General features: G+C 40.3%; 5 protein-coding genes and 1 pseudogene across 7 annotated transcripts; 4 read left to right on the top strand and 2 right to left on the bottom strand.

Moving 5' to 3' along the window:
• Positions 1 to 16335: 16335 nt before the first annotated feature.
• Positions 16336 to 17425, top strand: LOC131315754 (uncharacterized). The gene has a single exon (XM_058344949.1). The coding sequence runs from the start codon at positions 16512 to 16514 to the stop codon at positions 17355 to 17357; it is 846 nt and encodes a 281-aa protein (XP_058200932.1). The 5' UTR covers positions 16336 to 16511; the 3' UTR covers positions 17358 to 17425.
• A 16012-nt stretch (positions 17426 to 33437) lies between these two features.
• LOC131315753 (crocetin glucosyltransferase, chloroplastic-like) lies at positions 33438 to 35120 on the bottom strand (annotated as a pseudogene).
• Positions 33991 to 38603, bottom strand: LOC131315750 (crocetin glucosyltransferase, chloroplastic-like). Its single transcript, XM_058344947.1, has one exon. It carries the CDS (start codon positions 38379 to 38381, stop codon positions 36981 to 36983), a length of 1401 nt encoding a protein of 466 aa, XP_058200930.1. The 5' UTR covers positions 38382 to 38603; the 3' UTR covers positions 33991 to 36980.
• A 16743-nt stretch (positions 38604 to 55346) lies between these two features.
• Positions 55347 to 59973, top strand: LOC131315748 (protein FAR1-RELATED SEQUENCE 5-like). 3 transcript variants are annotated; one of them, XM_058344944.1, is made up of 5 exons: positions 55347 to 55660; positions 56134 to 58455; positions 58526 to 58603; positions 58717 to 58842; positions 58927 to 59973. In XM_058344944.1, the coding sequence occupies exons 1-2, from the start codon at positions 55616 to 55618 to the stop codon at positions 58075 to 58077; spliced, it is 1989 nt and encodes a 662-aa protein (XP_058200927.1). In that variant the 5' UTR covers positions 55347 to 55615; the 3' UTR covers positions 58078 to 58455; positions 58526 to 58603; positions 58717 to 58842; positions 58927 to 59973. The 3 variants fall into 3 exon arrangements, with proteins under 3 accessions (XP_058200927.1, XP_058200926.1, XP_058200928.1); XM_058344943.1 differs by having other exon boundaries at positions 56134 to 58603; XM_058344945.1 differs by lacking the exon at positions 55347 to 55660 and adding an exon at positions 55909 to 55970 and having other exon boundaries at positions 56134 to 58603.
• Positions 59974 to 63655: 3682 nt separating this feature from the next.
• On the top strand, positions 63656 to 65317 carry LOC131315749 (crocetin glucosyltransferase, chloroplastic-like). Its single transcript, XM_058344946.1, has one exon. It carries the CDS (start codon positions 63789 to 63791, stop codon positions 65193 to 65195), a length of 1407 nt encoding a protein of 468 aa, XP_058200929.1. The 5' UTR covers positions 63656 to 63788; the 3' UTR covers positions 65196 to 65317.
• Positions 65318 to 66414: 1097 nt separating this feature from the next.
• LOC131315752 (crocetin glucosyltransferase, chloroplastic-like) lies at positions 66415 to 68200 on the top strand. The gene has a single exon (XM_058344948.1). It carries the CDS (start codon positions 66492 to 66494, stop codon positions 67977 to 67979), a length of 1488 nt encoding a protein of 495 aa, XP_058200931.1. The 5' UTR covers positions 66415 to 66491; the 3' UTR covers positions 67980 to 68200.
• Positions 68201 to 71885: the final 3685 nt, after the last annotated feature.

Raw genomic sequence — 71885 nt, 5'->3', positions numbered from 1 at the left:
GTGTGCATAGTCGCTCAGATTAATTTAAGTCGATTTTATTTTGGAAGCTTCTAAGTTTATTTGGAAATTGTAATATTTTGATTTATTCAAAACGGTTGTAATATAGTGACATATGCTTTTAAAATGGTGATGTAGTAAATCTATGAATTTATTTTGTGAAAATAATCTTTTAAATATTTATTAATGTCTCCGAATTTTTGGGGCGTTACAAATGGTATCAGAGCTTTAGGTTCAAACTCTCGGCCTTGGGTAGATTAGGTAGAACATTTTCCAAGAGTGTTGTCCGGGGTAGTTATGTGATTAATCTACCTATTGTCTTAGCTACTGTACGATATTTTATTTTATTATAAGAGTAGCATATAAATATGTCTTGTCGCCCGAAGCAACTCCGTCAAATTACTGAAGTCAACAACTCCAAAAAAAAAAAAGAGATAGAAGAACTCGCTCTTATTGTATATGTGAGCCGATCAACGGGGTCAAAAAGTAGTAGTTCGAAGACGAGGAGATTGACCTTGACAAGCGTGGGAAAAGAAACTGAGGCTGACGAAGAGACTACCTAGGAGATTGAGTGCCTACTAAAAGAGGATCTTCCTTCCCCATCTAGACTACGTTCGAAGATAGGTTGGAAAGGGTAGGGTTATTGTTAGAACGTACCGTGAGATAACTTAGGTCTTGCATGTTTGACTAGCAGCTAGGGCTAACTGTAGTAAGCACGCTTGCTGGCCTATGGGGTGCTTTTTGCATAGATACTCTCAATTGTCTTTTTATAAAAATTTGCATGTCGTTGAATACAAATATTTAAAATCTATTTTACTCTTGCAACTTCAAAATCTTTGCCACGTTTCCATAATTAGAAATCCTTAACCCTAACTTCACATGAACACTAATAATGCCAACGCCGCCCACGCCATCAACATGTTTACGCCAATCTCGAGGTCAACGCAATATGAAGTCCAATGTGATACTGAGTAACATGGAGGTTATGCAAGTTCTACAAATGATTGCCACATCGACTATTTTGACACCCTAACCTCAAGCGTCGTAGACCCCTCGAGAAAGTAGATAGATTAATGGAAAAAAAACACGATGTTGTCAGAGATCCGAAATCATCACCTAGCTAAATACTATGCCACTACATCTGATGAAGACACCATCATAGTTCAAACAGACCAAGGTCGTGAATATTTGAGAAAGCGGTAACCATTCTCTTGAAATGAAGTTCTATTTTTTTTAAGGGGGATAGACGAGCAATTGACGATTATTCATCTAAGTCCCAATTTTCATTCAATCGATTGTATCCTAACTGCCCGCTGTAAGAAGGTAATCCCGAACAGATACGATTGATGGCCGAACACGTGGTAAAAAGAGGAAGGTGGTAAATAAAGACGGGTTATACCATCGGAAGTGGCAGTGAATGACGATATGGGCCAGTGACATGAGGAGTCATTGCCCAAGTAGTCTGTTCGGCGCATAAAGACAAAAACTTGAAGAGTCATTGGTCCAAACTGGCTTCATAAAAGACCAGTGACATGTGGAGTCACTGGTCTGGATGAACTGTTGGCAATGAGGAGGCCGAGTAGGGAAATAACTATTGGGAAAGCAACCATAAATGCTATAGCGTAGGAACGCTCTAGAGGATCCGAGAACAGTGGCATTTTATAAAAGAACAAGATCCCGCGAATATAGGATCTGAAAAAGAGAACCAACGGGAGCGGGATGTTCGGCATGTTATGGAAGGAGAGTCCCACAGGGACTAAAGGTAATAAACTGATAAGGGAACGAGAATCCAAGATACCCTGGGATTCCTATATGAGATAGGAATCCTAGGGCAATAGGGATGCTTGAGCAGTAAGCAAACGCAAGTCTATAAATAAAGAGTAAACCTAGAGGTAAAAGGTATGTAATATGTTGCATAAATTCGATTCTCCTACTAATAATTAGGGTATTATTTAAAGTACGTGAGACTAACTAAGGCATCGGAGGGCCTTTGCCACGAGAGGCAAAGGTGCGCTCACCCCTTGTTTGTTTTGCAGATTAGGGTTCAGACGACGAACTAGGGTTACGGTGAAAGAGCACGTGAAGCAATTGCAAATTGGTGCTTTCCCAGTATCAATAGTTTTCCTCCCCCTACAATTGGCGCCATCTATGGGAAACGATAGATTTCTCTTCCCAAAAAAAAAAAGACCATGGTGGAAGGAAATCCAACGACGCTACTTGATCCAAAAAATCTGCTCGATGGCGGAGGAGATAAATCTCCACCAGGGGCTCCGAGAAAGCCCGAAGGCGGACGTAGCAGGAAGATGGCAAGCAAAAGCAACCCCATGACTGTCCATGATAACTCCAGAAATAGGGAGGGTAAGACAGCCACAGACTCCACGGGAAGGAGCAAATCTCATCAAATGAGGGAGTCAGTCGCCCACTCGAAAAGTGTGCACGGCAGTGAGGATGTCCTCGACAAGAAGAGATAGGAAATTGAGGAGTATGCTCGTTTGATTAAGAAACGGGAACATGAGATCCGAGAGTTGGAAAGGATCCGGGAGTATCCGGAGGACTCCGGACTCTCACGAAGAAACTCTAGGGGAAACGGGTATGCCATGGTGGAATATAGGAAGGCTCCTTCACGAAAAAGGAGGAGCAAAAGTAGGAGCCCCATCCCAAGGCGACATAGAGCTTCTCCACGAAAAAGGAGGAGCAGAAGTAAGAGCTGAACACCGAAAGGGCAGAAAGCCTCCCCGAGAAGAAGGAGGAGCAAGGGTAGAAGCTCAACGCCCAAAGAAGGAAGAAGCAGAAAACACCATAGGGACAGGTACGAGAGACCTGATTCCGACTGGGAAAAGGTTAGACCCAGCAAGACAGATGAACAAGAAGAAGAAACCATGACTGCAAGAGAAGCAGCACGGAAAGCACTCAAGAATATTGCATCCTCCCCTTTTGCTAAAAAGTTACAAGAGGCTAGGTTGCTGAGCAGGGTAAAGCATGGAACGTTCATCCTCTACGAAACAGATGCTGATCCCGTGGCGCACATACAGCACTACCTGCAGGCAATGTTCATGCATGAAGGGGATGATGCAATCATGTGCAAAATGTTCCCATCAAGTTTGGGAAAGGTGGCTTTGACTTGGTTCCATAAGTTGGGTCCACGGTCCATCCGAACATGGGTACAGTTGGCCGAGGAGTTCACTGCTCGGTTTTTAACAAGTAGAAGGGCTCCGAAAACGTTTGAGAACCTCTCCTTTATGAAGCAAGAAGAGCATGAATCGATCAGGAACTATGCCAAGAAGTACTGGGAAACCTTCAACGAAATTGAAGGTTGCAGTGAAGAATATGTGATAGCAACATTCAAAACCGGGCTGCCTGTTCGGGGGGAGCTGCGTAAATCCTTGAACATGAGTCCAGTGGGAACATTGGCAAAGTTAATGAAACGAATAGAGCAGCATGCCAGGAATGAGGATGACATACTCCGGGAAGACGGAAAGATGGTTGCCGAACAAATCAAAGGGCCTGCTAAGAAAACAGATAAACCGGAGCCCAGAACTTATAGAGAAAGGAAAGATTATGGACAGGCTAAGAAGGAGCCGTATAAGGATAAACAAGCCCCTGATCCAAAATCCTTCTTTTCTGTTACCACGGTTTGAAAAGAGCCCATTTATAGGATTCTTTATCGAATAAAGAATCATCCTTACTTCAAATGGCTCCCAAGTCTAGGTGGAGACAAAAATGCAAAACGTGCTACAAATCAGCACTGTAGCTACCACAAGGATTGGGGCCACATGACGGAAGATTGTGAGATGTATAAAAGACACCTTGATGATCTAGTCTCACGTGACTATCTCAAGGAATTTATCCAAGAAGATCCCAAAGATAAAGAGAAAGCGATGGAGTTGGATTACGAGCAAAATCCAATGGGCATAATCCATATGATACATGGATTCGCTGAGCCTTATACGAAAAATGAGGTAAGATTACTCCAAAGACTGATTCAACACAACCAACATGTGCTGAGGATGGGGAAGAAAAGAGGACGTGATGGAGACGAATGCAACGAAAGCATAATTTTCACAGATGAAGATCTGGGAGAAGTCCAGATGCCACACAATGATGCTTTGGTCATAACCCTACGAATTGGGGAGTATGACATGGAAAGGATCTTGGTGGATTCTAAGAGTTGTACCGAGGTATTATACTACGACGCGTTTAAAAAGTTGGGGCTAACACAGGCAAATCTGGAACAATCAGGACCCCCTTAGTTGGATTTGGGGCAGGAGCAGTTTGGCCAATAGGCAAAGTAACTCTGCCTGTTCGGGCAGGAACTGTAGTGCTAAGAACTGACTTCCTCGTAGTAGACGTACCATCTTCCTACAACGTGATTATAAAAAGAACATGGTTACACAAAATGAGGGCAGTTTCTTCCACCTACCATCAGATGATGAAATTTCCTAGGTCCAATGGGGTTGAAAAAATCTGAGGTAATCAGAAGATAGCGTAGCAATGTCTGATTTCCACCATCAAAAGGCTCCCAAAAGCCCGTCACGTTCATACAGTAGAAATATAGAATCAACCAACTATCGAGGACGTAGGAGGCAACCCAGCAGAAAGGACAGTTGAGGGCCTAAAGAAAATACATATCAACGAGAATGATCCTGAGAGGTATTTTTTGATTGGGAAATTATTGCCGGCAAAGGAAGAGGCTGAATTGGTAAGTTTCCTGAAACAATACGTTGATGTATTTGCCTGGAAATCGAAAGAAATGCCCGGGGTAAATGCAAATGTTATTTGTCACCATCTAAACGTTGATCCGCAACACAAGCCAGTTATCTAGAAAAAAATAAGGGCGGCCGTGCAGCATCTAGATGTTGTCATCGAAGAGGTTGACCGTTTGTTAGAAGCAAAGGCAATTCGGGAAGTTTACTACCCAGAATGGTTATCCAATACGGTGGTGGTAAAAAAGAAGAATGGAAAATGGAATGTCTGTGTAGATTTCACAGACCTGAACAAAGCATGTCCAAAAGACAGCTTCCCACTCCCCAGAATTGACCAATTGGTTAATGCATTCGCTGGATACGAATGGATGAGTTTCCTTGACGCATATTGTTGATATCATCAAATTGTTATGTTTGGGCCTGATCAAGAAAAGACTTCTTTTATTACACCACGAGGTTTGTACTGCTACAGTGTCATGCCCTTTGGATTAAGAAATGCAGGGGCAACATATCAGAGATTGGCAACCATCATGTTCAGAAAACTGCTTGGCAAGACTATGGAGGTTTACATAGATGACATGGTGGTAAAAAGCAAAACTAAACAGGGACATACGACGGATCTGAAGGAGGCCTTCGAAATCCTAAGAAAGTATAAACTAAAACTGAATCCCTCGAAGTGTGCATTTGGAGTTGGTTCTGGGAAATTCTTAGGCCACCTTGTGACTGTAAGGGGAATTGAGGCAAATCCTGATCAAATAACAGTCTTACAGGTACTGCGGAGTCCCAAAACAACCAAGGAAGTCCAAAGATTAAACGGAATGGCTGCTGCCTTTAACAGATTCATCAGTCGATCAAGTGACAAATGCAGACCCTTCTTTCAGCTGCTAAAAAAGAAGGAAGGATTCGAATGGGAAGTGGAGTGCGAACAAGCCTTTCAGGACTTGAAACAATACCTAGCTTAGGCGCCACTCTTATCAACCCCAGAGCCAGGTGAATCTTTAATTTTGTATTTGGTTGTTTCTGAACATGCTGTAAGTGCAGAATTATTAAGGGACAAAGGGTCCGGGCAAATCCCTGTCTATTATGTTAGCAAGACATTACTCGATGCAGAAACAAGATATTTGCCCCTAGAGAAGTTGGTCCTGGCATTAAGAACAGCAACAAGGAAATTACCCCATTATTTCCAAAGCCATAGGGTTGTGGTTTATACAGAATTCCCGTTAAAATCACTATTACAGAAGGCAGATTTCTCAGGAAGAATATCAACTTGGTCCGTAGAGTTAAGCCAATATGACATAGACTATCAGCCGCGCACGGTGATCAAAGGCCAGGTTTTAGCTGATTTTGTGGTAGAATTTTCACCTGCGCTGGCTCCTTTGCCTCCTACAAAAAAGGAGCGTAAAATTGGACCACCATCTAGACAAGAGAAGGCACCAGCCGAACAGGATCCCTTAGAATGGAAGATGTTCATTGATGGATCAACATGTAATACTGGTTCAGGAATTAGGATTGTGCTCTTCCTTCCTCAAGGAGTAATGCTGGAGTTGTTTGTTCGGCTAGGTTTCAGTGCGTCCAATAACGTAGCAAAGTACGAGGCACTCCTGGCTGTGTTAAGAAGTGCAAGGACCCTAAAGGTAACACGAATTAGAGTATACTGTGATTCACAACTTGTGGTGAACCAGCTGTCCGGGGAATATGAAGCTCGGAATGAGAAGATGGCGGCCTATGTGGAGGAAGCCAAAGATCTGCTTGATACCTTTGAAAAGGTTTATGTAGAACAAATAAGCTCTGGACAGAACGCTTATGCAGAATCTTTAGCTTGGTTAGCCGCGGCTGTACCAATCGAGTTTAAGAGAAAAGTGTCAGTAGATCATCTTTCTGAGCCTAGCATTAGAAGAAGCGTGGAATTGGTCTCGAACATGAACCAAGGTCCAAGTTGGATGGATCCAATTATGGAATTCTTACGAGATGAGACACTCCCCACTGATAAAAAGGAGGCTCATAAGATAAAAGTTAAAACTGCACGATTTTGGTTGTCACCTGAGGGAAAGCTCTACAGAAAATCCTTCACTGGACCATACTTGTTTTGCGTACACCCCGAGATGGGGTAGAAATTTCTCCACGAGATTCATGAGGGAACTTGTGGAAGTCATGCTCGGGAAAGGTCCATTGCCCACCGAGCAATAACCCAAGGTTACTGGTGGCCACACATGCAAAAAGATGCAAAAGTTTATGTAAAGATATGTGAGAAATGTCAGAAATTCTCACCAATGATTCGAACACCAGCGGAAGATCTGGTGCCATTAACGAATCCCTAGCCATTCGCTTAATGGGGCATGGACATCGTGGGTCCACTCCATAAGGCAACTGGGAACAGGAAATTTCTTTTAGTGGCGACAGATTATTTTACAAAATGGATTGAAGCAGAACCTTTGGCCAAAATCACTGAGCCAATGATAGAAAGGTTCGTGTGGAAAAGTATAATTACTCGGTTTGGGGTCCCTTATTCACTGATTACAGATAATGGGTCCCAATTTCAGAAAAAATTCAAGGCTTTTTGTGCCCAGTTTGGGATAAGAAATTATTATTCCACCCCAGCTTACCCACAGAGCAATGGACAAGCAGAAGCATCTAACAAGACCATACTCGACGGGATCAAGAAAAGGTTGGATAAAGCAAAGGGGAAGTGGCCTGACGAGTTGCCATTGGTTTTATGGACCCACCGAACAACGCCTAGGAGGTCTACGGGAGAGACCCCCTACTCACTAGCATATGGAACAGAAGCTGTTATTCCATTAGAGGTAGGATTGCCGACCAACAAAACATTTCTGGTCGAAAGTAGAGGCAATGACAGAGCCTTGGAAATCGAATTAGACCTTGCTGAGGAACGAAGGGGGAGAGCCCTGGTTCATTTAGCCTCATATCAGGAGCAGCTGATGAAAGGCTACAACCAAAAAGTCCACCCACGAGAGTTTGGTGTAGGAGACCTTGTACTTCGTAAGGTGCTCGGCAACACCAAGGTGGCCAATGAGGGCAAGTTAGGGGCCAATTGGGAAGGCCCGTATCGAGTGACCGATGTTATGGGCACCGGGGCTTACAGATTGGCAGATTTGGAAGGAAACCTAGTCCCAAGGCCTTGGAATGTCCATAATTTAACGAAATTTTTTGTTTAAAGGACTCCAGCTTTTGTTTCAAAACTGCACATCGTGATTATGTGGGAGTTACGAGTAGAACTCCTTTGTTTTTATTACTTATTAATTGTAAGGGGTACGAATAACGCCCCCTTAAGTTCCAACGATTATGAATAAAATCATTTTTTGCCGTATAAAATTACATTCTTGGTGTTATTCTAGAATACAAACTACGGGCTTGGTTTCCCCCATTCGTATTGGGGAGCAGGGGCCAGGCACGAATGCCACGTATACAAGTACGAAAAAACTTGGTCTTGAACATAACAAGCATATGCTTTCTTTCATAAAGTACGAATATACTTGAAACACAATTTCGCTCAAAACGAAACATTTAAGCACAAGTTAAAATACGAGAGACTTAGCAACTTGTCTATAAAACGAGATATTATTTGAAACTACGTATGTTTCTAAGTATGAACACACTTAGGATTATCTGAAAGTACGAGATACTTAAACGCATACGACAAATATGCACAAATAACTAAAGTACGAACAAACTTAGTTGTTCACCCAAGCACGAATAAACTTGGAATGCATACGAGAACATGCATAGTTTTGACTAAGTATGAAAACACTTAGGACTATCCAAATTATGAAAATATTTGGATTATTATTTACAAAAGTACGAGGAACCAGAGTTGATCAAGTACGAGATGACTCGATCTTATCTTTAAGTATGAGACACTTAGAGTTAACAAAACGAATGATAAACTTGAAGGGTTATAGCATACGAACAAATGCTAAAAAAAGATACATCTGAACACATAAACATACTCATAAAACAAAACGAAACGAGATTCCAAGGCCACGAAAGGCCGAGCAAACCAAAGTTGTGCCACGAAGGGCCAAATACCTATGTTATCCAGAACAGTATGAATATACGTGGGTCATGCAGGGCCAAACATCACGGTCCCGCAGGACATTCAAAATAGTCTTAAAGATACTTAAAAGATTACACTGACTTACCTTTTAATCCAAATTTTGGATTTCTGTAGGAGTTTCATCTGGTACCTCTATGTTAACTTCAGCAGTGGAAACACTTCCAGCTGCACCCTCCTCCAAATTAACAGGTTCAAGCTCAGCATCATGGGAGCCAGATGGTACGTCTTCATTAGTATCAGCAAATTCATCAATCTGTTTCTCAACGTCCTCTTCTGGGGTCTCCCGGTGTCCTTGGGAAGCTGCGGCATGACTACTAGGCAAATCGTTATCCACCCATAAATTGGAATCCTTAGGAACCCCAGCTTTGGTCAAGCAATCCTCCCAGCTGGCAGCCCAGACCTAGTCCTGTATGGCTGGCATCTGCTCCACGTAGCTGGCCGTAGCAGCATCAAAACCTTTCTGATAACCCACCTCATGAGCAGCCTTCTTAGAACTGTCAATTTCAGCCAGAGCCTGTTTAAGGCTGTCTTCAGTGGTGTCGAGTCTCCCCTTTACCTCATGGTAATCCGACTTGGCATTATCCCTCTCTCTTTCCAAAATTGAGATTACTCGGAGGATTCTGGTGTTTTCTTTAACCAGCCGGTCTCTGTCGGACTCCACCTCCTGGAATTTCCGGCCCAGTGCAACCATCTTTTGGATAAACTAACGAAAATCAAAACGAACGGAAGAAAGCATTAGTATAATAATACGGGCTGTTAGGATTCGACTAGACATATTAACAATTACTTTACCTTTACCCCACTAACGAGACCAGTGGAGATGACCCGATCAGGTGGAGATCCAGACTCCTTCTGCATATCCACAGGCAGCAAAAGGCCCTGGGCAAGTGTCAGTGCAGTTTCTGAAGAACTTGCACTATCTCCAACATTAACAGGCCGATCACCCCTGGAGAGTTCAGGAGCCCAGGTTTGAGGTAATACTTGGGTACCCTGCAGAAGAGGTTCTTGGACTGAAGCAGCGGCTTGTGTGGCGGCATCCCTGGAATCTTCTACCCTTGGATGCTTTTCCCGATGAGTGTTCCCAGCCTCATGAACGGCGTCAGACCCTCGAGGAGATGAGGAAGACCGCGTAGAACCACCCCTATTACGGCGAGAAGGAGGCGGGGCATGCCCTGTTGATGCCACTCTCCCAGTGCCACGACCCCGAGAAGAGACGGTAAGGAGTGAACTTAAATCAAAGGGTTGGTGAGTCATTGTACCTAACGAAGGAGGCGAGGGGGAGTACCCAGCTGATGAAGATTGGCTAGTATCTCGATCAAGAACCAGCTGTGCAACTTGTTGTCGTTTCGATCTTCTGGGCCTCAGACGGGGTAAAGGGACGCCTTCTGAGATGGGAACCTCACCTTGCTGACCGGCAATCGTAACTCCAACATTAGATTGTTGATTCCCAAGTTGGGGAGCAGTTGAGGTAGAGGCACCACTAGTGTTTGGATTGGCTAGCCTTCTATCAATGAACCCTCTGTACGAAGGGTCATAACCTAATAAGACGCTCGCGTCACGGCCCCTACCAGCAGTGAGTGTTCCTGGCTCCCTTGTATACTTTAGAATCCTATTTATTTCGGCTGTTCGGACATAACTGGGTTCTCTCCTTGGACGTTGGTTGGCATTTTCCGCTGCAGAATTACGGTATGGGCATAAAATTAGCAACACAAAAAAGCTAAGAGAAAGCAGTAAAGAAAATTGCTAAGCAAAATTAGGTGCATGCGTGGGTAGCCCCATGTGTGGGGGCAGTGAAAGCCCACCACTTGACCATCCTCCCCCAGTGGCTCGTAGGCTCCAGTGACATAGAGAAAATCATTTTCGTGATCGCGAGCTGAGTCCAGCAAGTTAAGCACGAAACGCCTTTCTACTTTCCTCACTTTGAAATAATAGGTGTTGTAATCAGGATTTAAAACAATGCTATACCACCATTGGATGTCCCAGATTCCTAGTTAAGTCCCTAAAAGTCTATTTAGGGCTACGACCCCCATTACTAATTTGAAGAAGTTAGTAGAAACTTGCATGGGCGAGAGGCGGTACCAGTTTAGGACATGACGAAGCAAAGGGTCAAAAGGGAAACGAACTCCACCCTCGACGATGGCCATGATTGGGATACATATTCTATCCCATGAACCACTGTACCTATTCGCATCTAAAGGGGCAAGCTCAAGCCCTACGTTATCAGGGATGTTGTAATCTGCCCTGAATGCCGCCATAGCTGCGGGGGTTTCACAAAGTTTCCTAAACTTACCAGGCTTAGGGCCATTATCATCCTCATTCGCCATAAAAACACTCAAAGACAACAACGAAATCTGAAAAAAGGTGTGCGAAGAACCCTAGGAGCTAACAAATTTGGGAATGGGATCCCAGAATGGGATGGAAAATAAGGTAAGAACGAGAATCTTACAAAAATGATGAGGAGTTCCCCTGGGGCGCAATCAAGTTTTTGCAGATGGCAGCGATGGCGTACGTGAGAAGAGAGTTTTTCGTCCGGTTTTACACAGAGAAAGAGATGAAGTTCGAATTTCTGGGTGAAAACCCAGAAATATCCCTTTTAGGGGAATTAAAGTGAGAGGAACGGAGACGAAACGTCTCCTCTCATGCCGTTACATGAATAGTAACGAGGAAAGAAAGAACAGGCGCCAGATTTAACGCCGTTTATAAGAACATCAGATTGAATTAAATAAGAAGTGTACGAAACGCGCCATGTGGATTTCTTGCCTCGAGACGGCATAATGGTTAAAGCGCCAAAAACATCAATAACACGATTGTACGAAGTCAAAAGAGTTGAAACTCAGGCCTGAGGATCTATATCTAGTTTTTCCAGTTGCCCCCGAACAGTGGCAAAAGGCAAAACTGGGGAGCAATTGTAGGAAGGTAATCCCGAACAAATACGATTGATGGCCGAACACGTGGTAAAAAGAGGAAGGTGGTAAATAAAGACGGGTTATACCATTGGAAGTGGCAGTGAACGACGATATGGGCCAGTGACATGAGGAGTCATTGCCCAGGTAGTCTGTTCGGCGCATAAAGACAAAAACATGAAGAGTCATTGGTCCAAACTGGCTTCATAAAAGACCAGTGACATGTGGAGTCACTGGTCTGGATGAACTGTTCGGCAATGAGGAGGCCGAGTAGGGAAATAACTATTGGGAAAGCAACCTTAAATGCTATAGCGTAGGAACGCTCTAGAGGATCCCAGAACAGTGGCATTTTATAAAAGAACAAGATCCCGCGAATATAGGATTTGAAAAAGAGACCCAACGGGAACGGGATGTTCGGTATGTTATGGAAGGATAGTCCCACAGGGACTAAAGGTAATAAACTGATAAGGGAACGAGAATCCAAGATATCCTGGGATTCCTATATGAGATAGGAATCCTAAGGTAATAGGGATGTTTGAGCAGCAAGCAAACGCAAGTCTATAAATAAAGAGTAAACCTAAAGGTAAAAGGTACGCAATATGTTGCATAAATTCGATTCTCCTACTAATAATTAGGGTATTATTTGCAGTACGTGAGACTAACTGAGGCATCGGAGGGCCTTTGCCACGAGAGGCAAAGGTGCGCTCACCCCTTGTTTGTTTTGCAGATTAGGGTTCAGACGACGAATTAGGGTTACGGTGAAAGAGCACGTGAAGCAGTTGCAAATTGGTGCTTTCCCAGTATCAATAGTTTTCCTCCCCCTACACCCGCTACCTTCAATCTCTCTTGGCTCTTCTTAAAATCACCTTCATTATAACGAACCCGGGCATTATCAGAGCCCATGTGAACAGGGGAATGGGGGTCCAAAACTCATTCTTCGTTGCGCATGGGTAAATGGCAACCCTATGGTTTCGCATATTGCGGGGTACCTTTTTCAATCTAAAATTGAACGTTTTCAGGAACACCGAATGGAGCAGGTAAATCCGGACTTGTTGCGAGTGCTATAAACCCTACGACCGTACCTCTTTTTAATTATATGAAAAGTACAATCAATTTTTAGTTTTTTTATTAATCTCAACCAATTGACAAGGGGTAGCTACCGAAGAGCCAGTTTAAATTATAGCAATCCGAGTTTTTAGTTAGCACACATTACTGTCTCTGTGGATTCGACTCCGGACTTACCGAATATTGTGCTACGTCGGTCTCCACCCTACGCTTGGGGCAACCCATTATTCTAGGACTAGGAATCCGTCAAGCAGCTATTACCATTGGTTTTCCTCTTAAATGTGTCTATTTGTCTAAAAAAATAAAAAAAAAATAGAATTTGACCTTATTACCCAAAAGTATAGAAATTATCATGAAATCAACTAAAGAAGAATGGAAAAATCTCTGGACACCATCGAACGTAATTCCCGAAGCTGTGGATGGGAAAGCTATGGACACTATTGAAAATGAGTGCCATATTGACTTTTATATGCAATCAATCATTACTTTATTATTTTAGATTTGAGTGCATATTGTTTTTAGCTTTGAGTACACCTCGATAAATGATTCTATTCTCTACTCTCTTTTGGGCACAGTTTGAGGAAAATTTATCTTCAGAGTTTTGTGGCCTGAAAATATAAAATGATAAAATTCAGCTTCAGAGGTTTACATGTTCTCGGTTAAATCAATTTGTGTCTATGTCTATTTCTTTTAGGTCTGAACCAAATTCTTTCTTTTGATGGTGAGATTTGATTTCAAGTTCTAGGAATTCATGTTAATTCATGTTCTCTCATAATTTTATTTGAATTACTTCCAGGCATGATTAAGTGGCAGCATCAACGCCGTAGAGCGGTAGAGGTCTGGGCTTCAATACTTTTCGAGGGTATGCTTCCACATCTATTTTTAAAAAATTGGGTGTACTATCTGCTCTAATGAGATGCTATTTGTGTTCGAAGCTAATATGTCTGTAGCTTTCTTACAAAGGTTTGGTTTGACTCTGATAGGATGAAAATTTCATGGATGGAAGGTTGGAGTTATTTTGCCGTTGAAAGCAGCTTTATTGGAATATTGAAGATAGACAAAGCTTCATAGTGAATGTGGGTGTTTGTTAAAAAAAAAATGTAACTGTTATCATGCAGTTGGGAATCTACAACTTATAGATTCAACTATACTGTGGAGTACAACTGTTTAGTTCTCCATGTTGATGTTATAGGTAAGTTTGTTAGTTCATCATGTTATGTTACTCTATTGGGTGGATGATTTATATGGTTGACCAATTTTTATTTTTCTTCATTTGTTCTTAAACAGAAGTACTAAAGTTCTAGCAGAAGGGATTAGAAAATTGTTTGTTCTTTATTTGCTGATTCAAGTTAAACAGGTCAATGAATATGCTTAAGTTATTGTTTTTCACATAGTTGGATTTGTTGAGCAGGAGTTGATTTATTGCACGCGAGTCCATAATTTATTTGCATGAATTGATCGCTTGAGGCGTGCCTTCAGGCACGGGCATTCAATAGTATGTGTGTCTATATATATATATATATCGGGGCGGTTCCGGAGACCCTTAAAAAAAACCCCCCAAGTTTCCGATCGAATTTGATAATCCGAACCGCTCAATGTAATCAGAACGTGATTTTAAGGGTATCTGTAAGAAATCAGCAAAGAAAATGACCTGAAAGGGTTTCATCCGAACAGTTTTTTATTGAACTTAATTGAATGGTTCAATAAAAAACTACTCAAATCAAGCCCTTACCATTTTTATTTTTTTCAATATCTCGCGAGCACTCTTAAAATCACATTCTGAACGCATTAAGCGGTTCGGATCATCAAAATTTGATCGGGAACTATGAGTTAAAGATTTGGAGGGTTTTTTTAAGGGTTTCCGAAACCACCCCGTATGTCATATATATATATATATATATATATATATATATATATATATATATAGTAAACTTCTAATGCGGACCTCCGCATCCAAGTAAAGTGCGGACCATCCCATTTCTCCCCTTTCCCGATTGAATTTTTATGATCCGAACCGTTCAATGTGTTCAGAACGTGATTTTAAGGGCACATGCACGAAATCAGCAAAAAAAATGACCGGAAAGGGCTTGATTTGTAGGTTGCCATGTGGGCATGTTGTCTAAGTGACATGGGACTCATGTGCGTATCCCGAGGCTTTTAATATGATTAGATATACAGTCGACAAAAAATTTGAGTTTTGGTGGCCGAACTAGAAATTCTCGAACCTTGGGGAGTTGATTAGTGTTACCATTGAGCTAGAGAGACCTATGGTGTAATTTTTTGCAAAAATCAAATTTTTATTTCCAGGGGAAGATCGGCTCCTCCATTTTCCATTTCCAGGAGTTCTTTTTTTTTTTTTTTTTTTACTTCTTCATCTCTTGACTCCTCATTCTCTTTACCTCTCAAATCTTCTAAATTTTGGAGAATGTAAGGAAATGAAAGCTTAATTTCATACATAGAACTCAAAGATTTTGGACCTAGAAGTGGGTTTGGAGAGGATTCAAAGCTAGGGTTTGGTATTTGCATTTTTGAGGTAGGATACATGACTAATTCTTTTGATATGTTTATTTTTAGTGTAAATATTGTGGATTTGTTAGTAGAGCATGAGTATTTTTTTTTAGATTATGTGAAAATTTGTGTTAGGGCTTTAAGATCTCACATGGAAAACATGGATTTTTTTTATACTTGTTAAATTCTTGAGATTTATGTGTTATTGAGATATAAGATGCTAAATGTTTAAAAGTTACACATGTTAGTGAAATAGTTTATGCATATTTGAAGTTTAGTGAATACTTGGAGCTTAGATAGTTGATGAGAATTATGCAAATGATATTTGGGTATGAATTATCCCCTTCGGTGGGATAGGTTGAGATGATTGTACTCGAATTATGTTGGTCTAGATAGTGGTGCACCTAGGAAAAATAAACTGGTCTTGGCGAGCTACTCGATGAAAGACTGAAAATTGTTAGGATGGTACACCGTACCCGAGTACCCCGGTGCAAGGGTGGTGCTTGTATCCAGTTACCCCAATTCATGGGGTGGTACTTGTACCTGACTACCCTTGGTTTGTGAGGGTGGTGCTTGTACCCGGTTACCCCAGTTCATGGGGTGGTATTTGTACCCGGTTACCCTTGGTTACATATTAGAGTTGGCGTATGGTTTATGACTTTGAGTTAAATCTAGGAATGTTGAGCAGTGGTGATTAGACAGAGAACCGTTTGAGGTTATTGTTAAGATACATTCGGGAAGGGTAACCTAACACAAGAGTCCCATGTCACTTAGACAACATGAGTCCCATGTCACTTAGACAACATGCCCACATGGCTTAATCCTCTCCCTGAAGTTGGAAATCCTTTCTATCTTTCGGGATCCCTAAAGTAACCGTATTTTATTTCATCTTCCCTAAACAGATTCACTATCCTTTCTAGGGATCTGTTTACTCTTTCTCTACTCTTTTTCACTCTCTCTTTGTTTCTCAACCTTATCTTATTTTCTTTTTCTGGTATTTTCCTAGCTCCCATGGACGATCCCATAGTCATCTGCTTAGACCAAAGTTTTGATGGTATGTCTCAAAAAGCCAAGCATACGTTAGTTGGAAAGATCCTATCTAGTTATGCCCTTAATAAGAAAAGGGTTTCAAACGTGGTTAGTAAAGCTTGGAGAACCAATGAAGAATTCTCTGTTTCTGCGTGGGGGGGAGAATATCTACGTTTTCGACTTCAAATTTGAAGAGGATTGTGCAAAATCATTACTCTAGGACCCTGGTCCATAATGGGTCACCTAGTGATTTTGAGCAAATGGGACGCTCAGAAAACCATCGAGGAGTTGGATTTCTCCCATAGCCCCTTTTGGGTTCAGATTAAGGGACTTCCTCTGGGGTACCTTAATGTGAAAAGCAGAATGAAGATAGCAGAAACCCTTGGAGAGATCATTTCAGTTGAAGACCCAGATGGGAGGGGGAAGTTGGCTAAGCTCATCCGAGTTTGGGTTTGGATTGATATCACAAAACCTCTCAAAAAGGGTTTCTTCCTCAGACGCAACGGAGAAGAAGACCTCTGGATCAAATTTCAATATGAGCGGTTGTCTGATTTTTGTTATCGGTTTGGTCATGTGGGTCACACCATAAACGACTGCCCGGAGCAAGGATCGAGTAACCAGTCGGCAAATCTTTTTGATAGCAACTTAAGGGCAGAGACTTCTTGGTTGGATATGATTCAATATGGGGATAAACAGCTGGAGAAGCTATTTTACCCTCATACATGGAGGATTCAGGCTAGCGGCGGTGGAAAGGAGGGAAGCATGGAAGAAAAGGGTGGCGCGTGTGAGGAAATTATTTCCGTTATTGCCAAAGGGACAAATAGTACAAAAGGGAGCTATGAGGGAGCAGAGGACATTGAGGCGGGACAGGTGTCGATGCAGGGGGAAGGCTCTAGCACGAGCAAGACAAATTTGTATTCCAATTTGCCAGATGAGCTGGCCTTTTGCAAACATCCTAGCAACCAAGGGTTTTTGGAGCTGGATGTGGTAAGTAAGACTCCTTTTGGGCCTTCTCCTTCTCTAAATGTTGAGAGGCCCATTTCGAGTGGGCCTCAGTACTTTGTGGAAAGAATCGAGTAGCCCAAGAGACTCTGAGAGGGCCGTAAGTGAGAATTGGGCTGATATGGCAAATCTTTTACCTAGCTCCCCCAAGCCTATTCCCATAAACACTGATGTGGTCTTGTCCTCTATTTTTCATAAACTAATCTCAAGAGGAAATTTTCTGATGTGGAGAAAGATGTGGATCGTGCAACTCCTTTACCTAGTCTCGGTTGGAAAGAAGCAGATCCCTCAGTAGAAACCTCTCTGTGCTCCAAGCTTGTCCCCCTCCTTTTCTTCAACCTGTAGCTCTACACATTCTTCTCCAGTGAGGACGAGAGGTCGAGGAGGTAGATCCCCTGGGAGGGGGAGAATTTCGGGGTGTGGTCGTGGCAGAAAAGGAAGTTCTCTGAGAGAGGAGGGTAATGATCTGAACCTTGTGGAAATCTGCGTTCATCAATCTGATGCTCTTTTCGAGGGACCTAGTTCTCAAGTTTCAAGCTCTGACGGCATTGAGGCACTAACAGATGGGACCAAAATGGTGGAATCGGAAAAGGCTGTGGCGGCTTGCCTCAAAAAGCCACGGGTTCAATGGTGATGCTCACCTGGAACGTTCACGGGATAGGGCGACCCCTAACGTTCCAGATCTTACAAGGACTGTGTACAGTCCATCGCCCTCTAGTGGTATTCCTCATCAAAAATGCTAAGGACACATACATTTGTACACATATTTTGCACATACACTTTTATGGGACCCACCTCAGGTCCCACAAATATGATCCGAACCGCTCATTATTTTTAAAATAATATTTTAAGAGTTTCTGTAAAAAATCAACTCGATAGGATATTGGTAAGGGCTTTTTCAGAAATCGCAGTGCGAATCAGACTCTTTCACCCTATGATTTCTGAAAAAGCCCTTACCGATATCCTATTGAGTTGATTTTTTATAGAATTCTTAAAAAATTATTTTAAAAATAATGAGCGGTTCGGATCATATTAGTGGGACCCGAGGTGGGCCCCATAAAAGTGTATGTACAAGATATGTGTAAAAGTGTATGTGCAAGTAGCATTACTGATTCCTCATGGAGACAAAGAATAAGAGGGATACTCTACAACGAATAAGAAGGAGTCTCCACTTTCAGAATAGTAGTTATGTAGATCCTGAAGGAACAGCAGGTGGTTTAGCTCTATGGTGGACAAATGTGGTAATTTTAGATGTTCGCTATAAAACAAAAAATTTAATAAAGTGTGTTGTTAGCTGGCCTAGAATGAAGAACCCGTGGTTGGTTACTTTTGTGTACGCTCCTCCCGTTTGGAACCAGAGAGTGGCATTTTGGAATGTGTTGAAGGGTATTGCTAAGGAGAATGGTAACCCCTGGCTCTGCGTGGGTGATCTTTATGAGATTGGGTCCAGTGCAGAGAAACAAGGGGGTAATCGATGCAGTCAAGGGAGGTTGGACCAGTTTCACTATCTTTTATTTGATTATGGCTTTATGGATTTGGAGTTTAAAGGGCCAAACTACACTTGGTCAAATAATCAAGGGGGGGGGGGGGGGAGGATAATTTCGGAATTCGTTTGGATAGGGCCTTAGCGGATGTGGGATGGCGTAATCTATTTCCTCTTGCTCAAGTACTGCATGAGGTTAGAATTGGGTCAGATCACTACCCTTTGGTGATTAAGTGCAGAATTCCTTTGAAGAGAGTTCCATACACTTTCAAGTTTGAGTCTATGTGGTCCTCTCACCCTGATTGTGAACAGGTGGTGGCTAAAGAATGGGAATATCAACATAGGGGATCAGATATGTATGGTTTGGTGCAGAGATTAAAGTGTTGGAAGGAGGCCTTATTAAGATGCAGTAAGAGGACTTTTGGTAAGGATAAGCTGAGGTTGAAGTCTTGCAGGAAAAACTCAAGGGTATTCAAGCTAAATCGTACTCGCAAGCTCGTTTTTAGCAGGAAAATCAATATGTGAAGGAGGTTGAAATTCTGCTTCTCAGAGAGGAAATGATGCTGCATCAGAGGTCGAGAATAAATTGGCTCTCTTATGGGGATCAAAACTCTGCTTTTTTTCATGCGAGTATTAATCAAAGGAGGCAAAGAAACCAAATGGTTAAACTAAGGACAAGCAGAGGGGAGTGGATAGAAAGTGAGGAAGGGATTAATGGTATTATTAAGGCTTTCTTTTCGGGGCTGTTTTCACATTTGGGACAAAGGGATTTTTCTGAAGCTTTATCTGTTGTGAATAGCTGCATCACGGAGGACATGAATGCTAGGCTGATTAAAGAGGTGACTGTGGAAGAGATTAAGGTGGCCACTTTTCAATTGGGATCCTTAAAAGCTCCTGGGCCCGGATGGATATCCAGGCCTTTTCTTCCAAAATTACTGGAGTACAGTAGGGGAGGGGCTCTGCAAGGCTGTGAAGAGATTTTTTACCTCAGGATTTACTCTCAAAGAGCTGAACCAGACCAATATTGTGCTCATTCCTAAGGTACAATTTCCAGAAACTCTCTCTCTCATTATAGACCTATTAGTCTTTGCAACTTTTCGCTAAAAGTGATTACCAAAGTTTTGGCTAATAGGCTAAAACGCATTCTTCAGAAAATCATTTCTCCTAATCAATCGGCCTTTGTCCTGGGAAGATTGATCCAGGATAATGTTCTTGTGGCCCATGAAGCGTTTCACTTTTTGAAATTAAAAAAGAAAGGAGGAAATGGTTATATGGGTTTAAAGTTGGATTTTAATAAAGCCTATGATAGAGTGGAATGGGATTTTATTGAAGAACTTCTTAAGAAAATGGGATTTCATGCAAAATAGGTGATGTGGATTATCCAATGTATTTCTACTGTAAAATCCTCTGTGGTGGTGAATGGTGAGGCTAGGGTGGGGGTTATGCCTGGGCGTGGGTTGAGACAGGGGGATCCGCTCTCCCCTTACTTGTTTGTTCTGGTTAAAGATGTTAATTTCTGGAATTACTTTTAATCGGAATTGCCCTCCTCTTTCACATATTTTTTTCGCGGATGATGCTCTTTTGTTCCTCAAAGCTGACTTGCAGAATTGTAGCAGAATCAAGTCTATTCTCAATGTCTATGAGAAGGTGTCAGGGCAACACATAAATTTTGATAAGTCTGGAATTTGTTTCTCTTCCAATCTTTGTGATGTTGACAAGCAATTGTGCTGTGATTTTATGGAGGTGTCTTTGATGAAGCTTGATTCCAAATATTTGGGTCTCCCCTCTTTCTGGGGAAAATCCAAAGCGGGAGCGTACTCGTTCATTATTGAGAAAGCTTTGAATAAAATGCAAGGATGGAAAGTGAAGAAAATGTCTCAAGGAGGAAAGGAAATTATGCTGAAGTCAATTGTTCAGGCTATCCCCAGCTATGCCATGTCGTGTTTTCTTTTGCCAAAAAAGCTGTGTGACAAGCTTAATTCTTATGTCTCAAATTTTTGGTGGAGGGGAGATCCTGAGAGCAAAGGAATACATTGGAGAAGCTGGGAAACCATGTCAGAGGCCAAGTCGGATGGGGGCATAGGATTCAGGAATTTCAGATCCATGAATGAAGCTCACCTTGCTAGACAAGGTTGGAGGATGCTTAGAAACCCGAATTCTTATTGGGCAAAAATCCTGAAAGGGCTTTATTTTCCAAACTGTTCCTTTTTGGAGGCAGCTAGAGGTCACAGAGCTTCTTGGGCATGGCTGAGTTTGTTGCATGGCAGAGAAACTCTTGTGAAAGGTCTCAGATGGCAAGTGCAAAATGGAGAAAAAATCAGGTTTTGGGAAGATAAGTGGATTCCGGGGCTTCTAAATTTCTCCCTTACCTCCACCAAGCCTTTTGGAGACGGGATTGAAAAGGTGAAGGATGTGATTACTACAGATGGTAGGGGCGGATAAAGTGAAGTTGATGCAGATTGTTTCCAAGGAGGAGGCAGATGCCATTTTAAAGATTCCTATTTCGAAGTTTCAGAGAGAGGACTTGATGGTTTGGCATTATACCTCAAATGGAGAATATTCTGTAAAATCGGGCTACCATGCGGCAAATCAAGAGAGGACTAAAGATAAAGGGGAGAAGCCTTCAACCTGATCAATACAAATTTATGGGCTATCATTTGGAAGTTAAAGGTGCCCCACAAAATTAGGCATTTCTGGTGGAGAGCTTGCAGCAATAGTTTAGCCACCAAAGAAAATCTGCTCAAGAGAAGGTGTGGACATTCTCAAATGTGCTCCATTTGTAACCAATTTGACGAGACTGTTGAACATATGCTCTCTGATTGTCATTGGGCTCGTGCGGTTTGGTTTGGGAGTAACGTTCAGTTAAATGTGGGGCAGGGGCACCCGACGTTGGTCATCAGATGGACCTCCCAAGTAGTTGATCAGTTTAAGGAGGATGCGATGAATTATTTAGAATGGGTAGTCTATATCGCATGGTACATTTGGAAGGCACAAAATGAGGTAGTTTTCAATTCGGGTCTTCCTAATCCATAGTGGACTATGAGGAGAGCCCAGAGGCTGTTCAAGAATTTTCAGATGTAGTGGTGCCTTCCCGATTCCATATGGATAACCCAAATGTTGAGGACTTTATTTCCCAATGGAGGGCTCCGGAGAATGGGTGTTTTAAGCTAAATTGTGATGCAGCAATGAGGAAGAATGGAGAGGAGGCGAGCAGCAGTTGTAATCAGGGACAGCAAGGGCATCCTTGTGAATGGGTCAACTGGTTTGATTAATGTTTCATCGCCCCTTCACAGGGAATTGGTGGCTATTTGCCAAGCATGCGGCATGATTTCAAATTTGGGATATCAAAATGCGCTAGTTGAGTCAGACTCTCAGGTAGCCATCAAGTTGAGTGTATCCGAATTGGTCCCTCCTTGGAAAGTCTCTGCAGTAGTTTGGGACATCAGGAGGATGAGAGAAGATTTGAACATCAAATTTGGATGGGTAAAGAGGACGGCTAATAGGCTCGCTCATGTGGTGGCTAAGAAGACTTTGAAGGGTCTACTTCCTAGAGATTGGGCGGTGATCCCCCCAAATTTTGTTTCCTCTGTTTAGAGATTCTCTCCTTTTTGTGTAAGTGTAGGGAGGTATTCCCGAACAGGTACAAAACGAGCCCGAGCACGGTCCAAGAAAATGTCAACACGCTATGGACCAGTGACATGAGAAGTCAATGGTCCAGAGAGGTTGCATGATTCTCGGTGCAGTAACACGAGATGTTATTGGACCAAATACAAGGAAAATGACATGAGATGCCACTGTTTAAGAGATTTGTTCGGCAAGAGAGAGCCGAACAGGAGGAGAGCTCCTTAAGAAGGATATGGTCCACATTGTTTCCTTAGGACCAGTTACATGTGAAGTAACTGGTCCAGGTCGTCTGTTCGGCCATGAGATGACCGAACAAAGAGAGAAGTCCTATTAGAGGGAACATTCTAGAAGGGTCCAGAATCACTGGTATTCCGTTAAAGGATGAGATCCCAAGAATATAGGATCTAAGAAAGATACCCAACGAGTATGGGATGTTCGGCTTGTTATGGAAAGAGTCCTACAAGGATTAAGGAAATAAACTGATAAAGGAAACGAGAATCCTTGATATCCTGGGTTTCCTATACGAGTTAGGAATCCTATGGCAATAGGGATGCTTGGGCGCCAAGCATACGAATGTCTATATAAACAGAGTAAACCTAGAGGTAAAGGTACGTAATACACTGTATTCTTATTGCTTTCCTACTGATAATTAGGGTTTGATTGCTAGTACGTGATACTAACAAAGGCATCGGAGGGCCTTTGCCACGAGAGGCAAAGGTGCATTCACTCCTTGTTTGTTTTGCAGGACAAGGGTTTCATTGACAAATTAGGGTTACGTTCAAGAGGCACGAGAAGCCGCTGCATTCCAGTGCTGTTCAGAGCACTACTTGAATTTGTCCACCTACAATTGGCGCCGTCTGTGGGAATCGAAAGAGTTCCCTTTGAAATACGACCATGGTGGAAGTAGATCCAGCAACACCACACGACCCAAAGGATGTGTTAGTTGGAGGAGGGGATAAGTCTCCACCCGGGGCTCCGAGAAAGCCCGAAGGAGGACACAAGAGGACCACGAGTAAAGGCCACCCCCTTACTATCCACGGCAACTCCAAAAATAGAGATGGAGAGACGGCATCGAAGTCCACGAGAAGGACTAAATCCCATCGAAGGGATGAATCGATTGCACACTCCAGAAGTGTATACCGTAGCGAAGACGTTCTTGATAAGAAGAGACAAGAGATTGAGGAGTATGCTCGTTTAATCAAAAAATGAGAGCATGAAATCAGAGAACTAGAGAGAATCAGAGAACATCCGGAGGACTCCGGACTATCTTGAAGAAATTCTAGAGGCAGTGAATATGCTTTGGTACAGTACCAAAAGGCTCCTTCACGAGGAAGGAGGAGCAGAAGCAGAAGTCTGACCCCAAGGCGACAAAAAGCTTCTCCACGAAAAGGAAGGAGCAAGATCCGAACACCCGAGCGAAGGAGGGTATCTCCGAGAAAGAGGAGAAGCAGAGGTCGAAGCTCTACCCCCGAGGAGGAAGGGAGTAGGAAACATCATAGGGATAGGTACGAGAGACCTGATTCCGATTGGGAAAGAATTAGATCCAAGAAAGGACCAGAGGATGAAGCCATGACTGCACGGGAAGCAGCAAGGAAAGCACTTCAGAATATAGCATCATCCCCTTTTGCAAAAAAGTTACAGGAGGCTAAATTGCCGACCAGGGTAAAGCACGGAACATTCATCCTCTACGAGACAGATGCTGATCCCGTGGCCCATATACAGCATTACCAGCAAGCAATGTTTATGCATGAAGGAGATGATGCAATCATGTGCAAGATGTTCCCGTCGAGTTTAGGGAAGGTTGCTTTGTCCTGGTTCCACAAATTGGGCTCACGCTCCATCCGAACATGGGTGCAGTTGGCCGAGGAATTCACTGCACGGTTCTTGACGAGCAGAAAAGCTCCTAAAACCTTTGAGAGTCTTTCTTTTATGAAGCAAGGAGAGGACGAGCCGATCAGGACTTATGCAAAGAAATACTGGGAAACCTTCAACGAGATTGAAGGATGTAGTGAAGAATACGCAATAGCCACGTTCAAAACAGGCTTACCTGTTCGGGGGGAACTGCGTAAGTCTCTAAACATGAGTCCCGTGCAGACATTGGCAAAATTGATGGAGAGAATTGAGCAGCACGCCAGGAACGAGGATGACATCCTACGAGAGGATGGTAAGTTGGCCGCCGAGCAAGTAAAGGGGCCTATAAAGAAGGCTGACAAGCCAGAGCCCAAAACTTACCGTGAAAGAAAAGATTATGGGCAGGCGAAGAAAGAGCAGTACAAGGATAAACAAGCCCCGGATCCCAAGTCATTCTTTTCCATAAACACGGTTTGGAAAGAGCCCATTTACAGGATTCTTTATCGAATAAAGAATCAACCTTATTTCAAATGGCCCCCAACTCTTGGTGGGAATAAAGATGCAAAACGTGCTACGAATCAGCACTGCAGTTACCATAAGGATTGGGGTCACATGACTGAGGACTGTGAGATGTTTAAACGGCATCTTGATGATTTGGTCTCACGAGGTTATCTCAAAGAATTTATCCAAGAAGATTCCAAGGATAAAGACAAGGCAATGGAGTTGGATTACGAACAGAATCCAAAAGGGGTAATCCATATGATACATGGATTAGCCGAACCTTATATGAGAAATGAGGTGAGATTGCTTCAGAGACAAGTGAAACATGACCAACATGTAATGCAGTTGGGGAAGAAAAGAGGGCGCAGTGAAGGGGCAGACAACGAGGGCATAGTTTTTATAGATGAAGATCTGGGAGGAGTCCAGGTACCTCACAATGATGCTTTGGTCATAACCCTACGAGTTGGGAAATATGATATGGAAAGAATCCTGATGGATTCAGGGAGTTGCACCGAAGTGCTATACTATGATGCATTCAAGAAACTGGGGCTCACACAAGAAGATTTGGTTCAATCAGTAACTCCTTTGGTCGGATTTGGAGCAGGAGCAGTTTGGCCGTTAGGCAAGGTAACTCTGCCTGTTCGGGCTGGGACAGTGGTGCTACAAACCGACTTCTTAGTGGTGGATGTACCGTCTTCCTATAACGTGATTATAGGGAGAACATGGTTGCACAAGATGAGGGCAGTCTCTTCAACTTTTCATCAGATGGTAAAGTTCCCAGGGTCTAATGGGATTGAGCACATCAAAGGTAACCAAAAGATAGCTCAACAATGTTTGGTATCCATCATAAAAAGAGTCCATAAGGCCCACCATGTTAATACCGTGAAAATTCCGGATCTACCGACCATTGAGGATATTGGAAAAGATCCAACTGAGAGGGTAGTTGAGGATTTGAAGAAAACACTGATCAACGAGACTGATCCAGATAGGTATTTTCTAATTGGGGAATCACTGCCAGAAGAGGAAGAGAATGAACTGATAAGTTTCTTGAAAACTTATGTCGATGTATTTGCTTGGACACCAGAGGAGATGCCTGGGGTAAGTGCAGATGTTATCTGCCATCATTTGAATATAGATCCACAGCATAAACCGGTCATTCAAAAGAAACGAAGGGCAGCCGTACAGCACGTTGACGCTGTAATTGAAGAAGTGGATCATTTGTTGGAAGCCAAGGCAATAAGGGAAGTTTATTATCCAGAATGGCTATCAAATACTGTTGTCGTCAAGAAAAAGAACGGAAAATGGCGTGTGTGTGTTGACTTCACAGATTTAAACAAGGCGTGCCCAAAAGATAGTTTTCCTCTTCCAATGATTGACCAGTTGGTTGATGCAACAGCGGGATATTGACGGATGAGTTTTCTCGATGCATATCGAGGATACCATCAAATTGCAATGTTCGGGCCAGATCAGGAGAAGACGTCTTTTATTACACCACGAGGGTTGTACTGTTATAATGTCATGCCTTTTGGATTGAAGAATGCAGGGGCAACGTATCAGAGATTAGCAACCATCATGTTCAGAAAATTGCTCGGCAAAACTATGGAGGTCTACATAGATGACATGGTGGTGAAAAGTAAAGCTGGGCAAGGCCATATTGCAGATTTAAGAGAAGCTTTTGAGATTTTGAGGAAATACAAGTTGAAACTCAACGCCTCGAATTGTGCGTTTGGAGTCGGTTCTGGAAAGTTTTTGGGCCATCTTGTAACTCTAAGGGGAATAGAGGCGAATCCCGACCAAATAAAGGCCCTACAAAATCTGGAAAGTCCTCGGACAATGAAAGAAGTCCAACGACTGACTGGGATGGCAGCAGCTCTTAATCGATTTATTAGTCGATCAAGTGACAAGTGCAGACCTTTCTTTCAGCTGTTAAAGAAAAGGGAAGAGTTCAAATGGGGAGCAGAATGTGAACAATCCTTCCAGGATCTGAAGGGATATTTGGCCTCTCCTCCCCTTCTTTCGACTCCAGAGCCAGGTGAGTCCCTAGTTTTATACTTAGCTGTTTCTGAGCATGCTGTAATTGCAGTCCTCTTGAGACACAAGGGATCCGAGCAAATCCCTGTTTATTATGTGAGCAAAACATTGTTAGATGCGGAAACGAGATATCTGCCCCTCGAGAAATTAGTCCTGGCATTAAGGACAGCAACCAAAAAATTGCCACATTATTTCCAGAGTCATAAAGTTGTGGTTTACACTGAGTTCCCGTTAAAATCACTGCTATGAAAGGCAGACTTCTTGGGGAGGATCTCAACTTGGTCCGTAGAGTTGAGCCAATACGACATTGATTATCAACCGCGCACAGCAATCAAAGGTCAAGTGTTGGCTGATTTTGTGGCAGAATTCTCACCCACAGTAGCACCTTTGCCTCCTACGAGAAAGGAGCATGAGGCAACGCCACCTGTAACGAAGAAACATGAATCAGCCGAACAAGATCCCTTAGAATGGAAGCTGTTTGTTGATGGGTCAGCTTGCAACACCGGTTCAGGAATTGGAGTTGTGCTTTTACCCCCTGAAGGGTCAATGTTGGAATTATCTGTTCGGCTAGGGTTCAGTGCATCAAATAACGTGGCAGAGTACAAGGCACTCTTAGCTGGTTTGAGAAGTGCAAAAACCCTAAAAGCTGAACGTGTTAGGGTGTATTCCGATTCACAACTCGTAGTCCATCAACTGTCCGGGCAATATGAAACCCGGAGCGAGAAGATGGCGGCATATGTACAGGTGACCAGAGATCTGCTCGATACCTTCGAGAGGGTGTATATTGAGCAGATAAGTTCTGGAAAGAATGCTCATGCAGATTCATTGGCATGGTTAGCCGCAGCTGTACCATCTGAGTTTAAAAGAAAAATAGCCGTGGAGTATCTGACTGAGCCGAGCATTGGGAGAAGTGTGGAGATGGTCTTGGATGTGAACCAAGGACCAAGTTGGATGGACCCAATAGTGGAGTTTTTACGAGATGAAAAACTCCCTTTGGACAAAAAGGAGGCTCATAAAATCAGGACCAAATCTGCTCGGTTCTGGTTATCCCCAGAGGGAAAACTATATAGGAAGTCTTTTACAGGACTCTACTTGCTTTGTGTGCATCCTGAGATGGTGCAAAAGTTCCTCCACGAAATTCACGAGGGAACCTGTGGAAGCCATGCTGGTGATCGGTCCATAGCTCACCGAGCAATCACCCAAGGGTATTGGTGGCCGTACATGCAAGAAGATGCTAAGGTGTACGTAAAAATTTGTGAGAAGTGTCAGAAATTTTCACCTATGATTCGAACACCAGCCGAGGACCTGGTGCCGCTAACAAGTCCCTGGCCGTTTGCTCAATGGGGAATGGACATAGTAGGTCCACTACACAAAGCAACTGGGAATCGAAAATTCCTACTAGTTGCAACAGATTACTTCACTAAGTGGATTGAGGCTGAGCCATTGGCCAAGATCACTGAACCTATGATAGAAAGGTTCGTGTGGAAAAGCATCATAACTTGCTTTGGGGTACCTTATTCGTTGATTACAGACAATGGGTCACAATTTCAGAAGAAATTCAAAACTCTCTGTGCCCAGTATGGGATAAGAAATTATTACTCAACTCCAGCCTACCCTCAAAGCAACGGACAAGCAGAGGCTTCAAACAAACCAATTCTTGATGGGATTAAGAAACGTTTGGATAAGGCAAAGGGGAAATGGCCCGATGAATTGCCATTGGTTCTATGGGCATACCGAACAACGCCTAGGAGGTCTACGGGAGAGACCCCCTATTCATTAGCATATGGAACAGAGGCTGTTATTCCATTGGAAATAGGTCTGCCGACCAACAGGACCACTTTGGTTGAAAGTGGAGGAAATGACAGAGCCTTGGAGATTGAGTTAGACTTTGCCAAGGAACGACGAGAGCGGGCCCTGGTGCACTTGGCCTCATACCAAGAGCAGCTCATCAAAAGTTATAACAAGAATGTACACCCACGAGGGTTTGGTGTTGGAGACCTTGTGCTACGAAAAGTGCTCGGCAATACTAAAGTGGCTAATGAGGGAAAGCTAGGGGCAAATTGGGAAGGCCCATATCGAGTTACAGAAATCGCGGGCATTGGGGCTTATCGATTGGCAGATTTGGATGGGACCCCAGTGCCAAGACCTTGGAATGTCCATAATCTGAGAAAGTTTTTTATATGAAAAATTTTTTCTTTATGCACATTGTGATTGTGTGAGAGTTACGAATAAAACTCTCTTGTGTTCTAGTTTTGTTATTTTAGCTACAAGGGGTACGAGTAACGCCCTCTTGAGTTTTACAGTTTATGAATGAAAGTTATTTTTTTAGTATAAACTGCTGTTTTCTTGGTATTTGTTTTAAATACGAATTACGAAATTAATTTCCCTCATTCATATTGGGGAGCAGGGTATAGGATATCCATTTAAGTACGTGACACTTGAACGCAAGTACGAAACACTTGTGAGAACGCAAGTACGAAACACTTGTGTGATGTTCTAAGTACGTGAAACTTAAAGTGTGAAAACACTTGTATGGAATTTAAGCCACGAAATATTCAAGTACGAGAAACTTAAACCCTTGCGATGCATACGAATACATGCATAGAGCATACGAGAATATGCACAAACAGTCCACAGCATACGAGAATATGCACAAACTTGGAAGCATACGAATATATGCATAAGTACGTGAAACTTCAAACGATTAAGTACGGGAAACTTACAAATTAAAGACAAGTACGAAATACTAAACGAGTTTTCAACACAGTATTCTAACATCACAAAACCACAAATTCAAACAGGTGGTAAAACAGATTGTCAAATACATGACGATTGCATTTATTCGTCTTCTGTGAGATCTTGAACAGTTGTAGGAGCAGTCATAGGAGCTGCTGGAACAGTCGAGCCTTCCGAAGTATGTTCAGGTTGACCACCACTAACTTCCTTCTGGCCAGGATTGGTCATGACTTCACCTGGTTCAACATTAGGAACATGTTGCTCAGACGAATGTTGCTCAGACACATTCACCACCTGCTCTTCATCTCTCTCCTCTGCAATATCTTCCTCTTGACTAGCAGCACTGGGCAGTTCAATGTTGGTCCAGAGAGGAGATGATTCAGGAATCTCAGCTTTGGCAAGGTAAGCTGTCCAAGAGGCCACCCAAACTTGGTCCTGAATTCCAGGCATTTGGCTTGTGTAGCTTTCAGTGGCAACTTTGATTCCTTCGTTATACCCCTTCTCAAAAGCAGCTTTGGCTTCCGTCTGGCTCGCTTTCAATTCTTTTAGAGTTTGATGTAAGCTATCCTCAGCTCCCTTCAGTTGTCCTTTAAGTCCATCAGCTTCTCCCAAGGCTTGGTTTCTTTCTCTCTCAAGCCTGATGATGGTGCGTTGAAGCTTGTTGTTTTCGCTGACCAGTTTGGCACGTTGGGGCTCAGATTGGCTGAGTTTTTGAGCCATGGCCACCATTTTTTGCATCACCTGGAACGATCAAGCAACAGCTGTGATAAACATACATATCAAACGCTATATACGCTATGGTAACAAAAAGAAACTTTACCTTGGCGTTATGGGACATGAAAGAGCTAAGGAGGTTGTCAGGAGACATTGCAACTTCTTTTTGCATATCCCCAGGCAACAGAAAGGCCTGGGACAATGCAAGTGCAGTTCCTTCAGTTTCAACAGTGTCCCGAGCAGTGATAGCTCGGTTCCTATGAGAGAAAAAGGGAGCCCATGCTGGAGCAGGAGATGAGGAGGATGGTGGGGGTCTTTCTTGGGATTCCTCCACCCGTTGACGTTTTTCTCTGTGGAGGGCTTCAATCTCTTCTAGAGAAAATCCAGGAGGAGCATCAGTTTGAGTCTGGGGGCGACGACCATGACCTTGAATACTTTGGCCCCGACCACGACCTCGACCAGGAATGGTGAGAAGGCTGCCCAAGTCAATTGGCCGGTTCATCTCTGAAGGTGAGAGGGTATGGCAGCTAGAAGACGAGTTGGATGTGGAACTGGAAGCTTCCTCAGCAAGAGGGATTGGTTCGTTAGAGATCGGAGGTGTCCGAGAACGCCTCTCTTCTTGTTCGGGGACTGGTCTTGAAGGACCAGCTACTGCAGGATTATCGGCTGCTCGGGTTCGCCGATCAATAAACCCACCGTATGAAGCTTTGTAGCTGTGAAGTACTTGAGCAGCTCTTGCTCGGCCTGCAAGGTATGTCCCTTCGCCGTTGAATGCAAGTGCTCGTCTGATATCGGCTACGTGAACTTGTGGGGTTATGATGTTATAACCACGGTTAATATTTGATGCTGAAACAAAGCAAAGCACAAGCAATTAGAAGCACGAAAAAGCTTTTCCTATGAAAAAGGACAAAACATATGAAATTAGGGGAAAGCACTAACGTGGGCTCCCGAAAATGTGAGGGGCATGGAAACCAATCATTTGGTCGTCCTCATCTCTGGGTTCGAAGTTGCCCGTAACGATCAGAAAGTCGTCGTCATCCCCTCGAGCAGAGTCAGGGAGTTCAAGGACTAGCTTCTTTCTAGAATCCCTACTTTTTAAATAATAAGTGAGGGCGTCCCCAGTTCTGGAAATACTGTATAGGTGGTGAATATCGTACAAGCCTAGAGAAGTCCCTAACATTTGGTTTAGGGTATTTATGCCCATAACTACTCGGAAGAAATTAGCAGAAACCTGCATTGGCGAAAGCCTGTAATATGCTAAGACTTGGCGGAGCAGAGGGGCTAAGGGAAACCTAACTCCGCCTTCAACGACGGCTACTACTGGAATGTGAAGGGTGTCGAAATCGAAGCTTTCACGAATGGCATCCTCAGGAGCCAAAACAATAGCTACGTTGTCAGGAATCCCATATCGAGATCTGAAACTAGCCATGGTTTGAGGAGTATTACAGTGCCTACGAAATCTCCCCATTACCAGAAAAGCTTTTGGGGTTCTTTGAAGTATAAAGAAAGAGGACGACGAAACCCTACCAAGAGATTGTAAACAATCCACCAAGAGAAAAAGAGCAGTAAGAAGAGGAATGGTGACTTACGAAAATAGTCGATTGAATCCGAAAGAGCAGAAAGGAGGAGGACTTGAAATGATGAACAGAGCTTCAATGGCAGGTAAAACTTGAAATGGTCTCTTTCTGCGAAGGGAATCTAAGAGAGAGATTGGGGTTTTTGAAAATGGGACGAAAACCCAAAAATACCCTAAAAGTTGGTGGCGTACGTGAAACATCACCCCAGACGCCGTTTGAGCGTTCCGTTTCCCAAAAACATGTCTGTCCGTATTAAATATGAGCAATACAAAGATCGACACGTGTAAAGATTAGGGCTAAAAAGCCTGTGACGGCCCGATGAAAAGATGTTTTTGCCTTGGTAGAATGATGAAACAATGCACCAATATATGAAATAGGGTGCAAGGACAAAATGAATTTGCTTGGTAAAAAAGCTTTACTCGTTATCAAAGTAAAATTATAAACGAGTAAGGTTGGGGAGCAATTGTAGGGAGGTATTCCCGAACAGGTACAAAACGAGCCCGAGCACGGTCCAAGAAAAGGTCAACACGCTATGGACCAGTGACATGAGAAGTCAATGGTCCAGAGAGGTTGCACGATTCTCGGTGCAGTAACACGAGATGTTATTGGACCAAATACAAGGAAAATGACATAAGATGCCACTGTTCAAGAGATTTGTTCGGCAAGAGAGAGCCGAACAGGAGGAGAGCTCCTTAAGAAGGATATGGTCCACATTGTTTCCTTAGGACCAGTTACATGTGAAGTAACTGGTCCAGGTCGTCTGTTCGGCCATGAGATGACCGAACAAAGAGAGAAGTCCTATTAGAGGGAACATTCTAGAAGGGTCCGGAATCACTGGTATTCCATTAAAGGATGAGATCCCAAGAATATAGGATCTAAGAAAGATACCCAACGAGTATGGGATGTTCGGCTTGTTATGGAAAGAGTCCTACAAGGATTAAGGAAATAAACTGATAAAGGAAACGAGAATCCTTGATATCCTGGGTTTCCTATACGAGTTAGGAATCCTATGGCAATAGGGATGCTTGGGCGCCAAGCATACGAATGTCTATATAAACAGAGTAAACCTAGAGGTAAAGGTACGCAATACACTGCATTCTTATTGCTTTCCTACTGATAATTAGGGTTTGATTGCTAGTACGTGATACTAACAAAGGCATCGGAGGGCCTTTGCCACGAGAGGCAAAGGTGCATTCACTCCTTGTCTGTTTTGCAGGACAAGGGTTTCATTGACAAATTAGGGTTACGTTCAAGAGGCACGAGAAGCCGCTGCATTCCAGTGCTGTTCAGAGCACTACTTGAATTTGTCCACCTACAGTAAGCCCTGTGGGCATTTTTGATTATCAAAAAAAAAATCTTTGATGGCCGATCGCACCGTCCATTTGCTAGAGTCCCAATTAAAGGCAGAGACTAAACCATTTCACACACCGTCTTGACAAAGTAAGAGGAACAGAACAATGTCCCCCTTCCAATGAAGTAATAGAGTAAACCATTTCACACTATTAACTACCTTATTCTCCGTCCACCTTTTTATTCACTTTTCTTTTTTGCTTGATTGATGTGGCCACAATGATTTTGGGTTTTGGAGATACCCCTTTACTAATGGCAGTGGTCACAAAAAACAATCGAAACCAACGAATCCAAACAAGATTGTTCATTACAAATCGGAACAGTACTTAACGATTGTGTGGATGCATTTAAGTGCAGTGAAGTTGTGGTTCAATTCCTATCAGGATCATAGTCTAAAACAAGCTTTAATGAGCTCTAACCTCATCAACAAAAGCCCTGAAATTCTTGTCCGACGATCCACCTTCCACGGTAGCTTTTCTTGCCAAATCCTTCCACTTCTTAACATTGTTTCTCATTTCCTCCCCTCTGCTCCCACCTCCCATCACCATTTCAATGCACCTCTTAACCTCACCACCCTCAACAATTCCCTCTCCATTTTTAGTCAATTGAACCCCGTCTTCCAAACATCTTCAATAAGCTTGGCATTTGTCGCTTGGTCTACCCATTGTGAAAAAGCCACCACCGGAACTCCAAAAACTAAGCTCTCCAATGAAGAATTCCACCCGCAATGACTCACAAAACAACCCACAGAGGAGTGTGACAAAACCTCCACTTGAGAACACCACGACACTATCATCCCTTGTTGCTCCAATTCTTTTTTGTAACTTGCCTTATCCACTTCTTCTTTTTCACCATTCCCCTTTCCTCTCATCACCCACAAAAACGGCCTTCCGCAATCAAGCAGACCGCGTGCGACCTCCTCAGTTTGCTGCTTCGCTAAAGTAGAGATGCTTCCAAATGCCACGTAAATAACAGATCCTCTCGGTTTTGAATCCAACCATTCAATATAGTCATTTGATTTTGGAAGGAGATCTCCTCCAAAGGAATTGTCAGATGGATCCTTTCCGCCCAAGAAAGCTGATGGAATTAGTGGTCCAATGGCAACAAAATTTAACTTCTTAATAGCCTGTAGAGCCTCCGATTCCAATGCATCGAAAGAATTTACGAGTATTTTCGGATTTGTTTCTTCATCTAGAGTATCTATGTGCTCTTTAAACAAAGGCAGTGCAAATTTAAACGCATTTGGAGCTAGTAGAAAAGAGGGAAGGTCACGGCCAGTAAGCCGTGGCAATCCTGGCAATTCAATTGACCATGAAGGGTCAGATATTTTGTTCTCATCGAGTAAATCTCCATTACCATAGAAGGAATAGTAGAAAATATCCAAGATGGTGGCTGGTTGAATCCAAAGGAGAGTGGATGGCACGTGAAGGTCACGCGTGACCTGGCTTACCCAAGGGAGAAGGGTGGTGTAGACCACATGCCCAATGGGCTTTCCATTGTCAGCACTAGAAGTGATGGCTGTTGCCACTGCTTCCGAACCACGTCTCCTTAGGTCAGGCATGTAGACATCGAAATCCATGCCAGCTATGAAGCCGTCGTCGTACCCATCAGAGAAGCCGAGAAAGGTTACGCCTCGTGGCGCAGCGTCGGCGCTTTTGGTTATGCGGTTGACGGCAGAAAAGGCCGTTAAGAGAGTGACGCGGACACCCATTTTCACGAGGCGTTTGGCGAATTGGAGCGAGGGGTTGATGTGCCCTTGAGCCGGAAAGATTACTAGGAGGATTTGAACACTCTCATCCATAATTTTATTAACAAAAGAACAAATAGAGGGTGGAAGTATCCCTTAATCAGTGCTTAGAGCTAGGAATACAACAAAAATTCACTCCGAATCAGCTCTTACTTTGGGATTTTTTCATCTTGTTCTTGGGTGGATTTGGGGGAATACTCAAAGAAAAGGAAAGTGTTTTGTACTTAGTATTGGCTTTTCCAGAGGTTTACAAGCATATGGTATAGGGGAGCTCTGACTAGGACATTTGTGGTGGAAAGTTTCATTACGTTTAGCCATTCTTATCCTTATTACTTTTAAGTCAATTATTTGGCTCGGTTTTCTATTATTAGTTCATCTAAGTTACTCACGTGACATGGATTCTTGGTTTTTTGTTTTTGGTTCGACGGGTTGTCCGGATAGGTTACACGCATCTCGATTATTTCCCTCCCGATCTGGTCAAAGATAGGCTGTTCACCTTGGGACTAATGGATTCAGCAAAGATTTATCTCTTGCTACCTGATCGCAAAGGTTTGCCAAGTTTCAATCGGGGAAATGCTTGGACTTACCGCTAATTTTTGTTGCCACTTAAGCTCCCCTACATTCTGATCAAAATTGAAAAAATCAAAAAGCTAAATGGATGAAAATGGAAAGAAAAAATATAAGCTCCCAAACACCTTAAATTCCCTGGATTAATCATGACAATGGAATCTTAATATAGCCAAATTCAGTGCACATGCACTTAATAGTGTGTTGAAATTACTGTATTTTGTCCACACTCCAGTGAGGATTTTCAAGCAGGTTAATACTAATTCAAAGTGAGGGAGGTGCATACGTATGCATAGTAATTGTAGACGCACGAAGGACATCAAAAGCATCTAGTCATGTGTATAATTAATTATAAAAATTGGATATCGATGAATGAATATGTTTTTTTTCCCTTTAAATTCAAGTGACAATTTTGAATTGAGCGTTTCGCCACGCTCTTTTAAAAGGGAGGCGCACTCATTCAATTTTTGGGGCGTGTGCCCAAAGTCCTGTTTGCAACGGTGGGCGGTGGCGTCTCGGTTCTATTAGGGTAGATTTTTGGTTTCTTTGGGTTGGGCTTTATTGATGTATCTGGACTTTTTAGACCATTTGAGTTGTTTTATGTTTTCCACTGTTTTATTAGAGCACTATAGACCCTCAGGTTATACGTGGCTTGCCCTTTTAGCTGTTTATTTCAACTTTTGGTTGAATTTCTTTTTTATTGAGCTATTAATATTGTGGATCCGATTTGCTACATTACATGGGACAAAATGCCAAAACATTGCCTTGGAAGACTAAAAAAGCATCTTCATGAATTGGTAAACCATTTCTGATAACTCAGGTTTCTGAACTAACTTACACACATTTCAATTAATGCTGGGAGACGTAAGATTAGATTAATTAAGTGCAAAAAACTTAACTATCTAACTAGACACACTTTTTATTGATCAGAAAAAGAAAAAAAAACTAACTAATCGTCCAACTAGACACTTTCTACTATTACCTTCTAGTACGTCTTCCTCTTTTTCTTTTTCTGTTTTTTTCCTTTTTCTTATTTTTAAAATTGTTAGGGCCACAATGATTCTGATTCTGAAGATACAACTTTGCTAATGGCAGTGGTCAAAGAAGACAATCAAAACCAACCAGTCCTAACAAGATTATATTACCTCCGTCCGGATTTAATTTTTCCTAGTTCTATTCTAACCGGCTAAAAAACGGGTTATATCTTTAAATCTGTAATGAATTTCTTATCAAATATGCATCTTGTTTGATAGATCTCAATTAGTTTTATAATACAATGTTTTCGAAATCACGTAAAACATTATAAATTGAAAGATATAATTGATTGAAAAATGACACGAACTCCAAAAAATGACTATTAAATCCGGACGGAGAGAGTACATAAGAAATCGGGGCCGTTAACGATTATGTAGATGGATTTAAGTGCATGCAGTGAAGTTGTGGTTCAATTCCTACCAAGAATAAGTTGATGTACTTATTTATGGGCTGGAAATTGAGGTTCGAATAGACTAAAACAAGCTCTAATGAGCTCTAACCTCATCAACGAAAGCATTGAGATTCTTGTCCGACGATCCACCTTCCGCGGTAGCTTCTCTTGCCAAATCCTTCCACTTATTAGCATTGTTTCTCATTTCCTCCCCTCTGTCTCCCCCTCCCATCACCATTTCAATGCACCTCTTAACCTCACCACCCTTAACAATTCCTTCTCCATTTTTCATCAATCTAACCCCCGTCTTCCAAACATCTTCAATAAGTTTGGCATTCATCGCTTGGTCTGCCCATTGTGGAAAAGCCACCACCGGAATCCCAGAAACTAAGCTCTCCAACGAAGAATTCCACCCACAGTGACTCACAAAACAACCCACGGATGAATGTGACAAAACCTCCACTTGAGAACACCACGACACGATCATACCTTGCCGCTCCAATTCCTCTTTGTAACCCAGTACCTTATCTTCTTCTTTTTCATCATTTCCCTTTCCTCTCATCACCCACAAAAATGGCCTTTCGCAATCAAGCAGACCACATGCGACCTCCTCTGTTTGTTGCTTTGCTAATTCAGAGATGCTTCCAAATGCCACGTAAATAACGGATCCTCTTGGCTTTGAATCCAACCATTCGATATGGTCGTTTGATTTTTGAAGCAGGTCTCCTCCAAAAGAATTGTCAGATGGATCCTTCCTGTCTAAGAAAGCTGACGGAATTAATGGTCCAATAGCGACAAAATTTAACTTCTTAATAGCTCGTAGTGCCTCAGATTCCAATGCATCGAAAGAGTTTACAAGTACTTTCGGATTTGTTTCTTCACCCAAAGTATCTATATGCTCTTTAAACAGCGAAAGCTCAAATTTACACAGGTTTGGAGCACATAAAAAAGAGGGAAGGTCACGGCCAGTGAGCCGTGGCAATCCGGGTAATTCTACTGACCATGAGGGGTCATTGACATTGTTCCTGATGACATCTCCATAACCATAGAAGGAATAGTAATAAATATCCAAGATGGCCGCTGGTTCAATCCAAAGGAAAGTGGAGGGCACGTGAAGGGCACGTGTAACTTGGCTTACCCAAGAAAGAAGGATGGTGTACACCACATGCACAAAGGGTTTTCCATTTTCACCACTAGAAGTGACGAGTTTGGCTACTGTCTCCGAACCACGTCTCCTTAGGTCAGCCATGTAGACTTCGAAATCAGTGTCGGCTTTCAAGCCGTCATCGTAGCCATCGGAAAAGCCAAGAAAGGTTATGCCTCGTGGAGTACTACTGGTGGTGGCTTTTGTAATGCGGTTGATAGCGGAAAGGGCCGTCAAAAGAGTGACGTCAACGTCCATTCTCGCAAGGCGCTTGGCGAACTGGAGAGAGGGGTTGATATGGCCCTGCGCCGGAAAGGTTACCAGGAGGACTCGAACACGCTCATCATCCATAATTTTTTCCCTTCTGGGGAAAATTTACGAACAAAAGAAACAAATAACTAGAAATTGTTCCTCAGGTCTTTTTTTGCAGAGGTTTAAAAGCATATGGTATGTGGATAACTTGGGAGCCCTGATTTTGACATTTGTGGTCAAAAATTGGAATGGATTGATCGACGTACCTTTCCTATCCTTGATTACTTTTCAGTCCAATAACTTGGCACGCTTTTTCACTTTTCTTTTACTGGTCCATCAATTGAGACAATATAAATCAGATATATGTCGATTTTGTGAATATTTTTAGAAAGGAGTTACAACGCGTACAAGGGTAGGGAATGGATAGAATGAGTTATTGTCGCGTATACTCGGTCCCGTTTGATAACCCGACTAAAAATGATGGATTTCGCTATAAGGTGATGGGATATGATAGGATTCACAATGACGAGGGAATATTGCTAATATATATCCTGTGTAAATCAAAACCCATGCTTGTTTCCGACAGTGATATAAGCTTTGGGATTGGATTATCAGTCCTGGCCTTCGATGTTTAGTATTCCTCCACTTGAACATATAACTAATTCCTTCTCCTTTAGCAAACAGAGGGTTGATACGGTACGTATATGAAAAGTTTTCATCTGTGAAAGGCAAGTGAACGGTTCAGATTCACATTGATACGATATATGAAAAGTTTTCATTCATGTGTAAGATTTCTTGGAGAGTTCCAACCTAAAAAAAATTGGCTCTTATAGTTTGATACCATGTTAAATATGAAGAAAAAGTGAATGATGTATTATTTATTGTATACAAACCATAACCCTAACATGCCTTTATATAGGCTTCAGGACTTGGTGACTAACAAAGAAGGAAACATGAATAACAAGGAAACATAAATATTGTACTGGCCTAAATAAGAAATAAAGCAACTATGATTAGGCACTTGTGGGCTTTGAGCAAGAAATCTGACTCTTTATGGGTTAGATGGGTTCATTCATATATCATAAAAAGGAAGCGTCTTTGGCAAATGTGTTTGCCTCAAGACTCTTCTTGGACCATCAGAAAACTTTTTAAGCTTAGAGAGGTAGCGCAGCCCCTCATCAAGTATGTGATTGAAAATGGGAACACTACTTTTCTTTGGCTAGATTACTGGCATGATGTACGACCTCTCTATAAAGTATTTTGGTGAAGGCATAGTTAATAATGTGGGCAACTCTCTTCTAGCCAAGACTTCATCTATAATTCAAAATGGAGAGTGGTGTTGGCCTAAACAAATAAATAGGGCCATTATGCAACTTTTGAGTACCCCTTCAATCCTCAAGCCTAACATAGGTGTCGATGATTTCATGATCTGGATTCCTGCCTCACATGGTACGTTCTCTATTAAAACTGCTTGGGAGACTCTTAGAACTCCTCTCCCTAAAATTTTGTTGGCTTCGATTGTTTGGTTGTGGGCTTTGAGCAAGAAATCTGACTCTTTATGGGTAAGATGGGTTCATTCGTATATCATGAAAAGGAGGTTTCTTTGGCAAATGTGTTTGCCTGAAGACTTTTCTTGGACCATCAAAAAAAATTTTAAGCTTGCTTAGCACCATAACCTCGCCTTCAAATATCAGGTTGAGAAAATCCCAAGCGTAGGGCTAGATCGTTGGAAGCATAACAAATCGGTAAGACCGGGAACGTACCACAGGGATTCGAAGATAGCTTAATTGGATTGTACGTATTGTAAGGTGGATTGCGGCGTTTAAGACGGCCAACTTGGTTTTGCTTTAAACGGTGGAATTGATAATGAAAAGACTAGAAACGAGCTTAATAAACTTAAGGAGGCAAGTCTAGGGATCATCTATCCCTTGACAAAGGCCGTTACTGATTCTCAATTATAACTCAAGCGAGAGTCACGACCGCGTGCTCACACCCGAAAAGTTTAGCTTTAACGACTACGTTTATCAAAAGATGTGATTAAACGGAACTAAACCAATCTATTTTTGCTAATGTATCTAACACGTCGGAGGCCACGAGCCCTCAATATGCCGCTTGCCAAGACCGCTTCACTAAACAATATACCAAGGAGTTAACACCCCTCGCTTAGACCGAAATGGCTAGGTTAGTTCGATTCCAAAAACCATGATTTTAAGCCCGAAGATTCGAGAACCAAATAACAACCTAAGTCATCGAAAAAGAGTATCCCTAGACTTAGCCGAGAAACTACTTACACATATTGAAAAAACTTGAAATTATGCTAGAAAATATTGAAAACATGATTAACCGATAAAAATGAAAATAAACTTGATTTATGCAAAAATCCAAAGCATAGCTACAACATTAATAAACGAGAAATTAATATAAGACAAATACTTACTTGAGTTTTTAAGGAAATAACTTGAAAGACTAACAATGGAAAAACCTAATGAGAAAACTAGAAACTTAAGTCTAAAATTACATATGTGGGAGAGAAAGACTTCCAACCTATTTATACAAACGAATCCCTCTCTACAAAATATCCTTAAAAACATACCAAAAGTAGCAACTATTCCATAAGTGGAAAGTCCAAAAAGCAGCAAATATCTGACTGAAAGCCCGTGGTATCAATACTAATTATGGAAAGTATCGATACCACACTGCTAAGTTGAAATGGCCATTTCCCCGTAGTGATCCCGTATCGATACGGGTTAAGGCCGTATCGATACAACAAAAACTGCAATCTAACGAAGCTAATATGTATCGATACAGCTTAAATCTGTATCGATACAGTGAGCTTATCTCTAATCTTCAGGCCAGCCTTCAAAACTTGGCACCCGACGACTCCCTGGCTTGCCCGACGCCTCACAGCATCTTATTTTCTGTAACGCCCCTAAATTTTGGTCAATAAAAATTTCGTTAAATATTTGAATTTTATTTGAATTACTTATTTTCTCTTTGAGTGGCTGATGATTTCTTTTTAATTTTCGTCGTAGTTAAATTTTGGTCTCGACTAGAAACCCTGCTTGACCAATTTAGTTAGTTTCTAACCGACTACTTGGAGGAACCGAGCAACCAACTCACCTAGTTACTAGATGAACCTTTTGGACCTTTTGAACCTTTTGCCTTTACCCATTGGTCCATATTGTTAGGGTAATTTTTGTCCATTGGACAATAAACTTTTTGACTAAAGTACATGTAGTCTTTTCAAAATCTTATTTTAAGTATAAAAGAACTTATAGTTCTATTATCCTTTGGTTATTAACCGCTAGAGAAATTATTATCCATTGGGTAATAGGTCCATCTTTCAACCAAGTACATGGGTTCATTAAACTAATATTTTTCTTAAACCCCATGTGATAAAGTACGCATTATTTTATTATAAAAGTACTTAATAGCCTTTAAGGCCTAAAATTCTCCTAAGTACTCTTTTATTATTTTATATTGGGGTTTTGTATCCAATAGGATTAATTTATTTGGAAGTTGAACTACCTAGAGTACATTAGTACACTAGTTTATTAGTTTTATCCAACATGTGCTTATTTATTTGTTTAAATAGGAAATCTTGACCTTTAAGTCATTTTGGATTTCAAAGTACCAAAGTATCTACTATTTTAATTGTTTTCTTGTACCATTATTATATATATTGTGTACTTGAGAGAGAGAGAGAGAGAGAGAGAGAGAGAGAGAGAGATGCCGAGAGGAGAGAGAGAGAATGGGCCGAGGGAGAGAGAGAGAGGAGGAAAGAAAGAAGAAAGATTGGGTTGTACTCACCAAGATCTTCTTCATCCTGCCAATCCTTGGCAAATCTAATCTCCATTGTCCTTCCATTATTGTTTTAGACCAAATCTTGTACCCTTGTCTCCTTTCCTTCCAACAAATCTCCCATAGTCCAATCCAACGACTAACCTAGCCATGCAAGCTACCTTATTAGGCCTAAGTCTATTTTGCCTAATGACAACCTATTGATGGGCCATTATGACACAATCTTAGCCTTATACCTAAGATTTGGCCTAAGATTGAAGAAAAGGCTATGACTTGATTGAAAGGTTGGATTTGTCAACTTAATGGAGCAAATCCATGGGAGATATAGAGAAAGAGAGGGTCGGCCTTGTGAGAGGAGAGGGAGCCAAGATTTTTGCCTATAAATAGAGCCATTCCCATGCCATTCAACTCACACCTTCACCTAGCAACTTCTCTCTCTAGAAAAATCTTGTTCTTTCTTTTGTTCTTCTTGTTCTTGAGTTGTTCTTGAGCTCTTCAAGAAACTCAACCTAAGCCGCCACTATACCGCCACCCGACCAACCTTCGATTCATAAAGTAGAGTAGTGTTAGTCAAGAAGAAGTTTCAAGAGAAACCATTCTCTTTCGAAGCTCCCGAAGGCATACCGTAGGAAGTTACTCCGCTCGATCACCGACGTACTTTCCGTAGCCGCCCTACCGCCAAAAAGTAGGGTAGAACCCCTTGTCCACTAACTCAACGTATAAGTAGGAATTCCTTATCCCTATTCCTAAGTATAATGTAGGTACCAAATTTACTCGATGAATACGTAGGTTATTTACCATGTGAATCCAAGTATTCGTATTTTGATCTTTAAGATGATTATGAGTATGCATATATGAATTGCTTGTATTACTTGTGGTGTGATAAAGCATAAGAGATTTCACTCCAAGGGCGTCCATACATGTGGCGTTGTGCTTTGAATAAAGCATAAGTGATACACTCCAAGGGCGTCCGTACATGTGACGTTATGCTATAAGTGGTGATTGAGCGTGATAAGTACTATAGAATTGAATGATCTTGTTAGAATGTTTCATGCGTACTTTTGTCCTACCGCGGAGTCTTTGCATGTAACGAGACACGAGAATCGAGAAAGTAGAAACATGGCACCTAGGGTGTGATTAATGAAAGGAGATGTTTTCCGAGGAAGGAAATATTTTGAAACTACATAATGACCGGTTTTGGGTGGCATTATGTAAGTTGTATGCGTGTGTAAAAGTAAGATTTGTGAAAAATCCAATGAGAACCCGGAGTGGCGGAATCATTGTGAAAATACTCGGGAACCCGGAGCGGCGGAACCAAGGGTTTAGTTTTTCGAAAACCTCACACTACAAGAAAAATTGCATTGGGTGACAAATGAAAATCGTCGCAAATTGTATGTTTTTCGTCACAAATAATATAGGTGACGAAAAAAAAATTGTCGACTAAAGGTTGTCGAGGATTCCTACCTGGTGACGAAATCTATTTTTCGTCACCTATAGTGCCTTTTGGTGACGAAAAATTTCGTCACGGAAAAATGACTTGGTGACGAAATTTTCTTCGTCACCTATTGTGCTTTTTTGATGACAAAAAATTTCGTCACAAATTATTCCCTTTGGCTCGTCAAAGGTGACCCATCAGTGACGAAATTTTTCGTCACGAAAGACATTCTTATATGTGAAAAAAATCTCACTTTCTTGCTCCTGCGGGGTTTCGAACCCGAGTCTCTTAAGTTTTGCACGCAAGCTTTAACCAACTACACCACACAAACTTTTCAGCATATGTTTGAAATATCTAATATATAACACATACATTGAACATTAAAATATATTTTGAACGGCATTTTGAACTATTAAACATTAAAATTAGCAATTTTAATAAACATGAAAGTCGTAGCTCTTTATGTTATTGTTCAAACCCAATTTAAATTATCTCAATCGGAGTTCTGAGCAAAGAGTTATGCCCGAAATATATTTGGTGACAAAGCGTAATTCATAAATTTCGTCACCAAAGGATAAATTTTTCATCACTGAAAACGTAAAAAGAAGACGAAAATATTTTTCGTCGCCAAATTGGTTCATTTGGCGACAAAATATTTTTTCCGTCACCGAATAGTTATCTTTGGTGACAAAAAATAATTTATTCTCCTTTTTTACTCTTTTGGCAATGAAAATTTTATTTCGTCGCCAAATAGGAGCCTTTGGTGACAAAAATATATTTTTCGTCGCTAAATAGTTATAATTGGTGACAAAATAATTTCGTCAAGGAAGTTATCAAAACAGTAACGAATTTATTTTTTTGTCGCCAAATATACTCATTTAGCGACGAAATTAAATTTTGTCGCCACTTTTTCGTCACTAAACATACTTTTTCTTGTAGTGTCAAATGAGAACCAGGAGCGGCGGAATCATTGTGAGGATACTCGGGAACTTGGAGCGGCAGAACCGAGGGTTTTGAATTGTGTGCGTTCCCATGGGAACCCGAAGCGGCGGAACCATGGTGAGGTATGGCTTGGTTATCCGCGGTACGGAACCAATGCAATTGTGTGCCAATGGGAACCCGGGACGGCAGAACCATTGTGAGGATACTCGGAAACCTGGAACTGCGGAACCGAGGTTGGGTGTGTTAAACAGATGATTTTGAAAGATTGATTTGTAAATGATGAGGTTGACATGGTCTACGACGAGTCGCGTAGGAGAAACACAGAAAATCTTGGACACCAACGATAGTTGATTAACGAATGTGGATGTGTCATTGTTAGCTGCGTATATATGTATCATGTGGAAATCGATGATTGTTTAACCTGTTGTTTGTGAGTTATGGGTTAGCGGGTATGGGATTGTTCTGCTGAGCTTTTGTAGCTCACGGTGTTACCTTTTGGTGACCCTGACATATTATATCGGTAGTGACGCTGGTATAATGTGTCAGACCTTGTAGATAATCAAGATGAACAGTTCACCTTGGAGGCTTTTGGAGCTGGGAAGCTGGCTAGGATGGAGGAGCAGGTGGAGATGTAGTTAGGAACCCTAGAACCCCTTCATTGAATAAATATTGAACTCTTGTGGGAGTTTTGTTGTAATAACGAGCCAGACTCCATTTGGTTTTATCAATGAAATTGTTTTTTTAACGTACCCAAAATTCGGGGCGTTACATTTTCATTCCCTAAACTTAAATAAAGACTACATTTTAAACTTTTCTTTTACTTTTTCTTTACTTTAATTTATTTAATGAAATAAGAAAGTACCCCCCATTTGAAAACAATGGCATTACCAAAATTTCAAGATTCCAATTTAATCAAAATGTCAATCCCCCACTTTTAGTGTAAAATGGAAAACTACACATTTTTCTCTAGAGGAAATGGCTCAAAACATAACCTTGCTCTTCAAATAAAACTTTGCAACTTTGTAGTCACTCTTAGAAAATTCAAGGATCAATTACCGTCATTTTTTATCCTAAAATCGATACTTTTTCAGAAAGTCATTTTTTCCATACTTAGACAGATTTTAAGGGGCCGGCAGGGTCTTCGAGTACTTGGAAGCACTTGAGTCATCCATAGCGTTGAAATGTGCCTTATTTGCACGTTTTACCTGAAAGCACTAAAAACACATCTTACATGCAATATCGAATAAATGCAAGATAAAACAATATAAAACGGGACTAGTCGCACCAAATATCTGCAGTATTGGGTCCTCATCAAAGCTTAGAGAGGTAATGCAACCCCTCATCAAGTATGTGATTGAAAATAGGAACACTACTTTTTTTTTTTTTGGCCGGATTACTGGCATGATGTAGGACCACTCTGTAAAGTATTTGGTGAAGGCATAATTAATAATGTGGGCACCTCTCTTCGATCTGGCCAAGGTTTCATCTATAATTCAAAATGGCGAGAGTGGTGCTGGCCTGGACAAAGAATTAGGGCCATTATGCAACTTATGAGGAGTACCCCTTCAATCCTCAGGCCTAACATAGGTGTTGATGATTCTGTGATCTGGATTCCTGCCTCAAATGGTACGTTCTCTGTTAAAAATGCTTGGGAGGCTTGCTTAGCTCCACAACCTCGCCTTCAAATATAAGGTTGAAACACCCCAAGCGTAGGGCTAGGTCGTCAATAGCATAATAATCGGAAAGTTCGGGATCGTACCCACAGAGAATCGAAAATAGCTTAATCGGATTGTAGTTTGTAAGGATTTCAGCGTTTAAGCGGCCAACTTAGTTTTACTTTAAATGGTGGAAATGCTAAATAAAAAGACTAGAAATGTACTTAATGAACTTAAAAAAGGCAAGTCAAGGGATCGTCTAACCCCTGACAAAGGCCGTTACCGGTTCTCAATATAACTCAAACAAGAGACACGACCGCGTACTCACGCCCGGAAAGTTTAACGTTAACGACTACATTTTATCAAAAGATGTGATTAAACGGAACTAAAATCTATTTTTGCTAATGCATCTAACACGTAAGAGGCCACAAGCCCTCGATATGTCGCTTGCCAAGACCGCTTGACTAAACTTTATACCAAGGAGTTAACACCCCCATTTAGACCAAAATGGCTAGGTTAACCCAATTCCGAAAGCTATGATTTTAAGCCTGAAAGTTTGAGAACCAACAACCACCTAAGTCTTTGGGAAAGATTAACCCAAGACTTAGCCAAACAACTACTCAACCATACTAGAAAGATTAAGCACAAAGTTAGAAATGACAAACATATTTAACCGACAAAAACAAAAACAAACTTGATATTAAGGAGAATTTAGAGTGTCGTTACAACATTAACAAATGAAAAATTAACATACGACAAAGACTTACTAGAGTTCTTAAGAGAATTAACTTGAGAAAAGCTTGAAGAAGACAACAATGGAACTTTAAGTAAAAGACTAACCTAAACTAACTACTTAACCCTTTTTACAAGTGAGAGAGAGAGGAGTATTTATACAAGAAACCTTCTCTCTCCACGCAAAATATCCCAAAAGGTACCTACTAATAGAAAGTTTCCACTAATGGAAAGTTGAAAACTGTCAAAAAGCTGTCGGAAAGCCTCCCGTATCGATACTCCATAGCCATATCGATACGCTGAAGGCTGGGATTCCCACTGTTTTGATACCGTATCGATACTTCAACATCCGTATCGATACCGAAGTGCTTGCTCTGAAATCCAGGATTCCTCGTAGACGACCCATATCGATACTCCAGAAACCGTATCGATACGCTGAAAGCTGGATTTCCTTTAGTTTTGAAACCGTATCGATACTCCAAGATCCGTATCGATACGGTTCTGCTTCCTTAGCATCTTGCATCCTGGCCTCAGCTTCAGCAGACAGCTCCCAGCAACTTCACAACTCCTCAGCATTTTATTTTCATTTTCTAAACTTAATTAAAGACAACATTTTAAACCTTTCTTTTACCTTTTCTTTACTTTATTTTTTATTTAATGAAAATAAGAAAGTACCCCCCATTTAGAAACAATGGCATTACCAGAATTTCAAGATTCCAATTAAATCAAAATGCCAACCCCTCACTTTTAGTATAAAATGGAAAACTGCACGTTTTTCTCAAGAGAAAATGGCTCAAAATATGACCTTGCTCTTCAAATAAAACCTTGCAATTTTGCATTTACTGTTAGAAAAATTCAAGGATCAATTACCACCATTTTTTATCTCGAAAATCGATACTTTTCCAGAAAGTCATTTTTCCATACATAGAGACAGATTTTAAGGGGCTGACAGGGTCTTCGGGTACTTAGAAGCATTTGGGCCATGTATGGCGTCAAAACACGTCTCATTTGCACGTTTTACCTGAAAACACTAAAAACACACCTTACGTGCAATATCGCTATAAAAGCTAAATAAACTCAAGTTAAAACAATATAAAACGGGACTAATCGCACCAAATATCTACAATTTTGGGTGCTCATCAAGGCTCTTAGAATTCCCCTTCCTAAAGTTCTGTGGGCTCCGATTATTTGGTTCAAACAAGGTATTCCTAGATGGGGTTTTATTATGTTTTTTGTTTGTTGGGGGCGACTTTCAACAAAGGATAGACTTATCTCTTGAGGAATGATGGTGGATTCCCTATGTGTCCTATGTTATAATGTGCACGAGTCCCATAAGCATCTTTTTTTTTTATTGTTATTTCTCAGCATGCATTTGTTGTAAAGTTCTTCAAATGTTTAGCATTTCTAGAAGTCCAACAAAAAAAGGGGCAAGTAATAGGTTGGGTTATTCAGCACCTCAAAAAGATATGTCTTTTATCTGCCCTCTAATAGGGTTGTAAATGAACCGAATCGAGCCGAACCCTGTTAAGTTTGGCTCGGGTTCGTTAAGGTATGAGTTCGGCTCGGGTTTGGCTCGAGCCTGAACAACTTGGCTCGAGTTCGGCTCGTTAAAATTTTTCAAGGCTCGGGTTCGGCTAGATTGGGTTCGTTAAGATACTAGTCTGGCTTGAGTTCGGCTCGGATTCGATTCGAACTTGAACATCTTGGCTCGAGTTTGGCTCGTTAAACTCAAATGAATCGAGCCGAGCCGAATCTAAGCTCGAATTGAGCTCGTCAAGACTCAGGTTTGATTCGGCTCAATTCATTAAACTTAAGCAAACCCAAACTCTCTCATTGATCGTATAGAATTTGGGAGAAAAATAAATATTGAATTATATATACAACCTTAATTTTTTTTACATTTACAAATAGACCCCTATGAATTATTAATTAAATTTAAGTATAGGTTCGCGAACCTAACCGAGCCGAATACCGTTAGGCTCAGGTTCGGCTCATTTACGGAACAAGCCTAGAATTGAGGTTCAGGTTCAGTTCGTTTAGCAGACGAATCGAATTCGAACGAGCTCTTACCAAACCGAGCCTCGAATAGTTCGCGACTGGCTCAGTTCATTTACAGCACTACCCTCTACAAGTTAGCAATGGTGGGTACAATGTAGTACATTTGGAAGATGATGAATGACATTGTTTTTGGCAACAAGCAGTACACTTCGGATACCATTTTATGATATTACTGTCAAGGATGTGCGGGATATGGCATCTTCTTGATGGAATTATGGTCGTAGCATTGTTAATAGAGCTTTGTGTAGAGTTTGGAACATTTCAGAACATATTTTGTAATTAGCTGTAGTTTAGGCTCTTGTTTTTAGTTTGGTGTTCCTGTCTTATTTCCAGTAGGTAGCTGGACTTTTTTTTGGTATGCCCCTTGTTTCTTGTATTCTTGTCTCTTTTGGTAATAAAATCTCTTTTTACAAAAAATAAAATATAATATTGAAACTTAGAAAATATGATAACATAATATTTTCTTAACATCCTCCCTCAAACTCAAGTATGTTTACCAACTTGAGTTTGAAAAAGCCAAAAAAAACTAAAAAATTTTATCCCAAGGAAATAGATTTATATGCGAAGTAATTTTGAGAAGCTAAAAAGTCGAATAAGGGATTGTCTTAGCAAACGAATAAGCCGACTTTGCCGCAGACTAATACGATGACTTCTTATATCACAACTTCGTTTGGGCGAACAAAGCCAAGAGAGCAATGAGCAACCAAATGGTAAGTTCTCTGTTAAAACTGCTAGGGAGGCTCTTAGAATTCCTGCCTCAAATGGTACGTTCTCTGTTAAAATTGCTTGGGAGGCTCTTAGAATTCCTCTCCCTTAAGTTCCATGGGCTCCAATCGTTTGGTTCAAGCAAGGTAATCCTAGATGGGGTTTTATTATGTTGCTTGTTTGTTGGGGGCGACTTTCGCCAAAGGATAGACTTCTCTCTTGGGGAATGATGATGGATTCCCTATGTGTCCTATGTTCTTATGTGCACGAGTCCCATATGCAACTTTTTTTTTATTGTTATTTCTCAGCATGCATTTGGGGTAAAATTCTTCATATGTTTAGCATTTCTAAAAGCCCAACAAAAGGGGGGCAAGTAATAGGTTGGGTTTTTTAGCACCTCAAGAAGAAATGTCTTTTATCTACCCTCTACAAGTTAGCAATGGTGGTACAATGTACTAAATTTGGAAGATGATGAATGACATTGGTTTTGGCAACAAACAGTACACTGCGGATGCCATTTTATGATATTACAGTCAAGGATGTGCGGGATTGTAACGACCCGGATTTTTGACCCAATTTTTTTTCTAAATATAATATTATTAGAATTATTTTCCTTAATGCAATTCTTTTTTTTAAATACAATTATGCATACAATATATACATGTATTTTTTTTTAAATTTTCCTACACATACATGCGTACATGCACACTCCTTCTCCTCCCTCACCTCAAACTCTTTTCGTCTCTCCGTCTCCTACTCAGTCTCTACTTCTTCCCTAACCCTAAAACCAAGCCAAATTCGTCCATTCCAAATCCCATGAACCCAACCCCATTAAATTCACTCCTATTCTCTTCCACCAGAATTCTCCTATAAATACCCTACTCCATTGACCCACGAAATTTACACCACAATATTCTCCACGCCCCACCAGTCCAAAAGAGAGAGAGAAAAATTAGAGAAAATCAAGTTTCAATCCATGGAGTTTTAGAAAAAGAAAGAAAGAGAGAGAAAAGTGGGTTTCGTATCAAGACCCAACCGAAACTCAATCCGACCATTCCAATCTCTTCCTACTACTCCTAGCATCACCAAGCATCGTCTAATTTGGTTCCAAAGTCTCCCGATCCAAAAAAATCCGAAGTCTTCTTCCCCAAAATTCAAGATTCGTTTTTAAATCAATTCGATCCAATTCAAGGTACTATAATCCTATCCAACATCTTCTCTAAGTATATTAAGTGTTATTAAGTGTTTATATGCTTAACCCTATGTCCCGAACGAAAAAAAATTAGTTAACCGCGCGTTTTCTGCCGTATTCACCAAATTGATATTATTTTTGAGCCCGACACTTTATTTGTAATTATTTGCGAAGAAGATGACCTTTCTGATATTTATTTTACAATACGTCTAATATTATTATTATGAAAAACTACTGATCTGATATTATTTTCTTACAATATACTATCAACTTAGTATAAAACGTATTATTTATATCAGTTTAATTTATCTGGTAGATTTAGTTATTTTTAAATGTTTCGAAACGACTTTGCGACCTTCCAAACCTTATTTTTGATGCCCGGACTATTTTTCCTAGACTTTTCATATCTCAAAGATCATAACTTGTTAAGATCATATTTTTTTTTATTTAATTATCTTTATAAAATTATTTATTAGTTATCTATCAAATTTACAAACGAAAAATCTTTGCGACCTTTCAAACAACGTTTTAACACCCAAACTAATTTTTTCTAGACTTCTTACATCTCAGAGATGATATCTTGTTAAATTAATATTTTTTTTATTTAATTTACTATTTATTGTTATTTCTATAGCATTTTCAATCAAAAATTCTTTACGACCTTATAAACCTTATTATAAATGCCCAACTAATTTTATTTAGACTCCCTACATTCTGAAGATGAAACTTTGTTAACCTCAACATATTTTAACTTGTAAATTATTTATTATTTATTTACTTCACTTTTGGTCACTTTATTTAACGTCTTTATTTAAATTAATCCCGTGACCCTCCAAACCCAATTTTTTACACTCAACTGGTTGCATAGGACCTTTAGAACTCTTATTAAGGCCATGATAAATATTCTAATATGTTTATCTAATTAATGCATTAAATTAATTTTTAATTAATCTATTATCTTAGAATTAATTAATAAGAGCCCAGAAAAATTGTTCTTTTAATTTCTTTTAAAACTCTTACTTTACTATTGACATTGTAACCATACAAGATTAAGGGCAACGGCCCGTTCATAATAAGTTGCGTGATTATATTGTTTATTAATTATTTTAATTATTATTGATTTGTTGTATATTGCACCACTGCTTGATTGAATGTTAGATTGGACCCTAGAGACATGGGGTGGTATGCGAATAGAGTTCACTTAGACGATGCTAGGTAATGGATGAATTGAAAAGTTTTGTTATTTTTAGATTGCCTGCAGGCGGAATTTTGAGATGTGATGAGTTGGATGTGATGGTTTGAAACTGGCAAAGTAAGCCCAGTGGTGATTGATGAATGATGATTGGCAAAGTAAGCCCAATGATGTATGATGTATTGATACTGGCAAAGTAAGCCCAGTGATGATTGTGAAGTGGTATATAAGACAAGCGAACCCTAGTTATTATTCGGGAATGATAAGCTTTCTTTTGTTGTAATGAGAGGGATACACGCTAGGTACATAACTGAAGTGCAATCCGCGACAACAAAAGAAAGTGAGCTCATGGGACAGGGCATAGCTAGCGGTTGGGGAGGAAAGATCCCGCGGAGGCGATCTTAGATAACACGATAAGTTAATGGATAGTAATAAATTGGCTTATGTGGAGAATATTTGTTTGGCTTTTCGATTCAATATTATCTTGTTACCTGCTAACTGTAAAGTAAGAGGGGTGGTTGGGTTGGATTATTCTACTGGGTGATTTATCACTCACGGATACGCCTGTATCCTGGCAAATTGTTTGCTTCGGCGATCAATTTGCTAGAGGGCGCAGGATTCACTGGAGATGATTCAAAGATGTTGCAGTTCAACACGGAAAGAATATCAGGAACGAAGATCGAGTATGTTTCGAATTTGTATCAAGCCTAGAGTCAGCTCTGAAATTAATGTATTCTGAATCAACAAATTTATCTTGTGACTGTATTAGCTAAACTTTATTTTGGAAAATTATATTATTTAGCAAATTTTCTTAAAATTTTATTTTGTTTTGCTTCCGAAAAGTCGGGGCGTTACAGGGATATGGCATCTTCTTGATGGAATTATGGTCGTAGCATTGTTAATAAAGCTTTGTGTAGAGTTTGGAACATTTTAGAACATATTTTGTAACTAGTTGTAGTTTAGGCTCTTGTTTTTAGTTTGGTGTTCCAATCTTATTTCCAGTAGGTAACTGGACTTTTTTTGGGTATGTCCCTTGTTTCTTGTATTCTTGTCTCTTTTGGTAATAAAATCTCTTTTTACAAAAAATAAAATATGATATTGAAACCAAGAAAATATGGTAACATAATATTTTTTTAACATCTCCCCTCAAACTCAAGTAGGTTTTAATAACTTGAGTCTGAAAAAGCCAAGAGAAACTAAAAAATTTTATCCCAAGGAAATAGTTTTATATGCAAAGTAATTTTGAGAAGCTAAAAAGTCAAATAAGGGATCGTCTTAGCAAACGAATAAGCCGACTTTGCCGCAGACTAATACGATGACTTCTTATATCACAACTTCGTTTGGACAAACAAAGCCAAGAGAGCAATGAGCAACCAAATGGTACGTTCTCTGTTAAAACTGCTAGGGAGGCTCTTAGAATTCCTACCTCAAATGGTACGTTCTCTGGTAAAACAGCTTGGGAGGCTCTTAGAATTCCTCTCCCTAAAGTTCCGTGGGCTCCGATCGTTTGGTTCAAGCAAGGTATTCCTAGATGGGGTTTTATTATGTTGCTTGTGTGTTGGGGGCGACTTTCGACAAAGGATAGATTTCTCTCTTGGGGAATGATGATGGATTCCCTATGTGTCCTATGTTATAATGTGCACGAGTCCCATATGCAACTTTTTTTTTATTGTTATTTCTCAGCATGCATTTGGGGTAAAGTTCTTCATATGTTTAGTATTTCTAGAAGCCCAACAAAATGGGGGCAAGTAATAGGTTGGGTTATTCAGCACCTCAAGAAGAAATGTCTTTTATCTACCCTCTACAAGTTAGCAATGGTGGTACAATGTACTACATTTGGAAGATGATGAATGACATTGGTTTTGGCAACAAACAGTACACTGCGGATGCCATTTTATGATATTACAGTCAAGGATGTGCGGGATATGGCATCTTCTTGATGGAATTATGGTAGTAGCATTGTTAATAAAGCTTTGTGTAGAGTTTGGAACATTTTAGAACAAATTTTGTAACTAGTTGTAGTTTAGGCTCTTGTTTTTAGTTTGGTGTTCCAATCTTATTTCCAGTAGGTAACTGGACTTTTTTTTGGTATGTCCCTTGTTTTATGTATTCTTGTCTCTTTTGGTAATAAAATCTCATTTTACAAAAAATAAAATATGATATTGAAACCTAGAAAATATGGTAACATAATATTTTCTTAACATCCCCCGTCAAACTCAAGTAGGTTTTAATAACTTGAGTCTGAAAAAGCCAAGAGAAACTAAAAAATTTTATCCCAAGGAAATAGGTTATATGTGAAGTAATTTTGAGAAGCTAAAAAGTCGAATAAAGGATCGTCTTAGCAGACGAATAAGCCGACTTTGCCGCAGAGTAATACGATGACTTCTTATATCACAACTTCGTTTGGACGAACAAAGCCAGGAGAGCCATGAGCAACCACGCCAAGCCAAGCCAAGAGAAACCAGGAGAGCCAAAGAACAGTCATGAGCGAGAGAAGCCATGATAGAAGAGATTTCAGGTGAATCCGAATGAGCGAGCTAGTTATATGTTACTACGAGTGCTTGGCAGACGGCAACGAAGTTTAGGGCACCCGTCGATAGCGAAAAAATTACACAAGGCCTAGATCTTATAACTCTAATACCATGTTAGATAAAAAAAAATTCTTCTGACTTCAGCCCATATTATTCATCTAAGCCATCCAAGCTTGTTTAATAAAAATTAGAGACTACTTCACTTATTGTCAATTGATTTTAGGTTGGAATCCTAAAAGAAATCTAACATGGTATTAGATGTAGGTCTTAAGTAGCCTCACCTCATGTGGTCGAGTGTCCGGCGCCAATGCAAATCTCTTAGTTTCCTCAATTTGTAACTCCACGTGTATTCGGGCTGCACATAAGGGGTAGTGTTAGACTTTATCCTATATTGCACATCTAAATCATTCAAATTTGGTTAATAAGATTTAAAAGTTACTTCATCTATTACCAGTTAATTTTAAGTTGAAACCCTAAAAGAAATTTAACACTATGAAAGTCAGGTGAACGATTCAGATTCACATCATTGTTAATGTGAACCGTGGACGGTTTCATGTATTGTAACGTTTTCGTAGAAGAAAACAATTGGTCTAGGTTTTCTTCCAATTCGTCATCGCAAACGTCATGTTGACAAAGACACACTTCGCCATCGTTTTCATACCCATTGTGCATAGAAGAGAACCAGGAAACAAAAGTACATTGCGATGAGGTTAGGTGATTTAATTAGGGAAAAGTACTCGGCTACGTCGTCATGCGCGCGCCGGGCCTTTTCCACCGCACTACATTGTGATGATTGGCACCGGATCCCCTGTCCAAATTTGTCTGTCCCACTCCCTGTCCCAGTCGTATGCTTGTGCCACGTATCCATTCCTTTCTCCCCTCTAACAACGTTAGTTTCCCAGTTAAAATCCAACTACTCTGTTTCCTATACCCTTTTACACTTCTGGCGCGAAAAATTGGGAGACAAAAAGTCTCTTTTTGTTTCTTTTAGGGTTTATTATTAACCCACCTATGACACTTCCGTATTGAGCGAAGAAATAAAAAGAAGAGGGAGAAACAGAGAGCAGGGAGAAAACAGAGCAAACACAGCATGGAGATTGAAATCAGTGGCTCTTCTTCCCCAATCTCATGTGAGGTAAGTCATATTTTCAGAATTCTATCAGATTTCTTTTAGTTTGAGTCAAAGAAATCCACCATATTATTTCCCTAGCCTTGTGTTACTGACCGAAGCAGAGGGCCATTAACCTTCCCACGTATGTTGCAAATGATTCGTTGGGTTCATAAATTTGTGCATACCTTGGGCCTCAGGCATGGTACTTGCATGAGGAAGCAAGAAGACAGATTGGGAAGGACATAGGCTCGGCACATTTCGTAGCTATCATAATTCAGGTGTTGGATTCTGTGAGTGAGGGAGCAGAGGAAGAATCGAACTAAGAAGATTCAAAGTAATGAAAATCGAACTAAAAAGCAACTTACCAATCCAGCTGACATTTTTCCAAAAAAAAAAGAAAAGAAAAGAAAAGAAATCCACCACATGTTTGATAGTTTCAAGCATCTTTCTTTCAAACATCCACCATGTGTTTGAATTTTGTTCTTACGTGATTGTAGGTTTTGGGCATTGAAGATAATTATGCAAGAGATGATTGCGAATCTCGTCGTAAGTTGGAGTTTAAAGATGATGATGACTTCTTTAACACGGATGTTCCTATCAAAGAGGAAGGTGAGCAAGATGTTTTGCTTAACTCATTAGATGCAACAAGTGATATAAATTTGCTTCACTCCCAAATTCCCCATGAGGCAATTCCAAAACTTGACATGAAATTTAAGATAGAAGAGGCAGCTTATGAATTTTATAATGCTTATGCGTACAAAGTTGGTTTTAGTGTGCGTAGAAGTAAAGAGTATAAAGATAAGAGCGGGATGTTAGTGACTCGGATATTTTGTTGCTCTTGCGAAGGCAAACGGGGGAAAGATAAACGAGATAGTATTATAAAATCTCACCGCCCTGAGACGAGATTTGGTTGTTTGGCACAGAAGAAAATCAAATATTGTCGACAAACCAAACAATATTATGTTGCTGAATTTAATCCTGTGCATAATCACGCAGTCTGTACTCCAAGTAAGACTCATTTACACAAGTCTCATAGGAAGCTTAGTGTTGCCCAAGCAGTTGAATTAGATATGGCAAATGACTATGGGATAGGTCCAAAGGCAACAGTTGAGTTTATGGCTAGACAAGCTGGTGGGCGAGAGAATCTTGGATTTATTCCTCAAGATTATAAAAATTACTTGCGTTCCAAGCGAACTGTGCAAATGAAGAGAGGCGATACCGGTGGTGTTTTGGAGTATTTGCAAAAAATGCAACTAGAAGATCCTAATTTCTTTTATGCCATACAAGTAGATGAAGATGATTTGATAACAAATATTTTTTGGGCTGATGCGAAGATGATGGCAGATTATGCTCACTTTGGGGATGTGGTTAGTTTTGATACGACGTATAGGAAGAACAAAGATGGCCGACCTTTTGCAATGTTCGTTGGGGTGAACCATCATAAGCAAACCGTTGTTTTTGGCGCTGCATTATTGTATTCCGAGTCTGCTGATTCTTTTATATGGTTGTTTGATACTTTTGCCAAGGCTATGGGTGGAAAGACACCGAAAACTATACTTACGGATCAAGATGCAGCAATGGCAAAAGCATTAGCGGCTCAATGGCCAGAAACAATTCACCGCTTGTGCATTTGGCACATTTATCAAAATGCGGCTTCAAAACTTAGTGGTGCATTTGCAAGATTCAAAGATTTTTCAAAAGATTTTAGTGAGTGCATATACGATTATGAAGATGAGGATGAATTTATCAATGCTTGGAATGTGATGCTTGAAAGGTATAATCTCCAAGATAATGATTGGTTGAAGCGAATGTTTAACCAAAAGGAGAAATGGGCATTGGTTTATGGGAGACAGACTTTTTGCGCTGATATGACTACCACCCAACGCAGTGAGAGCATGAACAGTGTGCTTAAAAGATATGCCAGCTACAAACATGATTTGTTGCAGTTTTTCCACCATTTTCAAAGGTTAGTTGATGATCGCCGCTATGAAGAACTAAAAGCTGATTTTAGAGCAACTCAAAGTACTCCATCTTTGTCCTTTCCGGTAGAAATGTTGAAGCATGCAGCAAGTATGTACACCCCAGATGTGTTTGTATTGTTTCAGAGGGAGCTAAGCAAGGCTCATGATTGCAACTTGAAAAAATTTGGTGAGAGTGGAACAGTAACTAAATATGATGTTAGTCCTTATGGCAAGGATGATCAACACCATCTTGTTACATTCGACTCATCAGCAGATATGGTGTTGTGTAGCTGTAAGAAATTTGAGTTTGTAGGATTATTATGTTCACATGCGCTTAAAGTTCTTTGCCATAACAATGTTATGAGAATTCCGGAGAAATACATATTGAAAAGGTGGACAAAGAATGCAAAATCAGGGAGTACAGGTACTTGTGCACGGACAAGCTTGATCGAAGATCCAAAGGCAATGATGGGAAGATGATACAAAGAGTTGTGCCGCTTGTGTACCCAATTAGCAACAAGAGCTGCTGAAACAGAGGAAGCTTATAATATTGCTATGGATTGTCTTAAAAAAATTGCGGAAGAAGTGGATACAAGTTTGACTGGAGAAGGTTTTGATGGGACCTCTAATGCCAATAATAGTGCATTTCTAGAGAATAAAGCTACCCTTGGTGAAGGATGTGAGAAAAGAGTTAAAGGGTTGAAAGTTAAAGAGAGAGCTATTGGAAGGTCTAGCAAAAGGCCAAGAAATGCTCTTGAAAGGGCCATTAAGTCTAAAAAAAATCCAGTAAATAATTTGAACTCCATGGATTATCCCATTCAACAAAGTGAATTACATCCACCGTCGCGTTTCAGCCAGGTATAAGTTTAGTAATCGTGTCCACTATTTTAATTTGCTATGTGTACTAACACTTAAAAACTTGCATCAGGATGGTGTCACTTTTGGTGCACATGAAGACTTCCCCTATGAGAGGACTTCATTGAGTTCATTTTCACAAGTGTCACAGGTATACCGTTCTTGAATTGGGCAATTTGTTATCATTCTAATTTGTGAAACTCAATTATAATACGCACTTTTGGTAGTCTAACTTCATTTTATTCTATACTTTGAAAAATTTAGCAATACGAGTCTTACAACTCCTCAACTAGCATGGGTGTTCCGGCTAATCACCGGATGTTTAACCAACCTTTCCAGTTAACCCAATCATCTCAAGCCGTGCCTACCAGCATGACTAAATTACTGCAGGTATTTGGGTAGCACTAACATACTTCAAGTTTTTGTAATTCTAAATCTCGATCAGTTGTAATTGTAGTTCCCCACCATTTGTAGGCTCCATTATCACAACCACTGGATGATGACATTTGGTTCAATAGCTAGTATGAAGGTCAACCAGAAAAGTAATCAAGTTGAAGTTGAAGATGGTGATATTTACTTCAAGTAAGGGCTGTCAAAAAAAATTGTGATCAGCAGGGATGTCAAGATTAGAAGTGAATGTTGTAGTTATGATCTTATTATGCTAATTACCAAAAGTGAGCAAACCTCATATGTCCTTTTGTGCTGTACCAATCTAACGTAGGCGTACTTATTGGAGTAGTCCTTGATTTTGTTCTACGTTTTTGTCTGTTTCCATCAGTTTTGTTTTTGCAGTCTCTTATTTAGATTTCATGCCATCCTGAGGCGGCTAGATGGACAGACTGTTGGCTTTTCATGTGTAATTTCTCTGTGATGGGTTGGTATTGTTTTTTCTTGCTACTATTTTCGGATGGAATCGTTGTAAGTGCCGTTTGGCATATTAATGGAATATACTTCGATTAGAAAAAATCGACAATTGTTGGCTTTTCATGTGTAATTTCTCTGTGATGGGTTGGTGTTGTTTTTCCTTACCACTATTTTCGGATGGAATTGCCGTAAGTGCCGTTTGGCATATTAATGGAATATACTTCGATAAAAAAAATGGACAGATTGTTGCTTTTCAGGTGTTATTTCTCTGTGATGGGTTGGTGTCGTTTTTCCTTGTCACTATTTTCGGATGAAATCGTTGCAAGTGCCGTTCCGCATTTTAATGGAATATACTTCGATTAAAAAAAATCTAACTTATCACGTTGATTTTTCAAATTCTATGTTTTTTGATCTTAATGTGTTTATACTATGTTTATAGTATGAGCAGTGCACACCAAAGAAAAACATCATGCAAAATAGAGGAGTCGGACAGAAGAATAGTATTTTGGACTGGAGAAGTGGGGGAACCTAAAAAGGAATAGGAAAGAATTTAAAGTAACTGGGCAAGTACCTCCGTTAGTTGGACAGGGGAAGTGGACACGTGGCGCGTTTAGAGGACTGGGACAGGGGAGTGGGACAGGGGAATTGGGACAGGAGATCCGGTTCCGTGATGATTACGTTTTGCTTTCTTTTAAAACTTTCTTTTTCACAAAAAAAAAAAAAAATTCAAATTCAAATATAACGGAAATAAAAAATAATTTTTAAATTTTTTTTCACTGTTTAAAAGATCTCAATAAAATCTATCAAACAATATCTATATTCGTAAGAATTATTTTTTACGTAAATATATAATTTTTAACCTTAAAATAATCTTCTTTTTTTTAAAGTTTTTTTTTTTGAAATCAGAACGCAATATAACACAGCTGGGTCAAAGACAAAGATGCATTCAACCTGCCATAATGTATGGTGAAATAGATGACGGGGGCACGGTGCCTTCAGGCATTGAATAGTTACTCAGGCTCCGTTTTAGAATTCAAAAAAAAAAAAAAAATTTAAGAAGATAATTTAAACTAAAAAATTATGGACTTACTGAAATTTAAAAATATAAAATATAAATCTTGTTTGAAAATTTCATCGAGATCTTTTATATAATGCAAAAGAAATTAAAAATATATTTTTTATTTACATTATTTTTTAATTTAAAAATGTGAAATAAATTGTTTATTTTTTAAGAAAATTTCTGAAACGAGTCCTCATTAGGTTAGAGTCGTGCATTCTCTCAAAATAAAACTACTCCAGTAAAAAGATTCGAAAAGTCTACACCTACCACTTCTTTTCACCTCTCCTTCTACAGCACTCAATTTCACCGGCCGTTTGAAAGTATTTTGGACGATTCAGATTTTAAAATACTCTTCCAGACTTGGAAGAGATTTTTTAAAATCTTGACCATTGATTGTCGAGACGGACAGTAAAATTAGGAGAGCGGTGAAAGTGAACGGTGGGCAGGCGTTGCACCGCAGAGAAAGATTAGGGTCATGCATTAGTTTTTTTCTCCGTTATTGGGTATTTGTGTATTCCAGGTTGTAGTGTCTAGATAATTTACCAGCTGCCTAAGCGACAATTCATGTTTGTTTTTGATTGGATATTTCTTTTGTCCAACATATGTGTGAACATAGATGCCATGAACAATTTTGTGACAAGGAACAAACATAAACTGAAAACGTCATCGTAGAGCCCGTCCCGGCCGCTAATTTGCGATAGCTGTTCGAGCGCAACTTCTTCTATGTTATTGTCTCGCATACTTCGTTGTGCTCCGGGAATCACACACGCATATACGAGAGAAAAACTCCAATTTATATTAACCACGATATACACAATCATGAAAGTTAAACACCTCTCTCTTTCTCTCCCCCTCACTCCGGTCGATCTATCCCATACTCTGTTGTTTCGATCCGTACTCCCTAACCTAGGTATTGCCTATATATGTATAAATATACACCAATAATGCAGAGGTTACAACACAAATCACACCGGCCTACGTGGCATTGCATGATTGGTGGTCGCAAAATAGCTTCTTTTTCTTTTTTCTTTTTTGGAAACAGTCGATTTTATAAAAGGACTAATAAGCCCAAAAAACTCAAAGAGGTGGCCTTGAGAACACCAAAAACAAATACAACAAAAAACTCAACAAAACCAAGGCTCAAACTAGACAAGCCTTTGTACAAAGGAACTAGACTTGAGCAAATTTAAAAAACAGACTCCGGAAACCATCCTCTCCATGAGCCCGCGCAAGCCTTGTTCTCTCATTATTAATGAGAGCTGCTACACACATAGCAATTTATGCACAGATTGTGCACAGATTTTATAGTGGGACCCACCACGGATCCAACACAAATCATCCGAACCGTTCATTAAATGTAAAATAATTTTTCAAGGGTCTCTGTAAAAAATAAGCTCAATCCGATACCTATAGGTGGTTCATCCAACCATCTAACTTTTCATTCAGATTTTCGGATAATGAAAAGTTATATGGTTGAATCGAGCACTTATAGGTATCGGATTGAACTTATTTTTTACGGAAACCCTTGAAAAAATGTTTTACATTTAATGAATGGCTCGAATGATTTGTGTGGGACTCGTGATGGACTTCACAATAAAATCTGTGCATAATCTGTGCACAAATTATATGTGTGTAGACTTTCTGTTATTAATAATGCAGTGTCATGTAGACTGATGTGTGGTTAGTGTTGTAGTCTGCTATTGTGTGCCTAGCATTAATTATTGACATATACACAGATGGGAAAAGTCATCAAGGGCTGCCCGTACGTCGTCCATGGCTGCTGAGGCTCCGTTCCAGAACTTGAATAAGTTTTTATTTTTTGTTCAATAATAATGCTTGTTCCACAAAATAAAAAGTAAGTACTTATTTTTTGGTTAAGGCAACTTTAAGCTCAAAAATCATGTGTTTACGCAAATAATTTTCCTATCAATATGGATCTTATTTGATAGATCTCATTGAGATTTTTAATACGGTGCAAAAAAAATTGAAAAATTAATTTTTATTTATGTTATTTTTGAGTTTGAAAATATGAAATAAGCTGTTTATTTGAGTTTTCTGGAACAACCCTTTTTATTTTTCTTTGAGAAATTTCAAAATAAGTACTTATTTTTTAAGAAGATTTCTAGAACGGAGCCTGAGTCCTCAAGTCTGACTCACAACTCTGTCATATATCAGAGCAAAAGTCAAAAAAATTTAGCAGAGGGTTAATTAATCACGAGATCCACAACTTCTTTTTTTTTTTGAAGTTTCTATTGGAGGGTTTGGGAAAGCTTCATTCGGTTCAATTGTTAGTTTGCAGATCGATTACGATGGGATTCGACTTGAAAGACGATCTTATGAATTTAAGGGCAAATATTAATGAAAAATTATGAATTCAATACTGAAGATACATATCATACACACTCAAACATGAGATGTATAGTAGTAGTAGTTTTCCTCTATTTAAGATCGAGTAGTTGCCATAGTACTGTCATCCGCTACAGCCAAAAACCAATGGCGACAGTGCATAGGAACACAACGCCTAACGGGAATACTTTGGAGGGATGGATTAAAATATGCACATAAATCCAATATGGAAAGAGACAGACTTTGGATGCCTTGGCAAAGGCCAGAGAATCTAATTAAATTATTCCATGTTCATAGAGTACCATTTAAGACAAATGAAATTCTTATTATTTTGTAAGATCTACGTGCACACATTACAATTTCAACTAGTTTTCCTCCTACTTGTCCCTCACGTAATTTCCACTTGAATAAATAATTCACAACAAACATCAGGAGAAAAAAAAGAAGAAGAAAAGTCTAGTTTTTCTCCCAATTCGTCACCTCGCACGTCCTTTAACAAAATTCTTGCCATTAGTATCCGTTCCGTCAAATAGACCGATTTATTTTTTTTGTCTTTATTTAAATTTTTTTGTATTTGTTAATTTTTCGTTAATTTTTTTGAAGATTATTGTATCGTTATGACGAGAGAAATTTAAAAAGTAAAAAATTATGATCGAAATCTAATTTTTTTTAATAGAGACGAAAAAATTGAGTTATTGGCTTATTTTTATTTTTATTCATTTATTCAAAAAAATTAAGTTTCGATTATAATTTTTTACTCTTTACATTTCTTTTATCATGACAATGCAACAATCCCCAAAAATTGACGAAAAATTAATAAATACAAAAAAATTTAAATAAAAACAAAAAAATAAATCAGTTTGCTTATTTAGCAGAACGAGGTAATACTATTATACTAGCCTAGAGATTTGCGCTGCTACAAATAGCATGTGCTACAGATTGCAAATAATACTGTATATCTATACACTCGCCTACGAATATTTACAAGCACAATTCTCATTATCATCTCTTGCATCAAAAAGTAGATAAAACAACCTGAATCCGCCCCACGCGCCGCCGTATAGCTATGGTGCACCACCACTTCCTCCTCGTGTCTTATCCGGCACAAGGCCACATCAACCCATGTCTTCAATTCGCCAAGCACCTCGTTCGGTGCGGCGTGCAGGTGACTTTCGTCACCAGCGTGTCCGCTCAACGTCGCATTTCCACAAACGGTATCGAAACCCCCGACGGGCTGAAGTTTGCTCCCTATTCCGATGGTTGCGATGGGGGGCAAAAGTCGGGAGACGATGGGAGTAACTTATTTTCCGAAACCAGAAGTAACAGCTCTGAAAGGCTTAGAGATATCATCGCGACTAGTGCCAAGGAAGGTTGTCCGGTTACGTGCTTGGTCTACAATTTTCTCTTCCCTTGGGCGGCAAAGGTGGCGCGTGACTGTCGCGTCCCCTCGTCGCTTCTTTGGATTCAACAAGCCGCAGTTTTGGGTATCTACTACTACTACTTCAATGGCTATGAGGAGGCCATCGCCGAAAGCAGCGATGAGCCCTCATGGTCCGTTGAATTACCGGGATTGCCACCACTCCATGCCCGTGACCTTCCCACTTTTATGGTTTCTTCAACCTCTGACCGCGCCTCAAATACCATACTGCAGATATTCAAAGAGCTTATAGAAGCGCTCGATGATTCCGAAACTACCCCTACAATCCTTGTAAACACCTTCAATGCGTTAGAGCCTGAGGCTTTGAAAGTCATTGAAAAGTACAATCTGATTGCCATTGGGCCATTAATTCCGTCGGCTTTCTTGGGCGGAAGAGATCCTTTAGATAATTCGTTCAGAGGAGACCTCTTTCAGAAAACGAAGGACTATACTGAATGGCTGAACTCAAAACCCGAATCATCGGTTGTCTACGTATCATTTGGAAGCATGTTGAATGTTCAAAAGGAGCAAATGGAAGAGGTAGCCCGCGGTTTGTTGGAAACCGGTCGTCCATTTTTGTGGGTCATAAGAACAAAAGAAAACGGAGAAGAAGAAAAGGAAGAAGACAGGCTAAGTTGCATGGAAGAACTAGAACAGCAAGGGAAGATAGTGCCTTGGTGTTCTCAATTAGAAGTTCTATCGCACCCTTCCTTGGGATGTTTTGTGACACATTGTGGATGGAATTCTACGCTGGAGAGCTTGGCATCCGGGGTTCCGGTGGTGGCATTTCCTCATTGGTCAGACCAAGGGACAAATGCGAAGATGATGGCGGACATCTGGAGGATTGGTGTGAGAGTCACGAAAAATGAAGAAGGAATAGTTACGAGTGGCGAGGTTAAGAGGTGTGTAGAGATTGTCATGGGGGGTGAGGAGATAGGAGAGGAAATGAGGAGAAATGCTATGAAATGGAAGGATTTGGCTAGAAAAGCTGTGAAGGAAGGTGGATCTTCGGATGAGAATCTCGAGGCTTTTCTGGAGGAGTTTGGAGGAGACTAGTTGAGGGTAATTTTGGAGTACTGTTAACGTTTGCAATTTGTTATTTTGCATTAATTTCTTTTTTATTTTTGTTTTGGTTAAGAATATGAAGATTGGTAGATCGGTATCAAAACTTGATTAATTTACAAGTATAACAGCCGTTGAGTGATATGATCAATTTCACGTACAGAAACACATTAAATAATGCGGATAAAAAAAAAACACATTAAATAATACTCCATCAATCCTTGTTTGGACAACAATTCCATTACTTTAAGCCATTTATTCCGCGACTCTGTACGTGAAAGAGACAAGCCTAAGAAATAGTTTTGAAATATATAGGTCTGACTTCAGGCAAAGCTTCCAAGAAGATTGTCGTCTCTTTGAAGAGGAGTATCATACAACCTGGTGCTAGAGGGGACGTCTTTCCTCCAAGGACAGTGTTTTGCACGTGCCTCTACTCATAAGTTTTTTTTCCCTACACTCCTCTTTTTGTTTAATTAATTATCATAATATATTCTTGTGATCGGTGTTGTCTCCTACTATTTGAGTTTACAGTTCTAACAAATATTTCTAACACATATTTCTAACACCACAGTTCTGGGAGGATCCATTTCAAGAAATGATTCTTGCCTTTATTTTAGCGGAAAAAGAATCAAAAACCTTATTGGACCTAAAATTAATACTTTCTTAGGGATTTTCTCACTCCTAAGGTTATGTTCTTCCATTTGATTTCCCCCTCATGGAGGTATCATGATTCGGTTGAAATGGCCTCCGGCTCAAAAATCTCTCAGGTCAGGTATCATGATTCAACTCTTTTAAGGACAATCCAATCAGAACTTTCCTCTCACTTTAATCGGGATCCACGCAAATAGACTGTGAGATTGTTCCTCCAAAATTAGTTGGAATGTGTATCAACTGGTTCGAACACCTAAGTTATCAAAAAAATATATTGTCACCTAACATTGTCCATATGTATGCTGCATAATTGTTAAATAAAACAAAGTACTCCCCATGATTGAATCATACTGCTTGCGTGGTTTTTTAGTGGGCATTATTGTCCAAGTGATGTGGCTTCAACAACTCAAATTAATTTGGAGTCATCGAATTATTGTCCTAACTACTTAGATGTTCAAGCTGTATTCGTCTAACTTGTCACAAACGTAAGGTCCACTCGAATGTAATGACAAGAATGAGGAAATTAAAAAACTCTATTATTTCTCGCCGATTCTTCACCTCAAGCGTCACATTCTCAAAATAAACATGTGACAGGTTCCCAATACCAACTATAGCCTACAAATTCCACAAGCACAGATAATGCTCATCATCATTTCTTGCAAAGAAGAGTACAAAACCTCACCCCACCACACCCCCACCCACTCCGCTCCACGGGCCGCCGCAGATATGGTGCACCACCACTTCCTCCTCTTGACCTTCCCCGCGCAAGGCCATATTAACCCATGCCTTCAACTCGGCAAGCGTCTTGTTCGAGTCGGGGTGCATGTGACATTTGTCACTAGCGTGTCTGCTCAACGTTCGATTTCGAGAAACAACGGAACCCTTGACGGCTTCAAGTTCGCTAACGCCTTTTCCGATGGCTATGACGAGGGGTTTAAATTTGGGGACGATATGAGTCACTTTTTTTCCGAAATTAGAAGTAACGGCTCTCAAAGGCTTAGAGAGATCATCGCGACGAGTAGAGAAGAAGGTTATCCAGTCACTTGCTTGGTCTACAATCTCGTACTCCCTTGGGCTGCAAAGGTGGCGCGTGATTGTCACGTCCCATCAGCGCTTCTTTGGATTCAACCAGCCGCGGTATTGGATATTTACTACTATTTCTCCAATGGTTATGAGGATGTCATGTTGAAGAACTCTAATGACCCCTCATGGTCCATTAAATTACCGGGATTTCCCCTGCTCAATGGTCGTGATCTTCCCTTTGCTATGTTTCCTTCAAACTTTAATAGTTCCAGTGGGATACTGTGTATATTCAAAGAGTTGATTCAAACACTTGATGATTCGGAAAGTAACCCCAAAATCCTTGTAAACACTTTCGATGCAATAGAGCCTGAGGCCTTGAAAGTCATCGAAAAGTACAATTTGACTGCAATCGGACCGTTAATCCCATCGGCTTTCTTGGATGGAAGCGATCCATTAGATACTTCATTTGGAGGTGACCTATTTCAGAAAAAGAAGGATTACACCCGGTGGCTAAACTCAAAACCTGAGTCATCGGTTATTTACATATCGTTTGGAAGCATATTGAATTTTCCAAAGTCACAAATGGAAGAGATAGCACGCGGTTTGTTAGAAACCCGTCGGCCATTTTTGTGGGTTATAAGAGAAACAGGAAACATCGATGAAGAAAAAGAAGAAGATTGGCTAAGTTGCATGGAAGAGCTAGAACAACAAGGGAATATAGTGCCTTGGTGTTCTCAACTAGATGTTCTTTCACACCCTTCATTGGGATGTTTCGTCACGCATTGTGGGTGGAATTCTACTTTGGAGAGCTTGGCATCCGGGGTTCCAGTGGTTGCGTTTCCTCATTGGTCCGACCAAGGGACGAATGCAACAATGATAGTCGATGTGTGGAAGATTGGTGTGAGAGTCGGGAAAAATGAAGAAGGAATAGTTGAGAGTGATGAGGTTAAGAGGTGTATAGAGAAGGTCATGGGGGCTGAGGAGGGAGGGGAAGAAATGAGAAGAAATGCCAAGAAATGGAAGGATTTGGCTAGAGAAGCTGTGAAGGATGGTGGATCTTCGGATAAGAATCTCAAGGCATTTGTGGAGGAGGTTGGAGGATAATGGTAAAGGGTAACTTTTTGTCTCTCCATTTTTCTTTTTTGGCATTTGGTGTTCATTTTGTTATCATTTCTTGTAATTGGGTTAAGAATGTCTCAAGATGCATCTTAGTTCATCACCAGATGTGTATTATGCCTTGGGAAACTAGAAGACGGTGACCTTGTCATTTTATTTTATTTTCTATTTTGTGTTCTGGAGTTAAGTTTAAATTTTCTTTTTCTTGAGATTGGGTTAAAAATGCCAGATTATATCTTTGTTCATCATAGGCAGTTACATATTACGTTCAGAAAATTGATTTATTTCCCTTGTTTGCAATCATAAGATTGAAAATTGATTTGTAATATGATTTTTGTGGAGTTTGAAAGTCTAGATCTTGGGATGAACTTTAATATGGGGCACAGAAGTGAGAGAAGATTGAAAACAACTAATCAGTACTTTACCAACCCAAAGGGGTTACCGCAGTGGTTAACCAACTTAGCGGGGCTTGCCATCCCCAGATCACTGGGTCAATTTCTCTCAATAGCGATTTGTACTTGGGGTCACCTCATCTCACTCAAATGTGTGAAAAGGGCTATGGGATGGCCTGGAGAAATTAGTCCAGTTCATATCCGAAGACACCCTTAATTTACCAAAAAAAAGAAAAAAAAAAGAAAAACTAATCACTTTACCGTTGGAAAAACTCGCTAGAAGGGAGATTACTTTCGTAGCCCACTTATAATTTATAAATATAATTCAAATTTTGTCTTGCAGTGTGTAAAGTTATTGCGTGCAATTTTAAGTACTAAAAGACAATTTTTAAGGGTACGTACTTTTAAGAAAAAGAATTTGCTAAAATTATTTTCTGAACCGAAAATTGGTGTACTGTACAAATCTACGTACAAGTGTAATCATTAAGTGTAATTTGAGACAAGTAACTTCAAAGAGGCTAGCTTATTCACGGAGGAGCCATGAATAAGTCGTTTATAGAGTTACACGATCTTAGTCATTCATTTTGACATTGAACACTCCGGATTTTAAATAAACTATTCGCTGAAAGAGTTAAAATCCGGACTATCCAATACACTTTGGACGCACGCAATTTGACTCCGTAATAAAGTTTTACTCAACCTCAAAAGTCAAATACAAAAAGGAGATATTAAATAGCCAATAGGAAAACAGCAAATTGATCTAAAGTCCAAAAGAAGAGGTCCCAAACTAGATTTAGTCCAGCTTAAGTTTCAGTGATGTGTAAAGTCCATTAATGAAAATATTTTAGAGTTTAAGGTCCGTGAAAAGACCAAATTGCCTTTAATGAGACAAGGGCCTTGTTTGGCTAACACAAAAAATGTCTTTTTTAATTTAAATGATCTTAAATGAGACAAGGGCCTTGTTTGGCTAACACAAAATATGTATTTTTTCGTGTTTTTCGATCTTGTTGCATTTTCATAGGGTACCTTAGGATTTTAGGCACTTTCATAGGATACCCTAAGGTTTTAGGCATTTTTATAGGGTTTTAGGGTTCATTTTCCAATTATAGGGTTTTAGCGGTTTAGGCACTTTCATAGGGTACCCTAGGGTTTTAGGCACTTTCATATACAAGGTATCCTAAAATTTTAGGCACTTTCATATGGTACCCTAGGGTTTTAGGCACTTTTATAGGGTTTTAGGGTTTATTTTCCTATTATAGGGTTTTAGCGGTTTAGGCACTTTCATAGGGTACCTTAGGGTTTTAGGCACTTTCATATATAAGGTACCCTAAGATTTTAGGCACTTTCATAGAGTACCCTAGGGTTTTAGGCACTTTCAACACCGGTCAACGCCGGTCAACGCCGGTCAAAGTTAGTCAACGCCGGTCAAAGTCGGTCAACGCCGGTCAATGTCGGTCAACGCCGGTCAACTTTGGAAGGGGTTATTTGTAAATCTTGGACAGAATGTCCTTTAAACTTTAGAGGAAAATATTTATATCCTTATCATGGCAAAAACCCTTATAGTATGTCCTCCTACTCAATTTACCCATAAGAAAACTAAAGCAACATGAAACGTCTCGGTCTAGGGCTCATTCAGTGGCCCTTGGGTATGTTTGGTATCCGTTGGGAGTAAATTGACATCTTTCAAAATATATGGTAATAATGTCGTCTAAGCAATTTATGTAGGAGTACTTATTTTCTCCAAAGTTCTGAATACCGTACCGGTTAGGGTACCGATTTTTCTCCTGGAACGGTACATACCGGTATCGGTTAAATACCGGGTACCGTTTCGGATTTATCGCAACTACGATTATATATAATTATAACTCCAAAAACATACAATTACTTATAATATGAGTACCATTTAGCATCTCATGTGGGTGCATATTTATTACTATGGGCATGGCTACATGGGATCAAGCCCCCCAAATCACCAAATTCACTAGTCACTTCTCGTTCTCATCCCTAGATCAACAAAAACCCACTTCCTTCCCTCTCTCTAGAACGCTCTCTCTCTCTCCCCCTCACGGCCTCACGCCTCTCTCTCTACATCCCTCTGTATCTATATCTAACATTCCAATCCTTCATTTACAACAAACAATCGATATCCTCATATAACACATGTTCCCTTTTCTGTTTTTCATCGATGAGGTAAACGAGGCCGCAGGGGAAGAAACGAGGTCGCCGGAGACGAGACGACGTTCACCGCAAACGATTTGATGTTCGGTGGAGACGCAGATGTGGAAGATCTGGGGCTACACCAGTGCATACAAGTGACATTGAGGCTGGGTTTTGGAAGTGCAGAGATCTCAAGATTCTCAACTCAAGTGGTGAAACATACCGGACGAAATTAGCGGTACTATCATCTCGGCCGAGATTGGCCGAAAAATTCGGTACTCTTCGGTAACCACCGGTATTGGTGCCGGGATGGAATTGGAAGACTAGATTACCGGTTTCACACTATTCCGGTACATACCGGCCGATACATAACGGGATTCATAACATTGGTTTTCTCTGTCATGAGGATATGGGTGCGGTTGATCTTAACCCAACCCAGGTTAATTTCTATTGAGGGCATTCAATTAATTGTGGACCTCAATCTAGCTAATGAGGTTAATAATATAAAAAATTGGTGGGAGATCCACTATAGCATGTTTGTAACTCATCAAATACACCTTCTAAGTTTGTAACCCACTAAGTCCATTCAAACAAGAGCCTTGTTTGGTTAAGGAAAAAACGTGTATTGTTATTCTTCTTCATTTTTTGTGTTAACCAAACTAGGCCATTGTCAAGCCAAAAAAGAATTAATACAAGATAAAAATACCCTTGCAGTTTTTTTTTTTTTTTGGAATTTTGACAACTCTTTCCACATTCTAGATTTCACACACTCTGTCGCTACATAAATAACATTATATGTTCAGGTCTATTAGGCCGATGCGCGGACTAATTCATATAAGATTGTCTGTGGTTATATATGATTTTGGTTACAACCGCCATAGCGCATTCGCTCTCTCTCTCTCTCTCTATATATATATATATATATATCTTCCATCGCCCACTCCCACCACCAACAACTTCCATATAATGTTATATATTCTATTTTTATTTGGAATTTCTCAGTACAGAAACTCACGTATAACGTTATATATTTTACTTTATTGAACTAGTCCGCGCAGCGGCCGCACTGACTTACTTTTTAACAGAATCCAGTTCTTCACGAATAACCATATCTATCTATTTTTTGTTTGAAGCATTCAGATAACCATATTTCTTAAAGTTAAAGTAATTCCAAAGCCAACAAACACTGATGCATGAATATAATTACATCTATCAATACATATATAAATTAAAAAGTAACAAAATATGGTCGTTGTACTCGATTCTTATATGGTACATCGTCCAATAAAAAAATTGTCCCAATGACACCATCTTAGTCCTTCTCCATCACCAGCCATTTCACTAT

Source organism: Rhododendron vialii, chromosome 2a (genome assembly GCF_030253575.1).
Source record: "Rhododendron vialii isolate Sample 1 chromosome 2a, ASM3025357v1".
In the NCBI taxonomy this organism is placed as follows: Eukaryota; Viridiplantae; Streptophyta; class Magnoliopsida; order Ericales; family Ericaceae; genus Rhododendron; species Rhododendron vialii.
This window is presented reverse-complemented; position numbering and strand designations above follow the sequence as displayed.

Bases quoted from the DNA above. Each gene is read 5' to 3' on its own strand.
- LOC131315754 (XM_058344949.1), top strand. From the start codon at position 16,512: ATGGGTCACCTAGTGATTTTGAGCAAATGGGACGCTCAGAAAACCATC.
- LOC131315750 (XM_058344947.1), bottom strand. From the start codon at position 38,381: ATGGATGATGAGCGTGTTCGAGTCCTCCTGGTAACCTTTCCGGCGCAG.
- LOC131315748 (XM_058344944.1), top strand. From the start codon at position 55,616: ATGGAGATTGAAATCAGTGGCTCTTCTTCCCCAATCTCATGTGAG. The intron at 55,661-56,133 runs GTAAGTCATATT...ACGTGATTGTAG, and splicing joins CTTCCCCAATCTCATGTGAG to GTTTTGGGCATTGAAGATAA.
- LOC131315749 (XM_058344946.1), top strand. From the start codon at position 63,789: ATGGTGCACCACCACTTCCTCCTCGTGTCTTATCCGGCACAAGGCCAC.
- LOC131315752 (XM_058344948.1), top strand. From the start codon at position 66,492: ATGCTCATCATCATTTCTTGCAAAGAAGAGTACAAAACCTCACCCCAC.